The 72,089-nt window shown below is 39.1% G+C and overlaps 4 protein-coding genes and 2 long non-coding RNA genes across 15 annotated transcripts; 1 reads left to right on the forward strand and 5 right to left on the reverse strand.

Moving 5' to 3' along the window:
• Positions 1 to 813: 813 nt before the first annotated feature.
• LOC145157590 (uncharacterized) lies at positions 814 to 1,242 on the reverse strand. Its single transcript, XM_079076616.1, has one exon. The coding sequence runs from the start codon at positions 1,240 to 1,242 to the stop codon at positions 814 to 816; it is 429 nt and encodes a 142-aa protein (XP_078932742.1).
• Positions 1,243 to 18,709: 17,467 nt separating this feature from the next.
• On the reverse strand, positions 18,710 to 23,658 carry LOC145159256 (uncharacterized). Of its 4 annotated transcripts, none has more exons than XM_079078195.1 (6): positions 23,014 to 23,658; positions 22,176 to 22,232; positions 21,811 to 21,863; positions 21,417 to 21,504; positions 20,677 to 20,779; positions 18,710 to 19,627 (listed from the first exon to the last, which is right to left on the reverse strand). In XM_079078195.1, the coding sequence occupies exons 1-4, from the start codon at positions 23,189 to 23,191 to the stop codon at positions 21,418 to 21,420; spliced, it is 375 nt and encodes a 124-aa protein (XP_078934321.1). In that variant the 5' UTR covers positions 23,192 to 23,658; the 3' UTR covers positions 18,710 to 19,627; positions 20,677 to 20,779; position 21,417. The 4 variants fall into 4 exon arrangements, 2 of the variants coding, with proteins under 2 accessions (XP_078934321.1, XP_078934320.1); XR_013737576.1 differs by lacking the exon at positions 18,710 to 19,627 and adding an exon at positions 19,905 to 20,095 and having other exon boundaries at positions 23,043 to 23,640; XR_013737577.1 differs by lacking the exon at positions 18,710 to 19,627 and adding an exon at positions 19,905 to 20,095 and having other exon boundaries at positions 23,142 to 23,637.
• An 821-nt stretch (positions 23,659 to 24,479) lies between these two features.
• LOC145159257 (uncharacterized) lies at positions 24,480 to 27,467 on the reverse strand. Of its 6 annotated transcripts, XR_013737579.1 has the most exons (11): positions 27,211 to 27,467; positions 26,938 to 27,025; positions 26,763 to 26,821; positions 26,533 to 26,653; positions 26,296 to 26,438; positions 26,139 to 26,224; positions 25,968 to 26,040; positions 25,718 to 25,854; positions 25,287 to 25,344; positions 24,930 to 25,066; positions 24,480 to 24,760 (listed from the first exon to the last, which is right to left on the reverse strand). It is a non-coding gene; the product is annotated as an uncharacterized LOC145159257 (long non-coding RNA). The 6 variants fall into 6 exon arrangements; XR_013737584.1 differs by having other exon boundaries at positions 24,480 to 24,597; positions 25,003 to 25,066; positions 26,763 to 27,025; XR_013737583.1 differs by having other exon boundaries at positions 25,003 to 25,066; positions 26,763 to 27,025.
• A 342-nt stretch (positions 27,468 to 27,809) lies between these two features.
• Positions 27,810 to 30,051, reverse strand: LOC145156431 (uncharacterized). 2 transcript variants are annotated; one of them, XR_013736699.1, is made up of 5 exons: positions 29,963 to 30,051; positions 28,576 to 28,694; positions 28,358 to 28,474; positions 28,140 to 28,250; positions 27,810 to 27,966 (listed from the first exon to the last, which is right to left on the reverse strand). It is a non-coding gene; the product is annotated as an uncharacterized LOC145156431 (long non-coding RNA). The 2 variants fall into 2 exon arrangements; XR_013736698.1 differs by having other exon boundaries at positions 28,576 to 28,867.
• A 10,143-nt stretch (positions 30,052 to 40,194) lies between these two features.
• On the forward strand, positions 40,195 to 41,230 carry LOC145156432 (uncharacterized). The gene is made up of 2 exons (XM_079075811.1): positions 40,195 to 40,553; positions 40,807 to 41,230. The coding sequence occupies exons 1-2, from the start codon at positions 40,289 to 40,291 to the stop codon at positions 41,073 to 41,075; spliced, it is 534 nt and encodes a 177-aa protein (XP_078931937.1). The 5' UTR covers positions 40,195 to 40,288; the 3' UTR covers positions 41,076 to 41,230.
• Positions 41,231 to 41,893: 663 nt separating this feature from the next.
• On the reverse strand, positions 41,894 to 46,293 carry LOC145159258 (germacrene A synthase long form). The gene is made up of 7 exons (XM_079078197.1): positions 46,040 to 46,293; positions 44,813 to 45,083; positions 43,768 to 44,143; positions 43,470 to 43,688; positions 43,031 to 43,169; positions 42,685 to 42,933; positions 41,894 to 42,332 (listed from the first exon to the last, which is right to left on the reverse strand). Exons 1-7 carry the CDS (start codon positions 46,232 to 46,234, stop codon positions 42,027 to 42,029), a joined length of 1,755 nt encoding a protein of 584 aa, XP_078934323.1. The 5' UTR covers positions 46,235 to 46,293; the 3' UTR covers positions 41,894 to 42,026.
• Positions 46,294 to 72,089: the final 25,796 nt, after the last annotated feature.

Genomic DNA, 72,089 nt, shown 5'->3' on the forward strand with positions numbered 1-72,089 from the left:
TCACACTCTTTTGGGTCAGGGTGGTAAGTGGTTTGGTGATCCTAGAGAAGTTCTGTATGAACCTGCGGTAGTACCCCGCAAGTCCTAAGAATTGTCGGATCTTGGTAGGTGTTCGGGGTGCGGACCAGGTCTCGATTGCCTTGATCTTTGAGGGGTCCACGTGTATTCCTTCCTTGCTGACCAGATGGCCAAGGAAGCCCACTTCTCGGATCCAAAATTTGCATTTGGAAAATTTTGCGTACAACTTTTCCGCCCTTAGAGTTTCTAATACTTGTCGCAGGTGCTGGCGGTGTTCATCCTCGCTTCGTGAATAGACCAGGATGTCGTCAATGAAGACAATCACGAATTTGTCTAAGTATGGTCGACACACCCGATTCATCAGGTCCATGAATATTGCAGGTGCATTTGTCAACCAGAAAGGCATCACTACAAACTCGTAGTGACCGTAGCGAGTCCGGAATGCAGTCTTCGGAACATTCTCCTCTTGGACCCACAGTTGACGATAGCTAGACCTCAGATCAATCTTGGAAAAATAGCTCGCCCCTTGGAGTTGGTCGAATAGGTCGTCGATTCGGGGTAAGGGGTATCGGTTTTTAATGGTAAGCTTATTTAGTTCGCGATAATCGATTCACATGCGGAACGATCCGTCCTTTTTCTTTACGAATAAGACCGGAGCTCCCCAGGGTGAGAAGCTCGGTCGGATGAATCCCTTGCTCAGCAGTTCGTTCAGTTGGCTGGATAATTCTTGCATTTCGGTGGTGTAAGGCGGTCTGGCGCCTTGGCTACGGGGGTACCACCAGGAATTAAATCGATTCAGAATTCGACTTGTCGACCAGGTGGTACTCCGGAAAGGTCCTCCGGAAATACGTCGGGGAAATTGCGGACCTCCGGTATGTCCTTGATGTCTTTTACTTCTTCTTTGTTATCCACGATGTGGGCTAAAAAGGCACAATATTCCTTGCGGAGATACTTTTGGGCCATGACACACGAGATAAGTTGGAGTGCCGAACTAGGTTTGTCGCCATAAACGACGAGAGTTTTTCCAATTGGCAGATTAAGGCGAACGGCCCTTTCGTAACACAAGATGTCATCACGATTTGAGCTCAGCCAATCCATACCAATAATGACGTCAAAACTTTTTATTGAGATCGGCATTAGATTGATTTCAAATGAGTGGTTATCTAGAGTGAGGGTACACCCTTCGTATATGTTGTTGGTGTTTTCTATCTTTCCGTTGGCCATTTCTACGGTATATGTATTAGTTAGTGGTTGCGGATTCCTCCTAAGTAGGTGTTTGAATTTGTGACTCACGAAGCTCCTCTCCACTCCACTATTGAATAATATGCAAGCATAAGAGTTATCGAGAAGAAACGTACCGGCAACCACCGTGGGGTCTTCTATTGCTTCCCCGTGTCCTATGGCTAGGACCCTTCCTACGCTACCAGTGTTGGCGTTTCTAAACTTCGGGCAATCTCTTCTAAAGTGTCCCGTCTCACCACAGCCATAACAGGGTCGGCCTATCCCAGTGTTGGCGCTTGGTTGGTTGTTTGTGTGGGTGCTTTGCAGAAGCGAGCCGTATGCCCTTTCTTGTTGCAGTTGTTGCAGTGTATATCCCGACATTGGCCGTGGTGGTGAAAGTTGCACTTGTTGCATCTGGGGAAGGTTTCGGTGTACTGCCTTAGAGGTACCGGAGCGGCATGATTAGTTGCGGCATGGACTGCCACGACCTGTTGCTTCTTGGAGTTATCTTGGGTAGGTATGTTCTTGTTGTTGCCCCAAAACCTTCGCTTGTTGTTTCCTCCTCTTGCTGGTTCGGCTGAGGCTGCAGCAGCACTCTGGCTGGCTCTATGATCTATGAGGCTTTGCGCCAACTCCTTGGCACTTTCGAAGGTAGGGGGTATTACGGACACCACATTCCCTTGAATCTGGGGCGGCAGCCCCCAGATGTACCTTTCCACCTTCTTGTCCTCCGGAGTGACCATTCTGGGACATAGAAGTGCTAGGTCGCAGAAGCGGGTAATGTAGGTTGTGAGGTCGGAGCCAACCATCCGAAGGTTCCAGAGCTCTTGCTCCAGTTTTTGAATCTCGCCCCTCGGACAGTACTCCTTCAGCATCATGGTCTTCAGATCTTCCCAACTCATGGAGTTAGCAACCGGAAGCGTCAACTTCTTGACATGGCCATTCCACCATGTGATAGCACGTTCGGAAAAAGTGCAAGCCGCGAACTTGACCTTGCTTGATTCCGGGCATGAGCCGATTTCGAAGACGGACTCGGTCTTCTCGAACCACTGCATCAAGGTAATGACTCCCCCGCTTCCATTAAAGGATTTGGGTTTGGCATTTGAAAAGTCTTTGTAGGAACATTCTCGTGAACGTTCCTGTCCACTTCCTGGATTGGGATTAGTGGTACCACTCCCCGCCCCACTAGTGCCTTGGGAGTTAATTTGTGCCATTGCGGCTACTACAGCTGTGGCTATCTCAGCCCGCAGTACCGCATGATCAATTTGCGGTGGCAGCGGAGGTGGTGGTGTTGGGTTGGTTGGCCTAGGATTCTTTCGTGGTGGCATCCTTCTGCCAAAATTTAAAGACGAGATAAGTATAGGCCTCTTAGCAACGGTTATAAGGCAGGTGTTATTTGAACTACTCTACTTTAGTTCCTAATGTATTATGTTTCCGACTTCAACATGTATGCGAACAATTCGTAATGTAAGTTCATGAGTCCGAACTTGTGAATCCCACCGTAGTGCTTCAGTGAAACGTTTGTAACTTGATTCCTACTTGGTCCTATCCGCAATTGTTCATCGTATACTTTACGCATATATAATTAAGATTTAATAAACCTTCGAATCTAATGGGTCTGCCCTAGGCCCACAACCAAACAAGGAACAGGATCCAAGGCGGACCCACCATTTCTGAATCAGATTAAAGTTTACTAGTCCTTTGAACTTAATGGATCTGCCCCAAGTCCACAACCAAACAAGGAACAGGGCTTAGTGCGGACCCACCATCTCAAAACACCAGATACTTAATTATGTATGCCTTCATCATATACCCCAAACAATTATAGATTCCACCAAGTATTACTGTTATGAATGTAGTGGTAGTACTTCCAATGAAATAAAATGCATGCCCATTTCATTGATACGTAGTGTTCTGGAAAATCTGGCCTCGGAGCAGGTCTACATGCAAATATGTTTCGATAGCAAATAAAGCCCTCGACTAGTGCATCCACTTTGTCACAGGGTTGAAGTTACACATAGATAAGAGTAGCACCAATGCATACTCATAAACCTAATCTATAACAAGACGGGAGTAGTGAAAACACTACTCGTGGCGGTTGCGGCTTTGGTCTTTGGTCTTTGAATTCCGCCACTTGGCGCTCCGCTTCGGTCAGGCGCCTTTCTAAGGTGGCCTTATTTTCTCAAAGTGTCCGATCCTCAACCAGAGTTGCGGCCAGCTCCCTCTGGAGGGCTTCGGTGTTGTGCCAGGCCTGATCGCGGTCTTGGTTCAGTTGCCGCAGTCGGGCGGTGTTGACTTGAGCGACTGTGTTTGTTGCCAGAAGCTGGTTATACGATATCCGGACTTGGTCAGCTTGGTGTGATATGCAGCCCACTATGACAGGGAGAGATCGGTTAGCTGGGCTCCCCTCGTCGAGACGGTGGAAATCTCTATGTGCTCCGAAAGGAGGGCGATGTCCCTGCTCTTGGCTCCAAAGATTCAGGGTTTCGGCCCAACGGGGCGCTGGACCCTGAAGTTGTTGTTGGGGTACGGAGTCTGGGTTCGGGTCATAGACTTCGGGCTCCTCCTCGGAGTCCTCATCCATTTCTTCCTCGTCCTCATCTTCTCCAAGATCTTCTTCCGGGTCTTCTCCGGGCTCTTCTTTGAACAGTTCCGCCGGTTCTTCTTCTATCCATCCTTTGTTTCCTTGATTTGGGAAGTAAGGGTCTCCTGGTAGGTGAAATCCTGCCATGACGTCTGTACGAGAAAGGGGGGTAAGAATCATGAAATGTATATTGCGCTAGAGCAACATGAAAGAAGTTTCCTATAGCACTTTAATCTTTAGGTTCGGTTCTTAAAGTGTTTTCTTGTTGGGATGTTATTAGGTTGTGAGGCTTGTTGCCCACTACGGCCATCCCTTGACATACGTTAGTCACATCTCGGATGAATATAGTTGATCAGACTATATCTGTCACACCCCCAAACCTGGGATGGCGGTAATGTCCAGGGGTGTGACAGATTGGTATCAGAGCAATGTTTATAGTGAACTAGGTATATCGAACCACATAAGATATACAAACTATAAACACATTTGGGACTAAAAGTCTCTGATTAAACATTTTCAAATGACTGTACTTTTAGAAAATAAACGGTCTCTTGTTAAAAGTATAAGTACATGCATACATGCTTGCATAGTGTCATAACTAGGAAGAACATAAAGTAAAAGGGGAGGAGTTCTACGTTACGAGTATGCCTTTGGATATGTGGTCAAGTCTGGGATGGATATAGCCTGATCAACTATATCTGTCCGAGAAGTGACTTGCATATATTGGGGGATAGTCGTGGTGGACAACAAATCTAACAACCTAACATCACCCTATAATGAATACGCTAAAAACCAAACATAACATTTAAAAATACTATAGGAGTATTTTGTAACTTTATAACTCTACATTTTAGATTCATTTCATATCTCTTACACCCCTATTCTCGTACAGACGACATGGCGGGATTCCATCTACCTGGAGACCCTTACTTCCCTAATGAGAGAAATGCTGGATGGCTCGAGGCAGAACCCGAGGAAATGATCGAGGAGGATCCTGAGGAAGACCCCGAAGAGGTTGAGGAAGAAGAAGAACCCGAGGAGGAAGAAGAAATGGAGGACGAAGAAGAAGAACCCTAAGAGGAAGAAGAAGAAGAGGAACCAGAGGAGGAAGTCATCAACCGTCCTTACATCGCCAGGGTGCCTGCAAACCGTTTTGGCTACAACGGGCCCGAGCCCCGTTGGGCAACAGTGATCGAGCGATGGGGCCGTCAACAACGACAACGATCACCATTTGGCGATCAACGGGGTTACTACGACCTCAGTCATGGGGGACCGGCTGATAGAGCCCTCCCAGTCGTGATCCAGCAGATCACGAACCTTGGAGACCAGAATAGGGAAGTGGCAAATCAAGTTCGGGATCTCAACGCTACTGTAGAAGCCTCGGATGCTCGTATCAGGGACTTAGAAAGAGACTTCTACCCCATGGACCAACTCATCGAGGACCTTACCACCGCTCGGGCGGAGGTAAGGGAGTACCAGATCAGGCACGCAGCTCTCGAGGAGAGAGTGATCGCGGCCAAACACCGGATTGCGGAGCTTCAGGGAGCCTCGACCTCATCTCAAGGCCACCATGGACCAGATGCCACCCCCCTCGAGTAGTGCTTGCACTGCTCACATTTTGTTATAAAACTAGGATTCCGAGTATGCGTTGGTGCTACTTTTTCTTGCAAGTAGGTTCGACCCTACGTCTAAGTGATTACACTATTCGAGGAGTCGATATGCTGTTAAAATTTTCTTTTTCTGAATTGATGTAATGTAGACCTCCTATGAGGACTAATTTTCCTAAGCATTATGTACCAAATTTACATCAATGAAATTGGTTTTCATTTTATTGGATGTTCGGCATTGGATCTCATAACTTGATAACACAAACGATTTGCAAATGATAACTCTAAAATTTTTAAGGTGTACCTCGAAGTTATGTGTAATTAAGCGATGATCGACTTAGAAATGGTGAGTCCACCTTGGGTCCTGTTCCTTGTTTGGTTGTGGACTTAGGATAGACTCGTTAGGTTCAACGGTTTATCTAAACTTAATTACATGCAACTGGCGTACGTTGAGTAAATTTTAGGAATGAATCAGGCACAGGGCAGAACATGAGTGTTCGGTTGAGACACTATTATTAAATTCCTAAGTTTATTAGTATAGACTTTATTTATGAAATGCTTGCAAATACAATAAAGTTGGGATATAATACTGATAATGTAACTCAAATAGCACCCGACTTGTCCTTACTATTGAAGACTCACCGACTTTTCGCCTTTAAAACTTTTGACAGAACTATGCCGCCAAGGAAAAGACCCAGACCTTCCGGCAGCGTAGCACCACCACCTCCTCCGCCACCACCTCCACAGTTTGATTCTGTGATGTTCCAGGCTGCAGTAACAGCAGTCGTGGCGGCCGCAATGTCGCAGATAGGTACAAACGGTGTTGGTGGTTCTGGATCTGGTGCTACGCACTCTAACCACGGGGACAGTACGGGGCGTACAAAAGAGTGTTCTTACAAAGACTTCACAAATGGCAAACCCGATTTTTTCAGTGGAAGCGGGGGAGTTGTTACACTAATACAATGGTTCGAGAGGACTGAAGCAGTTTTCGAAATCTGTGCTTGTCCCGAAACGAGCAAAGTCACGTATGTGGCATTCACTTTCACCGGTAAAGCTCTCACTTGGTGGAATGGCCGCGTTAAGTCACTCACTCCTGCAGTGGCTAACTCTATAAGTTGGGAGGACTTGAAAGCTTTGATGCTAAAGGAGTATTGCCCGAGGGGCGAAGTACAAAAACTCGAAGAAGAACTCTGGAACCTCAAGATGTCGGGCACAGACCTTGAAACTTATACTGCCCGATTCAATGACCTAGCACTCCTCTACCCAGTAATGGTCACTCCAGAAGAGAAGAAGGTGGAACGATACCTCTGGGGGCTATCATCCCATATTCAAGATAGTGTACTGGTCTCGAAACCCACAACTTTTGGCAGTGCCAAGGAATTGGCACAACAACTTGTCGACCATAGGGCCAGCCACGGTACTGCTACTACCACCCATGATCAAGCTAAGGGGGGAGCAATAAAAGAAAATTCTGGAACAACAAAAAGAAGCAGTCGGTACCAAACTCCGCCAAAAAGCAACAGACAGTTGTTGTTCGTGCTGCCATTACTCCTGTCACTCCAACACCACCGAAGCAATATGCAGGAACCCTTCCCAAGTGCAACAAGTGCAACTTCCACCACACCGGTGCTTGTCGGGAAAGGCGCTGCAACAACTGCAACAAGAAGGGGCACACTGCTCAATTCTGTAAAGCGCCAGCCCAACCCATCACTCAAGTCACTAACACCGGAGCAAGTCGAGCCTGCTATGGCTGTGGGGAAACGGGGCACTTCAAACGAGACTGCCCAAAGGCACGAAACGCCAATGTTGGGGGTGTAGGAAGAGTCCTAACTATAGGGCACGGAGAAGCAGTCAAGGACCCCACGGTGGTTACCGGTACGTTCCTCCCTAATAACTCTTATGCATGCATACTTTTCGATATTGGAGCGGAGAGGAGTTTCGATAGCCACAAATTCAAACAATTGTTAAAACAAAATCCCCAAATACTAAAAGATTCATACGTCGTAGAAATGGCAAACGAGAAGGCAGAGCGCACTAATGATATTTACGAAGGGTGTACCCTCACTCTAGACAATCATTCATTCAAAATCGACCTAATGTCGGTCACAATAAAAAGTTTCGATATCATCATTGGCATGGATTGGTTAAGTTCTAATCGTGCCGACATTTTATGTTACGAAAGGGTCGTCCGCCTTAATCTGCCAAATGGCGAAACCCTTTTTATCTACGGCGATAAACCCAGTACAAATCTACAAATCATTTCTTGCGTCAAGGCTCAAAAGTATCTCCGAAAGGAATATCACGCCTTCTTAGCCCACGTGATAGATAAGAAACAAGAAGCGAAGGACATCAAAGATATTCCGGAGGTGTGTAATTATCCCGATGTGTTCCCAGAAGACCTTCCAGGTGTACCACTTGCACGACAAGTCGAATTCCGAATCGATTTGGTCCCAGGAGCTACCCCCGTAGCCAAAGCTCCATACCGTCTCGCACCGGCAGAAATGCAAGAACTGTCCAGTCAACTGAATGAGCTGCTGAGCAAAGGGTTTATCAGACCGAGCTTTTCACCTTGGGGAGCACCAGTCCTGTTTGTGAAGAAGAAGGACGGATCTTTTCACATGTGCATCGATTACCGCGAGTTAAATAAGCTTACCATCAAAAACCGATACCCTCTACCCCGAATCGACGACCTCTTCGATCAACTTCAAGGAGCAAGCTACTTTTCAAAAATCGATCTGAGGTCGGGTTACCATCAACTTCGAGTCCAAGAGGATGACATCCCCAAAACAGCCTTCAGAACGCGCTATGGTCACTAAGAGTTTGTGGTGATGCCCTTCGGATTAACGAACGCACCTGCGGTGTTCATGGACCTAATGAACCGAGTGTGCCGACCCTTCTAGAAAAATTCGTAATCGTATTCATTGACGATATCTTGGTCTATTCACGAAGAGAGGAAGAGCACAACCAGCATCTGCGACTAGTATTGGAGACTTTAAGAACTGAGAAGCTTTATGCTAAATTCTCTAAGTGCGAATTCTGGCTTAGAGAAGTAGGATTTCTTGGCCATGTGTTCAGCGAGAAAGGGATACATGTGGATCCCTTCAAAATCAAGGCAATCGAAAACTGGTCAGCACCTACAACGCCGACGGAAATCCGACAATTTTTAGGGCTCGCTGGCTACTATCGAAGATTCATACAAAACTTCTCCAAGATCGCTAAACCGCTCACCACCTTGACTCAAAAAGGTGTGATGTTTAAGTGGGAAGATAAACAAGAAGTTGCCTTCCAAACGTTAAAACAAGCCCTGTGCAGCGCACCGATCTTGTCTCTGCCGGAAGGAACCGAAGACTTTGTAGTCTACTGTGACGCATCAAACCAGGGGCTTGGGTGTGTGTTAATGCAGCGAGGAAAGGTCATTGCCTACGCATCGAGTCAATTGAAAACGCACGAGGTTAACTACGCCACGCACGACCTCGAATTAGGAGCAGTAGTATTCGCCCTAAAGATCTGGAGGCACTACCTTTACGGAACGAAGTGTATTGTCTTTACCGATCACAAGAGCCTTCAGCACATTCTCAATAAAAAAGAGCTCAACATGCGGCAGAGAAGATGGGTTGAACTGCTGAACGACTACGAGTGCGAGATTCGCCATCATCCGGGCAAGGCCAATGTGGTGGCCGATGCCCTGAGCAGAAAGGAATATTCGGGTCGCCGAGTAAAGTCATTAACGATGACAATCCATTCACACCTTTCCACACAAATCAAGTAGGCTCAGCTGGAGGCCTTGAAACCGGAAAATGTGACGGGTGAGGCATTAAGAGGAATGGATAAAAACCTAGAAGTCAAAGACGACGGAGTTCGTTACCTCATGAACCGAATCTGGACACCGAAGTTCGTTGGTTTTCGAGACGTCATCATGAACGAAGCACACAAGACTAGATACTCCATCCACCCAGGTTCAGATAAAATGTATCTGGATCTCAAGAAGTTATACTGGTGGCCGAACATGAAAGCCAAAATTGCTACCTATATGGGCAAGTGTTTGACTTGCGCCAAGGTTAAGGTAGAATATCAGAAACCCTCAGGACTACTACAACAACCTGATATACCTGAGTGGAAGTGGGAACGGATAACCATGGACTTCATAACTAAGTTACCCAAGACAACGGGCGGACTGGATACCATTTGGGTAATCGTCGACAGACTGACCAAGTCAGCACACTTTCTACCAATGAAAGAGAACGACAAGATGGAGAAGCTGACCAAGATGTACATCAAGGAAATCGTGAGATTGCATGGGGTGCCAAAGTCCATTATCTCGGACAGGGATAGTCGATTTACCTCACGATTCTGGGAGTCACTTCAGAAGTCCTTGGGAACTAGGCTGGACATGAGTACAGCCTATCACCCACAAACCGACGGGCAAAGTGAGAGGACCATTCAGACGCTAGAAGACATGCTTAGGGCGTGTGTGATAGACTTTGGTAAAGCTTGGGATACCCATTTACCACTTCTCGAATTCTCGTACAATAACAGTTATCACACTAGCATCAAGGTTGCACCATTTGAAGCCCTCTATGGCCGCAAGTGCAGGTCACCACTGTGCTGGGCTGAAGTGGGCGACACGCAACTAGCTAAGGGACAAGTCCCTAATAGCACCCTCACTGGTTTGGAGATAATAAGAGAAACTACAGAGAAGATTGTTCAAATCCGAGAACGATTAAAGGCTTCTAAAGACAGACAGAAAAGTTACGCAGATAACAGACGAAAGCCTTTGGAATTCCAAGTTGGAGATCGTGTGCTATTAAAGGTCTCACCCTGGAAGGGTTTAATACGTTTTGGTAAACGAGCAAAGCTGAACCCTAGATATATCGGGCCATTCGAGATCCTCGCTAGGATTGGCCTGGTAGCTTACAAGCTTCGCCTACCACAGGAACTTAATAACGTACATCCTACCTTCCACGTATCGAACCTAAAGAAGTGTCTGTCCGACGAGACTCTTGTAATACCACTCGACGAAATTGAAATCAACGAGAGTCTCCACTTCGTGGAAGAACCGGTAGAAATCATGGATCGAGAGATCAAAAGAACAAAGCAAAGTTGCATTCCCATTATGAAGGTCCGTTGGAACGCTAAACGAGGACCCGAATTCACCTGGGAACACGAGGATCAGATGAAACAAAAGTATCCGCATCTCTTCCCAAATTCTTGAAGTCCCAGTCAAAACGCTAAATTTCGGGACGAAATCCCTTCTAACGGGGGGATGATGTGACAACCGTCAATTTTCAGGCTAGTCAAAGTCAAATAAAGTCAACAAGTAAAACCGGTCAACTCATCTAACTCTAGTATATTAGGGTTTACAATATGTTAACTACTGTACAACTCGCTATTTTAATAAGAAGTTATCACTTGGAAAGTTCGCATGATTCAAATTCTTAAACCCTAAACGGGACAAGTGAGGTAACAAAACGATAAAACACTATTGCATACCCTTCGGGGGTGTGTAAGACCCTTAAACATGGCTTAACGGGGTTTACGAACCTTGCGTGGCGAAGCTAAATATCCAAAAAGCTCACAAACGAAATTTCTCCAAGTATGTGAAATCTCTCCCAAATCTCTCCAAGTATGTGAAATCTCTCCAAGTATGTGAAATCTCTCCCAAATCTCTCCAAGTATGTGAAATCTCTCCCAAATCTCTCCAAGTATGTGAAATCTCTCCCAAATCTCTCCAAGTATGTGTAATATCTCCCAAATCTCTCCAAGTATGTGAAATCTCTCCCAAATCTCTCCAAGTATGTGAAATCTCTCCCAAATCTCTCTATGTACCTTCCTCAGTCGAAAACAGCCCAAAACCGAAGGAGAAAACCCAAAAGGACCCTCTTAGTCCGGAACCCTCTTGGTCCGGAACCCTCTTAATCCGGAACCCTCTTAGTCCGGAACCGGACAATTTCGCATCTCAGCTTCGGAATGCCTTAGCTTCGGACTCCCAACTTCGGAAACCATGAAAGAACTTCGGAATTTTCACTTTTGGCTCCGGAAGTGTGATTTTGACTCCGGAACCCTCGCAGGTTCGCTTCTTTCTCCCGGTTTTCGACCACTTTTGCGTTTTAAGCTCGTTTTTCATGATTTTCGCGTGGGATTTTCACCCAAACTTATATTTTGACATATAAGACCATATATATTCATATTTTAATCACATTTTAGGGGAAGGCTCAACTTAAGAACAATATCTAGTTTGTGAGATATTGAGATAGAGTGTTGATCTTTCCATGAAGTATGACTCAAGTTAACCCCCATACCTACATAGGACAAACCTCAGTCACTATTCATCCATACCTAGTCAACTATTTGTCCTCTCACACCTCTCCTCCAGCTGGAATCTTGATCAAAAATTGGAAACCCCCATCTCTCCTTCCACTTTACTCACTCTCTCACCAAGAAACAAACTCTTCTCTCTCATTTCCCTATCTAAGAACTCGAGATTAGAAGGTTATTCTTGAGCATTCCCTCCAGTTTTGGTAAGTATCTTCATCCTACATTTGAATACTCTTTACTTCTTCACTCAAACCATGAATCTCTTACACAAATATCGTCATATTTGTGCCTAGAATCTTCGAATCTTCAAGCATCTCCTAAGTGTTCTTGACTTGGAAACTTCTTCTCTTCATCATTCATCTCAGAAAATAACTCAAGTTGAGTTCATACCCCTATCTTTTCATGTTTTTCTTAAGTTTTAAGGGGGGGAATACAAGTTAAAACACCAAGAACACAACTAAACTCATCCATCAGCTTTCATCAGAAAAGTTTAACTCCATTCACGGACTATTTTAAACATCTTAAACTTTTTAGTTTTCAAAACTGTATTAGGTGTAAATAGTTCAGGTTTATACCATTAAAATGACTACTTGCACATGTCCATACGATTTTTCTACTATTTATGGTGATTTTTACAAAACTGCCTACCACTGTAGCTACGAATTCGGACCAGTCAGTGAACATGAACGTTTTCACACCAGTTAGAGACTTTTAAAAATCATAATAAAATTTATGGACAAACTAGACACATTTTCTAAACTCTCAGAGTTTACGGATTTAGTTTTCGACTTCGTATGATTTTTCTGTGATTTTCCTAAGGCAGTGCAGAAATGTTAAAAACAAATCAACAGCTTATAACTTTCATTACACTTTGTAACATGTTGAGTAAAGTGTTAATCGTTGAGGATTTCATATTTCACATATGTTTCTTGTTGTGGTATAATTATATAACAAAAAATACTCACTAATTTGTAAGAATCCTCCATCATTATCAATAGTACAAGACAATGCATGATAAACATAGTTATGTTTTTGCTATTCATTCGACTTACATAGAAAAAGGTTCTTTTACATTACAAACACTTATGATAAACTATGGTAAGTATAGTTTATGTTTCATTAACCAGTCAAACACATTACCAAGGGGTTTTCAGTTCAGCTCACGTAAATCTGTTAATGAATAAATTTGTGAGACATTCGCTTCATGTTACCTTCAAAGTAACAAAGACAAAAGTCCTGTAAATTGTAACCAGAGTCTCTTGTAGGGAGAGCGTGATAGTTGTGTATAGATCTATATTGGGTCTGACAAACCCACACCTGAGCTGCATGCAACAGCTAGACCGGCAGGTCTGGTGTGACAAGTGTCATTTAACTTGCGACGCCTGAAGAACGTCGTATCATGAGGCCGTCTGAGTCTTAGTATGGTTATAATAACTCACATGGGGTATTAACAAAACATAAGATTTACAGGTTTTACTTCAACAATTAAACGAGTTTATGTCGATTTAAACTTGCATAAATTACTTTAAGTATGGAAAAATACTTGTACATTTCGGTCTTGACTTTTAAGACTACAATGCATTTTATAAGAGAAATATTGGATTTTTCTTGAACAAACATTACTTTTACAAAGAAAAGGATTTTAACATCACCTTCAAAAGCTTATGAACTCACCAACTTAATTGTTGACACTTTTTCAAAACTACTTGTATTCTCAAGAAATCAGTAAACAGGTAATCGGCCGCTTTTGAGGATGGAACGCTAAGGCGTCAAACATTGTATTTTTGTCAACATAATGTAATTGATTCAGAAACATGTAAACATATACTATGATGTAACTTTTTCAATTATATTTATGTTGGTTGTCTATACTTTGAGCACTATTATATTCGTTGTTATGATACTATACATGAAGTCCTCCACCCCCGGACGTTTCCGCCATCCCAGGTTTGGGGGTGTGACAATATCCCTCCCAGACCTGATTACATACTCTGGGGCATCCCCGTAGTGCGCGACTCACCTTCTCTTGCTTTTATGTTCTCCTTAGGCACAAAACTACTCAAACAAGTATGCATGTACTTATACTCTTAGTGTGGTTTACTTTTACTTTAAAAAGGTGTACTTGTATGAAAAAGTTTACATCAGAGGGTTTGTCCCAAATGTGTTTATAGTTTGTATATCTTATGTGGTTCGATATACTTAGTTCACTATAAACGAAGCTCTGATACCAATCTGTCACACCCCCGGACCACGGATGGCGGAAACGTCCGAGGGCGGCTGACTTCATGTGTAGTATCATAACAACGAATACAATAATGATCAAAGTACATACAACCAATCATATATATAATCGAAAAAGTTACATAATATTCAGTCATTACATGTTTGAAAATCGATTACAATATGAAATAAAAATGGTTCGTTTAACACCGAAGCATTCCATCTCTAAAAGCCTGCGGTTACCTTATCTCAGTAATTACCTGAGAATACAAGTAGTTTTGAAAGAGTGTCAACAATAAAGTTGGTGAGTGCATAAGATTTTGGATGTAGTGATTGAAAACCTTTGTTTGTAAATGTATTGCTTGTTCAAGAAAAACCCAATATTTTCCTTATAAAAATGATCCGCGGTCTCAAATTCCAAGACTGCGGTGGGTAAGTAAATTTCTATACTTATAGATGTATAAGTGGTTTTAAATCGACATAAAACCCATGTTAAAACTGAACTCCCGTAAACTTTATGTTTCCTTAACTCCCTATGTGAGTCGTTATAACCATGCTTAAGACTAGAGACTTGTGGCGACGTTCTTCGGACGTCGAAAATGTTATGACATTTGTCACCCTAGCCTGCCGGCCGAGCTATTGCAAGTAGCTTGGGTGCGGGGCGTCACCCCCGATATAGATCTATAGACAGCTATCACGCTCTCCCTACAAGAGACTCTGGTTATAACTGTCAGGATTTTACCAGCACTCGTAAGAGTGCAATGAAGAGATGTCTCACAATTTACGTTAACGAGTTTACGTGTAGTGTTAAAGCAGAAACCGAGTTTCCGTAGTGTAGTTTGTATTGATGTTTGCATTGTATCCGCAGCGTAGAAAATCCATAAACCATATTGTAATATAGTTTATCATGTATGTTGTAGTGGTTGGAAAATAAGTCCTTTCCATGCATGTCAAAAGTTTCTTGATGCTTAACGATTTAGTAAATACATTTAACACATAATAAACCGTATAGTTATACACCTTGCTCAACGTTTTACAAGGTGTAAATAAGTTGAAATAGTTCAGTAAATCTTAGTGGTCATTTGAAGGTTGTAACTTGTATTCTCCCCCAATAAAACTTGATAAAACGTGAAAATGTAGGGGTATGAACTCACCTTATGTGGTTCTTCGGGATTTTGACGTGAAAGAAGAGTGGTTTCTGAGTTGGTACTGCTTGGAGGAGGAAGAATTCAACGATTTAAAGTCCCTAGTACAACAATGACGGTATTGTATCAGGTTCTGTAACTTGAGCGATGGAGTATTCAAGAGTGGAAAAAGAAGAAAGAGAGATGACTTACCAAGAACGAAGAAAATCTTGATAGCTTCCTGGAGATCTTCAAGTTTTTAGAGAGAAATGAGAGAGGGTACAGGTGCGCTTTGAAGGATATTTATGGGGTTTTATAGGTAAAGATTTAGAATCCTAATGAGTGGATTGGGCAGGTAAATCTGATGGAGTGTTGGAGAAAAGATTTTAATTACACTAGGTACCATGGGAATAGTGCCGTATAGTAATTATAGAGTGGTTATGGGGATTAGGTTGTGTCATAACTTTATGGGGAAAGTCAACCGTCCCTTGGGAAATATTTTATACAAAAGATAATGTTTTAATTAAGGTTTTCAAGGACGTAACTACAATGATGGGTTTCTAAACATCGATGTCGTGTTCTGGAGTTAGGAATATGTTGCTCAAAGTCGGGGACGTTTATCTAGGGTCGTTCAGGAAATCCGGAGCTATTTATGAGTCCGGGATTGCTCCTGAATCCGGGGTCACCGACAGATCCGGAGGGGTCTTGGTCTTCCGGAGCTGTGACGCTCATGACTGCGGATCCTTCATAGGGTGTGTTGGCTCCGGATGGGGCTTTTGAGTGTTAAGGGCGTTCCGGACTTAGAGGTCCCCTTTCGAGTCGTGAGGCTGAGGCGTATTTGTGGTAGGAATATTAGTTCATAAGACTCCAGACCGGAAGCGAATTGGATTATGATTAGAAATGATCTGAAGGTGGTGTGGCATTGAGAGTAGTCCGGATCGACCGCAGTGAGTTGGGTCGAATACGACCTCGGACCAATAGTGAGTTCCGGGCCCAAAATAACTCTTGAGCCGCAACAGTCTGGACCGAAAGGAGTTTCGGTCCACCAATGACTCCAGTGTTTGATAGGGGTTAAAAGACTTTGTTTATGATCGTTTATAGGGATTAGTCTTGTATCGCGGGGTTTGCAGTCCCCGTTATGTTTCGTTACGGTTGCTACACACGCTCGATGGATGTGTAAATAGTGTTTTCATCGTGTTGTTTCAGTTACTTACCCCGAAAGGGTTGGGTATTCATGAATGTGAAGTTTTGAGTGATTACTTGTATTAATATACTGTGATTGTACTTTAGTGATTATGGAAAATTCCATCAGATAGTTACATATCAGGTTTTCAGTCTTTCGACTCATTGATTCTGCTTGACTAGACCTTAACTTTTGACCCGCAGTTGACGGTTGTCACAGGTATCGAACACAAGGAACACAATTTAATTAATAAAATAACTACTTTTAGTTAAACAAACTTAAAGTAGGGGTTTGGACTGATTTTGCATGATCACAAGAACTTAAATCAAATTACTACCAAATTAGGAACTAAGCAAGCAAGTAAAACAAATTTAGTTCAAGATTTAAAGAATACTTTTGTTCATTTCTAATTTCACCATCTTCTACGATTGATTTCTAGTGGATGGATTATATTGATTACCAATTCATTAAATATCTATTATTATCAAATATCTAGATGTACCAATTTATGAATTACCATGAAATGATCAAGAAGAGGTTAAACACCAAATCGATATTAAACACAAGTTGGACTATGACTGATAAATTTAGTAGTTACTTTACTATGATCAAGATAAGCAACCAAACACAAATTAAGAATAATTATGCTCTCTAACACAGTCAAAATTACCAGCTTTAATTACCTAATCTAAGATGTCATTAATCTTAGCTCTAATTATTTAATTAATAATCATACACAATTAGGTAACAAATTCATGCAGCTAGAATGATCATCTATCACACAGAACTTGATTAAGAAGCAATATAAACTGTAACTTCAACATGCTAGGGTCTTAATTATCAAACACAAGTAAAATCAACATAAATCATCCATACATCGAAATCAACACATAAGGATCATGTTCATCTTTACCAAACAGAAGTATAAGGTTTTTAGCCTCTCATAATAGCAGAAAACACACGAAATCAATTCAATTAAGACTAGACAAGAGTAATGCTTAGCAAACCGAATAGATCTATGTAGATTTCTTCTAGATCTATTCAACTCTTGAGCTCCAATCTATTTCTGATCTTCCATGGTTTTTTCAGAAGGTTTTAGTCACAATCCTCCTTAGAAAATCGGCAAGAAATCTTACCATTCGACCTAATGTTCGGATATAAATAGTTTCCATAAATCTGATCACCACGGAGTGGTGAATAGACACCACGTCGTGGTCTTCTATGAAAGCTCATATTCTCCAAGTCAGCTTAATGATCGTGAATCTTCCATTTGCCACGTCATGGTTGGTGATCACCACGTCGTGGTCTTCTATCCTCAAACCTTTTTTGTCTTCTTTTTGACTTAGCCACATTTTCTAGCTTCCAGCTCCTCGTTTGCTTCCTTTTCATCCCGAGCATGTTTGTGCTACTACAAAACAGATTTCAACCATAATAAGTACCTTTTGTCCCAAAATAAGCATAATTGTAGCTAAAAGTATTAGAAATATGCTCCAAATACATGATTAAATATGCACATCTCAATTTACTTATGATTTCTTTTTTTAACAAAAAATTTCAAACATGTTTTTAACTACAAGAGAAATAATTTTTAGTCTTTTTTTTAAGTATTTTTACTACGGTTAGCAGAAACCTGTAATTTTAACCAACCTTTGTGTTCTCAAACTACATGTATTATCAGGAGATCATTGAACCAGCTTTTAGCAGAAGAAATGTACATGGATTTCAGGCAACCTAATTTTCTCTAGTTTTTGTTATATGGGCCTATCTATTAAGGGAAATTCATGTACTTACTATTATTATTTTTATGAACCAAGTATTCAAATTTTAAAGCGGAATATAACTACTGTGTTGTTATTGTTGTACTTGTGATGTATATTCAATTCGCTTGTGATCCATGAACCAAGTCGTACAGCCCGACATGTTCTGCCGTCTCGGCCAGGGGTGTGTCATTGTCCGGTAATGCGAGTTCATCACAAACTCCCTGATGTCCTTCTTGAGCATGCTCAAGTATCGGGTCATCCGCGCGTTCTCAGTAGATGCATATTCTTGTGACATTCTGGAATTTATGGCATAAATTTCAAATGACTAGACTAAATTACAGTAAATTTGTTTGAAATTTAACTTGTTCAGTTTTAGTGCATATAATGAAATATAAATAAGTTCAATTCAATTATTATATGAAATCAAATTATGTTTTACATCCAAACGTGTAAACTAGTAACCAAATCAAACTGCTCAACTGCATCGCTGATTAATGCGTCTGAAAAATTAAAATTTTGTATTAATCAGTTTTGAGCAAAACAAATATTAAAATATGATAGTACATGTTCCCCTGTTTCCTAAAATATAAAGGACTTACAAAACGGAGTTTGTATAAAAAAGACACGACAATTTTAAGAAAACAGACAGTAAACCACTGTTTTTCTTCAATCGCGTAAAAACGAATCGATCCGTTGAAGCACTTACGTTTTGTTGACGGGATTTCCGAGAGCTTTTTGGACTCAGGATATAGTATATTATTTAATTTCACACTCAAAATAATTTTTTCGAAAATATTTACAAAAGTCGTGAAAACGGACACTGCGAGCCTTTAAGACGCGAAACTTCAAAGGCAATTTCCCAGAGATCCGTAACTCCCAAAATTAATCTGTTTGATGTTCCGGAATCCTCGAATTAAACTCTATATATCGGTATTCTTGAAAAAAATTCTCGATGCACGGATCCCAATACACCCGATTTTGTGTGTTTTGGACAAGTAATGGATGAATAACCCATGTGGGACCCACATGAAAATTAGGAAGCCAAAAAAAATTGATCATCTACCACTCCCACGTGCTCTTCTCTCTCTCACTCTTCTCCTTGGTGTGCAAGACTAGCTAAAAGTACATGAGTATGGAGAGTTTGTGTGTTTAGCATTCAAAGAGAGTATGGGTTTTCATGTTTGTGTGTATACCCTCTAAGTATAAATAAGAGGCCTTGGTAGCCTCTTATCCACACCAAAACATAGCCAACTCTCTCTAAGTCTCTCCCCCTCTCCCTCCATATTTCTCTATCCTAACCACCACCAAACCACCACCTCCACCACCCTAAACTCATCCAAAACACCCCCTTGTAACCCTATTGACTTCCCACATCATCCCCAACTTCACAACATTTATTCTCGCCGGAAATACAAGAAGAAACCGGCAGCAGGAGGCTGCCGGCCATCACCCACCACCACTGTGACGCTGCTACTGCCACCTCAAGCCACCACTGTGACGCTGCTACTGCCACCTCAAGCCACCTCAAGCCACCATCTCCACCACCCATTAAGCTATCTTCACCACCTGGGTTTAGTTTCTAACCTTTCATGCATCTGAGTATCACCAAAAAAAAAAAAATGAATCGCTGCAAACTTTCTTTTTCTTTCTTAGTTTATGTATTGCGCCGAGGAAGAAGAACATGAGGACGTATGCCTCCTGTTATAAAAGAATGGTTACTGTTTAAACATCATTTCAAAATGAATAGATATAGTCCCTAAACTTTGCAATTATCCAGCTTTAGTCCCTCACTAACTAAAATTATTTCAAAACTAGGGAAGGTCCCGCGTTGCGGGAGTTAGTCAGAAATTGTTCCTAGAAATACATAGTGTACAATTCAAAGAATATTTTTTTTTGTTTGGTGCATTACTAATAATGTAATTGTGAGGGATGAAAAAGTTTTATGAAACAGTTAAATAAGGGTATATGACAAATCATTACAAAGACATGAAAATTGGCCATTTCAAGAAACATAAAGAAAGTAGCAATGTAAGATATCCAAGTGGTAGTACATAATCTTGTGCCTGCAATTTAAAAAATACCTCGTTAAAGAGAAAAATAGGTATATACTTCCATTCAGCCAAATCATGGACTTTAAACAAAAAAAATTGCATTTAGCCCAAACATGTGCTTTATAAAAGCAAAATGCCCATTTTGGACATTTTTGCCTTTTTGTCCCATTTTTTTAACTTATTCCAAATACCATGCATTTTTGTGTTTACTCAATGTTATCTAACCCAATAATGTAAAAATGGTGTTTAAGGGTAAAATAATCTAAGCGTGTAAAAAGTTAGGGCACAAAGTAAGAAATAGCAACGAACTTTGATTGATATGTTTATTTAAGCATCATACTTTCACTTCATCTCATTACAACAATTGTAGTTTTGAAAGTCTATCCGACTACAATAATATCATCTTATGACAAAGCAATTTTTACTATCATTGAGTAGATTTTCCAAATTACAATGCCTTATTAAAAAGAAATTTGAATATAAATTGTTGTCAATCAATACATTTGAAACACTGTATCTAAAACATAAGATATCTGCGAAACACAACCATAACATTTCAACAGGATTAAAAAAAAAGCTTTCAAAAAGGTTACCTTATATGTGACACATTATATCTTGCATTCCATTCTGTATGATGTTCGAAGTCCCTCCATTGCATGCATCATTGCTAAGTTTTCATCTTGATAGGCATATATTCTTTTGTTTATGCAATGACAAAGGTTAATATCGTCATTAATGATTAAAAGATAAAAAGTAGAAGAAGTAAATAAAAACATACATAAGCCAAAGCCAAAAGTAGCGTACATTTTCCAATGTCATCATTATACCAGAAGATTGATATCACAAAGATTAATATTTTCATTAAATAGATTATTTTCTTAAAACCCGAAATTGAGAAATCAAATTAATCAATATAACTTTTTTTTTTCAATTCCAAAATGACCATTTGATAAAAAAAAAAAAAAAAAAAACAGGAGCTTATGTACTTATATTTAATAGTATTTTATAATAATTTAATTAACAAAAAAACATTTTATATTTGAAAAAACGTTTTCACACTTATGCCTAATTTTATGTCTAATAACTAAAACATATTGAAATAGAACAAATTCAACAAAAATTGTATATAAAAATAACCAAACCCACTAATTGTTTAAACAAAGATAGTGGAGGGTTATATAAATAGGCATATATGACCGTTTTACAAATTCCTCTCAATCCTTTTCGAGTTTGCAATCTTGAGAAAACACTAACAACATAAATTGCTGGAAATTATAACTTTTTATGGAAAGATTAAATTGGTAGCATACATTTAATAAATTCAAAGAGTTACCTTAACAGCAATGAATGTTGATCATCACCATAGAGCTTAACATCATAAGCAGGCCCATCATGTCCATGAAGTAATCAATATGGTTCACCTAAAAATAAAGTAAAACAGAAGTTGTAACCAAATACACATCCAAACAAATGGTACATTGGTATTTTGACCATTACTGATGCAAAAAGGGCAACCAAACAATCAAATGACACTTACTTTTGAGCCTCAGAATTACCAAATCCCATTAACCAAATGAAAGTGAAATCATAATTAGATAGACCAAGAAAAATCATGTAAATCATGAGCATGTATTCAAGCTGACCACTATACTTACTTTCTCAATTTGAAAATTAAAATAAGGCGATAAACAAAATATTCTTTCATTTTTTTTCAGTGAAATACATACCTTCTGGCCAGAAGTGTCTTTATCGGTGTAACCGTAGACCTTGATGGCGTGCTCTGTGACCGGTGGGTTTGCATACAAACAAATGGGAAAATGGTTAAGATTCTGGAAAACATCCAAAGTGCCCAGTTATGATTGAAAACGTAATTGATTTTGGCCTTTTTTTTGTATAGGTTGCTATTGTCATAGATTTAACAAATTTGTAAGGTATCAAAATAACAACATATTATTAAAGAGAATTTAAATTTTCAAGAAACATGTGATTTTGATAAAAAAAATCACAGTAGGTTGTTATTCTGAAAAAGTTTTGAAATTTGGAAGTACCACCAATACCCTCTCCTCTCAGGTGAAAATATAATAGAACTTACTCGTGCAGGATATCCAAGAAAAGAAACGTTCCATACACTCAACAAACCTAGAAGAACCTGAAATACAAAATAAAATGTGGTTAAGAAGATGAAATACAACAAAATTGTATATTGTTTATGTGTCGTTAATATTTGTTTTTGGTTTTTAGTAACTTTCATAATATAAGAAACTAACTTTCAGAAATTGGCACTCGTTAGTCGTTACCCCTAAGATCAAGCCAAAATCATACCTACATAGTATATAACTTTACCCCCATCATTTCCCCTCTCAAACATCATGCCTTTCTCTTTATAGAAAATTAAACAATTGTCAATTGTTGCAAATAAACAAACAGAAACATGCTTAACATCCCCCAATCATCAAACATTCATTTAAAGTAAGATGATCAATCTTTATCAAAAAAAAAATTGATTATCACATATTCTAATAAAATTACTCATAATCTCCCTCTGTTTTTAATCTATAAACACACTATTACCTTTTTTATAATCAGATAATTAACATGGTATCATCAAATTCATGTTTCCGCACAATCAACCCTTGGTTTCTCAAAATACATCAGGGAGCCATCTAGATGTGTTCTCTCTTTTTTATCATTCCAATTATGTGACAAATATAAAAAAATATATCAAAATAGTAATAATCAATTTATCCGATATTAGATTCATTATCAAAGGTTTACTCAAATGAGTACGCTATTTGCAGAAACTGGAAGATATAGAGAGAAAGCAAGAGAGTTAGCTTAATTTTAGGTGGTATCAGTTTAAACAGAAAAGCTCAACAAATTCTCAAAACCCTCGAAGAAAAAATAATAATATGAACATTTGAAAGACCCACTCTGGAACTCCTTTGTAGTTTCAACGTACCCTCCCCAAAACCAAAAACCTTCAATCGAACATTGTAGAAATACCCAGAAAAAAAAGCGGTGGAGATAGTTGGGATGGTCGGTGGTTCCTGTAGCTAACCTCTGTATTGTCGATTGACTGGAGAAACGGTTAAGACGTCCTCCTTCCATCCACAATCAATGAGTCTAGGGCTTTTTTGGTAGCGGTGGTTTTGATTTTGTTTCCTTCTACTCGATTATCCGGAGGCAAAATCGAGTCCAAAGCGAACGACTTTAGCCGCGATTAGCAGCTGCTTCTAAATCGATTTTAGGGCATGTAATCTTCTATTTGAGGGCTTAAAGTTGTTCTTCGACTCCTCGAATCCATTTACCATCGCCCCATGGCAGTGGTGAAAGTCTGTAGAAGAGACTGTGGAAGGAGTAGGGTAGCGTTGAAGGTATGTAGAGTCGACATCTCCGACTGGACGCCACCGCTGCCCTTTTTGGTGGTCAGCACCACGTAAGGCGGCAAAGGGGAGTAGTGTGGGAGACGAAGAGGGCTCTGGAATAATGAGGAGAAATTAAATGGGATGTGGATTAGGCGGTGGGAAACACGTGGAGTAAAGGAGAGAAAAACGGGTGGAGGGATAAATCGGTAGAACACGAAAACGCGTGTCAACAGACCAAAATTGAGTATGGTTCAATAGAAAGAGAGAGTATGTGTAATTCACTGTAGAAGATAAAAAGTAAAAACACATAAATAACAAAAGCAAAGCAGAAAAGAAAATGAAAAAAAATAGCCAATCACAGCAAAGAACTATTCACCCAGGAGTTTGAAATTAGTATATATACCAGGGAAGAACCCCGCTTTGCGGGATTGAATTCAGGGGCGGATCCAAGGGGATCCCGACGTAGCCCGTGATACCCCTCAAAAAATTTTCGGTAGTGTAATTTTTGTTTATGTATCCCTCAAAAAAAAATTTGGTATATTGTATATATAAGTATCCCTTCACTTATAAAAAGAAACAAGTTAATGGTTTGTTGGTTAAGGTGCTGGCTTATTGAAACAAAGGTCTCCGGTTCGATTCATGCTCCTTACATATCTTTGTTTACTTTTTGTTTTTTTCCCAGCTATTCTATCCCACATCGCTAAACACATGTAAAATCAATCATTTTTGTATATTATATAAACATGGTATCCTCATTCTTCATTTGATATCTACTTTGAGTCCCACGTCGATTCAAGTATCAAAATATACTTCAACTTCACGTTTATTTAACAAGACTTGAGGTTAGTTAAGAATTCAATTAAGGTTTGGGTTTAAAACCGAAACCAAACTGTGGAAACCCAAATACCCTAGAAAAAAATTTGGGTTACCTTAAAAAAAAAATTGGAGATACCCCTTTACTTTGATCCTGGCTCCTGATTGAATTGGATTTCATTCTATTTCTTTTTAAACAAAAATGTGATAGATTACAATTCTTTCAAACTCTTTAACAATAAAATCTATTATCACAATTTTAATCACAACCAAGGCAGTTTTCCTCACCTCAGTCGGTGGTCCTAATGATGAATCAATCATAGTATATTGTTCAACCTATAAAGAGTACAAAACACAAAAAATACTATCATTTGAAGGTGCCACCTGGAAATAAGCTGTAAATGCTACAGCCAACAATAGAAATCTGATCATTTTTCCTTCAAGGGCAATTACAATGGCAGTGCTATCACATGGTCAAATAATTCATTTTAGTTGCAACCTACAAAAAAATGAATGTTCATATGAAAAAGTTTAGAACGCATCACACTTGGTCATTTTGTTTAATACCATTGCCATTAGAATTTTATGTTAAGTCGAATGTCAAAGAGATTGGATAAATATTAAAGCATTATGAATAAATTAAAGATGAAGTAATGTAGTTACATTACTTTTTATCAGCAAGCACTGTCACCATTTGCCAAAATCAAATCCATTAACCTCATCTACGAAATTAAGCCAAACCTTTATCTACTCTTTGAAAAAGTAATTGTCCTTCAGTTCCCTCATTTGAAATGGTTAGTTCAGTCTAGAAAAAGAAACAGAAAAATATCTTATGTAAAAAAAAATAAACACTTTATCCGGTCAGAGATCTATATGCATGAGAAGCTTACAGTTATGTGAGCACAAACTCTATTATATAAATATTTACCATTATAACAGGTAATTGGATATTTTAATGCTAACTGTTTATATCAAAGAATACTTGTTGGTTGTGTCGTATCCTCCACCAAAAAACAAATCCATACCTGAAAAATAGCAAGCAAAAACACCAATGGCTTGTTCCAAATGCTAAAGGATAAGTCCCTGTAAATGGAAGGTTATTTCAGTAAATTCAACCAAATGAAAAGGCATTTGACTCGAAAGATTAAGGTTTAAAGTTTTTTATTAAAGAGATTACGCAAATGTGAGTTGGGTCAAGTTAGCCAACACTTGTGGAATTGGTCCTCTTAGATTGTTGTTATTTAGCCTCTTGGTATAGTTCAAACTCCAAAAGTTCAATAAACTAAAATCATCATAGGTGATTATTAAAAAAAAAGTAAAAAGCTAATTTTTCTACTTAAAAATATTGTAAGGTGTTAATATTAGTTAAATAAGGATGACGATTTTATCCTTGTAGGAGTTGATAAAAGTAAAAAAGAACAACAACTAAACTTGTTTCAAAGGAGACATATATTACCAGTTACAACAGCTGATGAAGAACCTCCAGAAGCAATATGGACAGCCAGCTTTCTCAGCAGCTAGAGACTCAATAAATGAGGGAACACTCTGATGTTGTCTAGATCCATGCCCCCCAACAGAGCACCCGACCAACATCTTTCAAATAAAAAAAACAATAAATCATATCAGTGGAAATATTGTTAAAACTGTTTGTTGGAATATAAGGGTAAAACGGTCATTAAAGTTAACAAAGGGGAAAAAAGTGTTACCAAAGGTGATTTTAGGGGCAAAATGGTCATGTTACATGAACTTCACACCACAGCGAAAAAAAAAATTACCACACTGCAACAAATAGCAATGTTCTTTTTACTTTTTACTTTCATTTATTCATGTATTGTAGCATCTTTGATTAAAAATTAAAAAAATTTTAAAAAAAATACCTGAAATCGCTTTTAATGCAATGGCAAGCACATTTGGCGCCTCCAACAATGGCAATTTCTTTTTGGCTTTCTCATAGGATTTACACCTGTAAGTTAAAAAGTTAATAAATAAATAAATAAATAAATAAATAAAAAGTTTTAAGGTAAGATTAGATACTTTTTTTCACCATCTAGTACTTCAGTGCATGTAAATTTATCCAGAGCTTCTTCAAGAGTTGCTATATCACCTTCAATTTCAACAGTGAGATCCATCATCCGCTCATGTCGCTCTGATTTTCCACCACATTTCATGCACTTTATCTACAATTCAAAAGCCACAGTAGCTTTAGAAATTAGAAGCTTCTTGTGTTTTAGATAAAGATGATTTGAAGTAGTTGATAAAAGACATTGTTACCTTAGATCTTAGATAACCACCAAATGTAAGTCCGGTTAGAGTTGTTTCTTCTTCTAAGGAGTTGGAAGATTTTGTTCCAGCTTCCTTAAGACAGGCGGATTGCAAAGTATCAATAGCATACCTGTAATAACATCACTTGATAACTGAGTCAACCGAGTCAACTCACTAAGAGACTATTACAACAATTTAAATGGCATAAATCATAAATGCAAAAGTATAAGTCACTTTACCTTAAAAATTCATGTGCATCTTCTTCTTTCCCATGGCCAAGATTGCTTCACCGGAAGACCTTCAATCGATCATCGTTTTTCAGAATTTCTGATAATCGATCTTTGCAAGTCGACGCTGATAGAAGCATGAAAGGGAAAGAGAAGTACAGGCACCGATTCAAAGTAAATCACATACCTCAACGCTTGTGGCTGCCTTTGACCCCATCATTCCTTCTTGCTCATCTAAGATTGCTAGGATTTACTTCAATCTCAATGTGAAATCTCTGTATATCCAACCCGAGAAAGCAGCAGACAATTTAGATTTTATTTGGGCTTATCAAGTAAGCGAAGAAACCAACCGCATCTTAATTATAATACGAAATCGGTGATGATGTTGAACAGGTAAGCAACAGACAAACCCTAGAAATTTAGAAAAAGGAAATCGAGTCGACATATGCGAAGAATATACCCGAGATTAGGTAAACCGATCGGGAAATCGGAGCAGATCTAATTGCTTCGTTCTCTCGTTTGTGTCCTTCAGACGACAAATTAGAAGGGTGGAGAGGGTGGTCTGGAGTTGCTTCAGACGGAAGCCGGTGGAGGATCAAACCAAGGTGGGGAGGGTGAGTAGTAGACGTAGAGAGATACAGAAGAAGGTATATGGACGGATGCTTATTGAGTCGGTGGACATTGAGTAGGTGGACACTAATCTCCTTTTCCACTGGCTTCTGTAACACGTGTATTTGTAGACACTTCCATATATCAACAAAAAATAAAAAAATAAAAAACAGTTAACAATGATCCAAAGGAAAACAAAAAACAAAAAAAAAAAATTCCCCACCAATGAGAAGCAAGTCCTGTTCATCAGGCACTTGTAAATTAGTATATATATATATATATATATATATATATATATATATATATATATATATATATATAATACATATAAACTAGAAATGAGGCCCGTGCATTGCACGGGTCGGATCTTTTTTATTAGTGTTTGGCCGGTCACGAAAGTATGATGCTATAATGTCATTCAAATACAATACAGCTGGATAGATCGAAGAGTATAATGTCCTAATGTAAGAAATGAAAGTATTCGGTGTGGTATCAGAATTTTTAACTTATTAGAAACTCCTTATAAATAGGGAAACCTAAATTAGTGCAACTCTCTTCTTCCTACAGCCTCTTCATAAACTACATCAAGTTTGTTTCTGACATGTTCCTAAGAAGAAGATGAACAAAAAAAACTTTAGTTTAGCAAACCTTCAATAGTGCAGTTGTTAAGGTACTGCAAAGTGAAAGTCATCCTCGAAATAATTAAAAAGAAAATTCATATACTGATTAAAAGTCTGAAGAATTTAAACATAAATTCATATATTGAAAGAGCAAGGTTACCTTTAAGAAACCCTAAAAATATGTGGTAGTGGCTGGAATTAAGGTTAAGACAAATAGTCTTCAATTACTGTACACAATGGCAACTCATGTCATCAGAAGCTATAACAAATCCTACATTCCAAATCGAAATGGATGAGAAATTGGTCAACTATGGTGTGGATCAACAACATATTCGACGTACAAACATGTAGACAGAGAGAGGAAGAGTGAGTCGATACCATGGGGAGAGTAAGCAAAGTAAGCTCTGTAAGTGCAGGTGTGATCGTCGCACCCTTTTAAACTCTGTCGGGAAGAAGCCCTATATTTCTCCTTCCTGCCATTCATCCTCTTGCAATCTGTAAGCAAAATCCAACACAAATTAAAACGATGCACTCAACCACGTTGAGATGTGGCCAGATTTCAATAAAAATTACACAAATGAATAAACCATTTGCACCGTTTTCAATGTTGGACAGTTGGACAGATATGATTGGTGGGTAAGATACAGATCTACAACCAATTAGGGTTTAAAAGCCATTAAGCTATCTGAGAAGATGGAGGGGGGACGATGAACACCTGGAAGGGAAACAGAGAAGATGAACGAGAATCAGAACGAAAACATTTGAAGAGCTGAACAGAACATAAAATTCAGATTGGGAAGTAGAAGCAATCGGCAAACATCCATGAAAGAAGAGATATAGAGAACTCGTCGGAGTCTTCTGTGGTAGAAGCGGACTCGCCGGCATCGGCTACAATACAATTATAAGACCAAAACCGTGAATGTTGCATAAATTGGTAAACAAAAAAGCACAACATTGTTGCATAAATGGTAAAAATGCAAACCATTGTTGCATAAATTGGGAAAAAATGAAACACTATTACATAAATAAACATTCGACCGGTCAAATTTTTTTAACTATAAAAATAGTATGCAGGGACAGTTTGGTCAAAAAATCTTAAAATCATTTTTTTAATTATAAAAACAATATGCAGGAGTTGCATCAGTTTAAAAAAAACTTGAGAAAATTAAAAGATTCCATTTAATGAATTTATATTAAAAAAAAAAGTGTAGATCAATTTTATTTAGACTACAAAATGGCAGCTTGACTTTGTGTATAACCAAATCAAACATCAATTGAGAGTCATTTTCCCTCCTTTTAACAAAATTAACATATATGGTCCCTGTATATTGAACAAAATGGGCAAATTGATAAAAATGGTGAAATGAATTCTTTGACCAAAAATTAAAAAAAATAAATTGTTTTCTGTTTAAATGGGTCAAATAACGGAAAAACAAAAAAAACTCCGATAAAATTACCAAATTGGAGAAAAAGGTCAAAATGGTCATTTTGACTAACAAATTAAAAAAATCAAACTTTATGTTTTAAACGTTTCATTTCAGTATTTTTTTTTTTCAACTTAAGTATGACAAATTATGAAACATTTTTTTTTTCTTAAGAATGACAAAGTTGATAAAAAAAAAGGTAAACTCATTCACTTAGTTGCTAATAGTAAACTTAAAAAAATGATATGTTTGCAATTTCATACATCCATATGATGAACATCAAATGCTTGATAGGAATGATGATTGAAAATTTGACTTGAGCCAAAGAAAAAAATAGATTTCAATCTGAGCTGCAGCAGTTGTCAATTGACCGAATTCTTTTGAACATATTTATAAATTCATGTAATGTTACTATAGAACAATGTCACAACAACTTTTTACCCCAATAGTTTCATACCAGAATTAAAAAAGAAACAAATAGACATAATTGATAATACCATTTGTATGTTAACAAAGCATAAATAATGTATTAAGAAAATTTTTAAAGAGCTGAAATTACCTTTACTTATGGGCACATCAGGGAGACCATACCAGAACTCTCTCTTTTCTCACTACGTTTCCCACATTGACCAGTAACTATAACCTAATTCAACATTAAAAAAACACCATTAAAAAAATTCTTTCATATTTTTCCAAAATTCTCACTGTACCTTCACCAAAGTTATCTCCTTGTTCCGCAGAACCTTCACCCCTCTCTTTAGTATGGTCACAGGCCTCTCCACATAATCCAGGCGCTCACCGACCTGAATGTCATCTAACGGTACTACCGCCTCCTGATCCATGACGCACTTTTGCAAGTGCGGATCGTGAAAGATGATGTGAAACCCAATTGAACCTTTTCATAAGGTCTATCCATCTTGCCACTTTGCCAACTAAACGAAATCCTGATGATCTAAAGTATCAGAAACCCAACTTCCCTTTTCCTGGAGTGAACCCTTTTTGTTGACATGATAATGCATCCTTCAACTCTCATAATATAATATATAATCAATCCACTAATGAATACGAACACTCATGCCTGGCCCAATCAGCCTCGGGCTGGAATACCAGGCGAGCCTACGACGGCTCCAATCACCCCTAGGATGGAATACCCTCGTATCCCTCACATGTTTGGCCCAATCAACCATCGGGTTGGAATACCAAACATACCTAATCAATTCCATTACCGTGCTGAACTTCTCAGGGTTTGTTGGCCTACCGCCTCAACCCTACCGCTCTCCTTGAGTCTTCGTGCCTACGAATTTCAGTCGGCCCGCACTGGGTATCTTGGCCTACCGCATAGAGCAGGATCGCCTCAACCCCATCCAAATGCCATAAATGATCAAGAAAAGATCTAACCCGGTTTCCAGAACCTAAATGACGGAATATTCTAATCTCAAACCTTCCCAAAACTGACGAATACCCATTCGAACCCACTCTCAGTCCCCAACTAGAGTATTACCCGATCCAAGAAGATGAAACCTCAGAGACACTCCGAACTGATGAGATCACCAAGATCCTTTGAACTCCGTCGGACCACTAATAACAACTTCCGATCTACCAAAATACACCGGAGTCCTCAGCCTACTCCATCAGCATGTTCGATACTTGGAACAGACCTATTGATTGCTATAGCATAGCATCTTACTCAATACGCGAACATAGATCTACAAACATATACAGAGTCTTCAGCATGACTGGACCGCCCTACCAGGCCTTCAATCTACCTGGACCACTCTCAGAACCTTCAGCATGTCTGGACCGTTCTCCGAGCCTTCGGTCTGACTGGTACGCCCCACTGGCCTTCAGTCTATCCGGACCGTTCTAAACTGATGAGCATCTCCCTGGACCACCCCTCTTGATGCTCTCTCCCATGCATCCTGTTCTCACCCACTTGGGGCTTCGAACTCCTGATCTACTCTGTGGACTATATCCCCAGCCTAACCCTAGGCCTCATGTCGATTGTCCACCCTCTCGGAAATCTGTGGTCTGTTCCCTGACCAGCGTGTCTACTACACACGCTAAATAACCCGCACCCCTGCTGAGTGTATTGTCGACCCCTGACAGCTAACAAAACCCTCAATCTATCAATCCAAAAACCCTCAGAGTCGAGCACACCCTCGAACGAATACTCGAACTGAACTCAAACCATGATCAAAACTCCAACCTGGTTCCCCGAATTCTGTTATGAACCACCGAGAAGACGTGATACACATGCTGGGGAGTTTTACCAAACTCCCAACTCACATAATCCTCCAACCAAACAACCACTTGGTTTGTCTTCCTTCCTGCCAACGATGCGAGACTTATCCCATTTTCAACACCGCTCCTGCTTCTGTATCCTGGGACGATTCTCCCCCACTTAGATTCGACTAAGTCTTCACAACACATGGACATTGAGGAAGTTCCCAACCCTTCTCACTTTCCCACAATCGATCCGATGACAACCAACTCTTTCCCAATTGATCACACACTTCTAATAACCAGATGAACACTTTTTGTATCCCAGTGCAACCGACAGTCACTAATGCTTGAATGGCCCCACCCTCATGTCCTGGAGCCCAAAAGATAAATGCTGCAAATAATACCTCAGCAACGAACCACTTCCCTTGGCGCTTTCATTCGTAAATCACTAACGGTTGCTGAAACCACTGAATCCTGACGATGATGGATAACCCTTATGTGGAACCCTATCCGCCGACTTCACACCTAATACCCCTTCCTAAAGGTGTTCCAAACAAGCTTCCCGCTCTCGGGCTCTAGAAATCATTCTCTTCAGGGTTCGCACCCTGACTCACTTACCAGCTCAACCGCCCACAGCTGAACTGCAGAAGCTGAAACAACCTCTGCCCTAAACCGGGCTACAAACTACTCCCATGACATAGTCTACAATCCTTGATACTAAATTCCTCAAACTCTCCTATGCTATATGGAAAATTCACAACATAAATATAATCAATAAGATACAGATAGAAACATACCCGCAGCTGCATCTAGCGCTGTCCTGTCCTCCTCTGCCGTAAGCTGGAAGGCACGTCCCTGAGCCCTCGGGGGATCTGCTCTACCCTGTCCCCCGCTAGTAATCCTCAATGTAGCCGGCGCTGGAGGCTGCACTGGTCTAGCAACAAGCTGCAGACAGGTGGTCTTCACATGACCAACCTGATGGCAGTGATAGCAAATCCTCACGTCCTGAACCGGGGCCACCTGGCGACAATCCCTCGCATAGTGCCCCTCCTTTCCGCACTTGCGGCACGCACCCCCGGTCCTACAAACTCCGGAATGACCCTTCCCACACTTCTCACAAGTGCGGCCGCTCTGTCCTCCAACCCTGGAATCAGCGGTCTTGGACCGCTTTGGCGCCGGCTGCGACTGCACCGGGGCCTGCCTCTGCTCTCGCAACTGCAACTCAATCTCTAACTCACGCCGCCTGGCGGCCTCCTGTAGCTCCAACAACGTATCACACCGATGGGTAGCAACGAACTGTCTAATGTCAGTCTTGAGCATGCTCAGATATCGCGTCATCTGGGCCTGCTCGGAAGCGAACTCCAGGCAAAACATCGCCCTCTCAGTGAACATGCGGGTGATCTTCGTCACCGACTCCGTATCCTGTCTCAACTCCAAAAACTCCTGAGCTAGCCGCTCACGCTCGACTCGTGGAATGTAGCGGGAGCGGAACATATCCCTGAACTGTTCCCATGTAACAGCAGCTCTCTACTCATCCGAATACAACCCAGTCATCAACCTCCACCAGTCCTTTGCCCCATACCTCAGTAGGTTCAGGGCACATCTGACCTTCTGGTCAGTAGGGAAGGAACATGTGACGAAGCACCCCTCCACGTCAGATAACCACCTCATAGTCTTGATGGGATCCTGAATCCCATCGAAAGTAGGGGGCTTCGTGTTGTCGAAGTCCCGATACTGAAAAGCCCGACTGGCTCCGACCCCTGCCGCTGCTATAGCTGCAGTAGCTGCCGCGGCAGCCGCCTCCGTGAGGGCTGCATAGCGCTCGTCAAAGTACTCGACCATGGCAGTCTTGATAGACCCAAACATCTCCGGCAACTAAGCCCGGAACATAGCAGCAACCTCATCATGTAGGATCTCCCGGATCCTGTCATCCATTTCGTCTGGCCTCATCTGGCCGATAGTCTCGGGCGCTGCCGGCGCCTCCTGTCCACCCTCTCCTGATCCTGACCCGGATCCAGCCACGAATCGTCGTGTGACCACCATACTGAAAACATACCCAAAGGATATTAGATACTCCTCCTAACAATCCGGGAACCAACTCCCAACCAAAACCCTAGGGGTTGTGACTTCCTTGTTACGCGTATGGGTCCTGTGCTTTCAGTAGTACGGGCCCATACTACCTTCCACATCTACCCATATTTGTCCCAAGTATCATCACAACGCCCTAACAAAACACAAAAATATAGCGAGCGCTCAATCCTCACTCCTAGAGGAAATACTAAATAGCTCATAACTGGCCTCCCGGCCCCTCACTACCCACCCATCCATGAAACTTCCACCAACCCTGCAGCACTAGTGTATGCTAGCCATACATAATGCTGGACCCTATAGACTTTCGAATATCTGATCCTACCCTAAGCCCCCAATCATACAAGAACATAACATAAGGCTAAACCAAACATTCTCAGGCTATAAGATCTTAATTATGTACCGCCGTAATGCATACATTAAGTAACTACAGTAATGATGTCAATTTCATATAGAGGAAACCCTAGGCTAGCAGGCATCATGTAATCAGGCAATTCTATCATGCAATTCCTGAAGATCCCTAGCCTAGTACTAGCATGCTGTTCTAACATATTACAATATCAAATAACCGTATGGTATTCTGGGGTCTACTTACTGGCTCCGACTGATCGTACACTTTACATCCTCCTTTACATATTTTGAAAACCATTTTAAAAATTGTTTTAAAATCCTTTCATTGAGACTGGATTCACACGAATATTCCTCCAATTCACTCAAACCAAGGCTCTGATACCAACTTGTAACATCCATAAAATTCATGCCAAATTTAAACTTTCAAAAACATTTAGAATACCAATAGTTATTACAAAAAGGTTTCCAAAACAGTTTCATATCAGAGTTCCCAGAAATCATAATCATAAATCGAAGAAAGTGTACGGTCACGCCTTCGCCTTCCTGCGGTCAGCCGCTGTACCTGAAACAATAATTGATAAATGTAAGCTCGAAGGCTTAGTGAGTTACCCCCAAAATACCAACCTCATATAACCATAATCATATCATATCAACAAATACAGAACATCCATGCATCTCGAGTCTACAGAGTGACTGGTCCGCCCGCACCGGGCCTTCAGTCCGCCTGGTCCACTCCCTGAGTCTACAGTCTGACTGGACCGCCCGCACCGGGCCTTCAGTCTATCTGGTCCACTCTCCGAGCCTCGGCACGTCTGGTCTGCCCTCTCGGGGCCTTCAGCCTATCCGGACCGCTTGCCGGGCCTTCGGCCTGACTATGTGCCCTCCCGGGTCTGCAGTCTATCCGATCCGCCCTAGGTATGTTGGCCTATAGCACGAAGCAGGACCCGCCTCAACCCAACCCCCAATCAAAACAACCATGAGCACATATAACAGATAATCACATAACAGTCTATAAACAACCAACTGATCTAACAGATCATATAGCATAGCAACATCCTATAACCAGGATACCGACCTAACCGGTCACTAACATAATACCGTCCTAACTACCAGGACGCAAATCTAACAAATCAATAAGCATATCATGCAAATACCCGGATACGAATCCGATAAAGGGCCGGCCTTGGTGTCGTAGACCCTGTTGATATAGTGAGGATAACTCACCTTGCAATGCCGGACTGAACCACGAAAACACGCTCCCGAAACACTGCCCTAAACTCCAACACCTATAACCATCAATGATCCAATCATAAACACCCATAAGTTCCCAACCTTTCAAGGTACCCATAAGCCAACTAATCACACCCTGGTCAAAGTCAAAGTCATCAGTCAAGGTCAACAGTCCATGTTGACCCTAACTCGCCGAGTACCCTCGGCTACTCGCCGAGTTCCTTGAAGTACTTGCCCACTCGCCGAGTCACCGGAGTGACTCGTCGAGTTCCTTCGGTTTACGATCGAAACCCTAAGGCCACTCGTCGAGTTTCCTTCTTGCAACTCGACGGTTACACACGCATTCATAAATTAGGGAAACCTCAACCGACTCGCCGAGTTGTTCATACAACTCGTCGAGTCCACGACAATCTTCATCAGACTCGTCGAGTTGTTCATCCAACTCGTCGGGTCCAGGCTCATCTTCATGAGACTCGCCGAGTTCCTTCAGTCCTTAAGCCATACAGACTCTTTTAAGCCATGCAGTGGCTCCAAATTACAGATCCAAGCTTCTAAGGCATGCTTTTCACGTAAAGTTGCAAACTTTACGTGCATGCATAGCTACAAAGGCTCTTAATGTCAAATCCAAGCTCACAATGGGGGTTTCATACTCAAAGAGGCTTCATACATGACCAAATTCGGAGCTTTATGACTCTAGATCTCAATCAAACCATAAAAACCCTAAATCTCAACCAAAAGAGGTCTAGAAGGAAAATGAAGTAAAGGTGACGACTTGATACCTCCAAATGATGCTATCTGAGGTAGATTTCTGATTTCCCACACTTCCTTGGCCCTAGCCTTTTGTCCTCCAAGCTCTTCGTCTCAAAAGATCTCCTCTCCAAAGCTTTAGACACACAAGAATGAAGCACCACACGAATTAGGGTTTTCTGAGCTCTCAAGGACTGCAAAGAGGCCAAAGGAGGCTTATGCTTCTTTAAATAGGGTGCAAAACCCCGGGATTTAGGGTTTCATCTGCCAGCTCCTACTCGTCGAGTCCCTTTATGGACTCGCCGAGTAGGTCACTTAAACTCGCGGACCAGCCCGCTGCTACTCGGCGAGTCAGGCCACCAACTCGTGAGTAGACCTTGAAACCATGAGAATTTATAACTATAAATGGATACTCGGGAATCGGGGAGTTACATTCCTAAAATATCCAAAAATCATATCATAATAAACAACTATGGGTTGTCAGCAACCCTGGGGTTATCAGCAATCCCAGTGGGCTAAGCATACCTTGTGGATTAACAACAAATTTCAGGGGTTATCAGCAACCCAAGGGTCTATCAACAATCCCAAAGTATCAACAATTCAATTAAGATAAAACAACAATCAGCAATAAAGACCCAGTTGGTCACAGACATAAATACCACATAACGTAAAGTAGTGAGAAGACTCACCTTACGAATAATAGCTAGAAATACGACAGCTCTCACACACATGGTAGACAAGAGCAACGAGACACCTTAGAACTCTGGTTTTACCCAAAAAGTCAACCATGGTCAAAAGTCAACAGTCAAGGTCAATTTAATAGGCCCCCACGCCGTGCCCACTTATGGCTACATCGTGGCCACTCCAAGACAAAAACAGTCAGCAATTGGTCAACTCCCACATCGTGGAAATTGTCCAGCAAGATGGTTGCAGAAACACTAGTCGCCATTTCATAGCAATAAGTGGCCATGTCGTGACATTGGTCATTAATGGCTTAATGGATTGAGTTGTTATGCCACAACCCCATCAGCTCAAACTTCCAAAATTGGACCCCCTCATGGTCTTGATGGATAAAGTTTCTAATTTTATCCAGTAAGACCTCTTATTAAGAAAAGATCTCAACCTGTAAGATGCTAATGACAGCACCAAGCCATGGGTTCACTCAAAAGGCCATGCAAGCCAACTTTCCAACCAACCCCAAGGTCTAGAAGTTAACCATTGCAATAAAAGGTTCCGGAGTTCACTCCAACTCCATGAATAAGATTATTTATGATAAAAACTCATGGAATTGACCTAGAACTAGATCTAGAGAATCAATGGTAAAGGTAAAAACTTTATACCTTCAATGATATAGAGATGAGGTGTAGATGATGGATCTAAGTTGGAACTACTCTTTCAAGCAACACCCAAAAGCTCCTTCTTCCTTCAACCTTCACAAAGATGGGTTTTAAGCACTCAAACACACAAAGAGGATATGGTTTTGGATGGGATTCTGTCTCAAGGGGGTGGAGGTTTCCAATGAGGCAACCTTAGGAGTTAGTGCCCCTTAAATAGGGCATAGGCCCAAAACAGCTGCCACGTCGTGGCTAATCATGGATGCACTTTTTCATTAAACTAAGTGTCATGTCGTGGCACTCCAATGAGGCGTTGTGGCCAAGCCAATAAAATACAACAATAATTAATTTAAGACCTGTAATTAATACATGGAACAAGGATGTTACAAGAGCGAATGCTTTCAAAATGGATTGTATAGATTTGAGTTTAATAAAGGGGTCTTTAATGTTTTTATAATTCTTGTTTAAAAACATATTATATCATGGTTATTTCATGCATCCAATAAATTAGGTTTATTTAAAATCACATTTTAACAATGTTCATTTATAGAAATCCAAATTTTATATTATCAACGTGACCAAATTTTAATTTAATAACTAGTATTAAGTTTGGACGTTGAGCGCTAAAGAACATTTATAAACCTTTTAATAAAACTTCTTTTTAGAAAATAAGGATTGGAGTTTGATAAGTTTCTAAAATCTCAATTTTAAACTTACATAATTATGATCAATGAAATTTGTCGTTAGCTAGCGTTAGCTAGTTTTAAACAATAAAGTTTGTTTAATTTTTAAAAACTTTTTATCATCTTATATTAAATTCTTATATTAAATGATAAATTTCATTAAAACCAACTCCTTTTGATGTTATTTATGTTCAAAATATTTTATACATGTGAAATATAATTTATCGATAATAACACAACATCAACATAAATTTAAACAACATAATGATGCAAAATATATGTGCATAAACCAATCATTTAGTGATATTTTATGACTTTGATATCCTCCACTACACTAAAATGACTTTGATATCCTCCATGTATTTATTTTCTCTTTTTCTTTTATTTTTTAAAATCTAATAGTTATTTATATACTTAAACAATTTAAAAATCTAATAGTTATTTATATACTTAAACAACATCAACATAAATTTAAACAACATAATGATGAAAAACATATATGTATAAACCAACCATTTAGTGATATTTTATGACTTTGATAGCCTCTACTACACTAAAATGACTTTGATATCCTCCATGTATTTATTTTCTCTTTTTCTTTTATTTTTTAAAATCTAATAGTTATTTATATACTTAAACAATTTAAAAATAAGATCCCCCCCCCCCTCTCTGCTTTGATGATCGTTCTCACCCAACCAAGCATAACAAAAACACACATACACACACTAAAATCTGCAATTGAGCTGCTCATTCTTCATCTAACCCCCTTCATTTTTCCATTATTATCCCTTCATAAAGATTGAACAAACACACAAACACTTCCCATTAACATGTTCGTCCTCCTAACTTGCGTATATTCCTATAATCACACCCGTACTCTTCACAACTTGAAATAAACTGAACTCTTTTCCTTAGCCCTTAGGTCTATATATTTTGGGGTTTTAGATGGGTTGGTATCTTTAGAAAACAACAAAAAAAACTCTGATTTCTAACCGACCTCTGTTTCTTAAACAATTTGGGAGTATCAATACAGGAGGAAAAATAAAAGACACATCCATGGCAAGCTCAAGCTACAACTTCAGCTCATCAGTCTCTAATCAGGAAACCTTCGAAATATAATAAATCAAAGAAATTAATAAAGAAAAGACAGAATTATCCTTTTCTGAACTCTGGAAACTGGACAAGTCCGTTGACACATACATACACACACATGGATTCTAGTGTGACTATGGAACTTCATCTCTGTTCAAAAACTAATGAAGATGAAACCTTCATCCATGTTCAAAACCATTACAAAACCACAACTAAATCAATACCAAGACCCCTTAATTCTATGAAATCAAACCCAATGAACTTAAATCACCAAATTGAACCCTTGACCTTCAACATCGAATCAATAAATCAAAGCTCTCCATCCCGAAATTGAACCATTGGACGTCTATGGTTGCATCATGATTAAGGGGTGAGGCGGTAAGCTTCTCAGATTCAGTAGTATACATGGATTTGCTCCAACAACTCATTGGAAAGTACATCAATTAGAGACTAGACAGTGAGCTTCTCAGGCGAGTGAAGGAGAAAAGGGGTGAGTAAAGAGTAGGTGATGGCGAGGGTGAAAAAGAAGAAGAAGGAACGAAAGACTTGGGTAGATCGTGAAGGAAGAAGATGGAGGAATGTGGCCCGTGGCTGACACACGACGAGAGAAAAGGCACGAGAGGGTTAGGAAAAGACGAGAGAGATATATATATATATATATATATATATATATATATATATATATATATATAGAGAGAGAGAGAGAGAGAGAGAGACCTCTTATTTTTTTATTATTAAAAATAAATAATTAATTATTAGATTTTAAAAAATAAGAGAAAAAGAAAAAATAAATACCTGAAGGACATTAAAGTCATTTCAGTTACTAAATGACAAAATCCGCAACGAAACTAAGTTAAAAGGAACATAAAACAAAAAAATATCTAGATTTAGACTTCACCTCAAAAAAATATATATACACGACACGAACTATTTTTGCAGTTTTGTCTAATTGAAAATACCTCAATCACGAATTTTGCAACATTGTATGAGTGTATAAAGGCATGTACTTTTGGGCCACTGATTTTTATATCGGTCTTTGAACGTCCCGCCATCGGCAACACAACTCTATCCACTTTCTATCGCCTTCACTGAACAAATTGCCGTCCTTTTTCAATCAACACTTCTAACAGCTTTTCCATGATGCGTAATTTTCATACGTTTCCATCTCATAATCCTGATAATTCGCTCTTAAAGCTTCACCCATTTTGCGTATCTGGATTCGGATTCAATAGCTTTTGCGAATGGAAGAAAAGGGGCAGTAATTTGCTTCCAAATCGAGCTGTGGAGAGCGATTCAGAGTTCGAATTCGACCCAGATAAGGCCCGAGAAGCCCTCCGAAACCTTGACCTACAGCTTGATCTTATCTCTCAGAAACAAACAAACCCTGTTCCTAAAATCAAAGGTAATTAATCAATTGTTTATCTTCCCTTTATCTCATTCTCTTGCTTGTAGATAATCATCGCCATGGGCGAATGGTGCTTTTCATATTAATTGGAAAATTATAGTTTTCTATGGAAGAATTATTATGTATCAGGCAAATATGGAAGAATTATATGAAATTATGCGAACCCACAAGGCTACTAATTATAGAATGTCAACATTGAAGGTTAAATTGCATTCTGATTGAGTTCTTAATCTATTCAAAATTATTACAGCTTCGAATCCGAGTCCATATGGTACAACAGTTGAAGCAACAAAAGATCTTCAAGACACAGGATCGTTTCTACCATATGCAGCTTTTGGGCTTCTTATCTTCTCCATATTTTATAACATACTGTTTATAAATGTAATAAAACCATCAGTAGATGGACCACAAGGTGAAGTATCTCCTGCTGGATTATCCATTATGAAACAAATCTTGAAAGCCGAGTTATTGCCTTCAATTCAGCTTTCACCTTCGCCAGAGGTATCTGTTCAACAATGAACTTATGCTTTTCTTAAGGTTAAAAAGTTATAGGTTTTCATGAATGTAATATAGGTACACTATAGAAATATTCTGGCATTCATGATTTATGATTATGTATTGAATTTATAGATTATAATGAAATCAAATATGGAAATTGAAAGATGACCCATAAAGTGTGTTTCTATATGTTTTACTCATAATAGAAACTTATTTACATTCTTACTATTAATAACAACATATAACTTGAAACTTGTATGATGTTTATAAGTTTCATGTTACATATTGCTATTATTGTTAAAGAGATATAAGTATCTTGCTATTATGAGTAAGGAATTTTTAAGCATGTTATTATTTTGTGTAAAGATATGCAAGTAAGTTGATGTTAGGTAAAATAAATAAAGTACAATTTACAAGTTTCAGGTTATATGTTGTTTTTATGTGGCTATTATTAGTAAAAGAATGTAAGTACATTGATATTATGTGTACAAATTAAAGTATATTTCTTATATTTGTAAAATAAGGAAAGCATGTTGCTATTTCCTTCAATTTCCTCACTTGTTTACAGTTGAATGTAGAAAGAATTACCTAATAAAGAAAGTCAGGAAAAGAGGTTTTCCATGTTAAGTTCTAATTTAGTAATTTTAACAATTTTTCCCTCGTGTCTTTAAAACTTCCAATTCATGAAATGTGCCTTCGTTTTGTCAAAAAAAATTACAATTTTGGCCTCATGTCAATAGTTTATCCTGACAATCCTTAATAGGGGAAAAGAAAAAAAGAAACAGAGCATTACAATCCTAATTACATCAATCAAATACACCATAAAACATCCCAAAAGAGACCATAACAAGAAATTTTTATTTGACAAGAATATTACAATAGAATGTTAAAAAGAATCTCACAAATCGAGCGCAAACATACGCGACAAATTATAAGAAAATTTCCGAGAAAATATTATGATTGTATTACAACCTAGCAGTTTTCGATACTAGGAGGAGGAGTAACGAACAAAAGGGTAATATAGTCTTTTAGGGTTTTCCCGGGAAAGGTGAACCCATCATCGAATTTGTATACCACATCTATCATTCTTGCAAGATTCAAAATAGGAGTTAGTAGAGCCACCGAGACCTCTGTAGGCTTTAGACATCCTTCGTTTATATCTTTCCATGCGTTTTCAATCATCTTCATGAGCTCTAGAATTGCCACTTCTTCGGATACATTGTATTCCTTTATATAAGCATCAACACCCGTAGCCGATTGTCCTCGTTTCCTCTCAAACTACATTTACAATTTGCAACGTTAGAAGACATGAAGTTATGATCGTGAAACTGTTTCTTTTTTACATAATGGACTTAATAGGGACATGACTTAATCTAGTAAGTTATATATGTGTCTTTCGCTTTTACTCGATTTAGGTAAGAACGACTTAATACAGAAAGACATGACAATGGTGAAATTGTATATACGAGTGTTTGTTGTTGCTTGATTTCAAAAGAAAGATTTAATAGAGATACTTGAGACTTTCTCCATCAAGTCCTATTTTTTTTCACAAATTTCCCCAAATTTAATTTTTAGAACATAATATATTTAGATATGAGGAATAAAAAGATATTGAGCTCTTGGTTTGTACCTGAAAAGTCATCACATCGTCTTGGAGCCTTGAAATCAACTCGGAAGCTTTCAAAATTTTCGGATGTGTTTCATACCAAGCAAGAGCCTCTTCATCTGCAATTGCACCCATTCCCACCAATGCGGATTTTGAAATAACATTGTAAGCCGAAGTAATCAAACCATTCTTCATATACTCGGGAAATGTCGCCACATAGCCATTGTGTAGCCACTCCGCCTCTTCAAGATACCCTCTTGCAATTTCTTGAAACTGGTTTCATAACAAAAAATTAACGAATATTAGTATCGTTTATAAATGTTACATTTATGTTCAATTACTAAAGATGAAAGAAATCATGGAATCATACTGCTTGTTTTGAAGCGTGGACACTGAATGCTCTTCCGTCCTTAGAGTATTCTTTCTCGAGATCATCGTACTCATTGAGGAGAATTCTGTAGAACAGTTTGATATATTCGGGAAGCTGATCAATAGCACTAATTTCCCACCTACATGACAAAATTATGTTAAAATGAATTCATATGTAATTAAAAAGGATTCAACACCCACTCAACTAGCATACACAAGACTGTCCTATAAACATCATGCAAGATGTAAATCAGGTATACAACAGTCTATTATATAACTGACATAAGAGTCATGTGCTCAAAAAGAAGCCCAATCCACATCGGGATTGAAATTCACATTGTGGCTTCTAAAAGCAACCAATTGTGCTATGGCATTGGGGCAAAATGATTTTGCTTGATGGATTGAAGATAAAACTTGAGGTTTTATTGCATATAAAATACCTATTAATCGCATCCGTGATCGATCGGATCTCGTCAATTGTAGCATATGCATCATATGTGTCATCTAAAACCACCAAGAACAATGTGATTTTTGTGGCTATGATACGCGCCCGAGAGTAGTAAGGCTCAAAATATAACCCCAAAATCCACAAGTATATCTCCGGTACTCTATCTCTTATGTAAGGGACAGATGTCTGAAACTCCATATCTTTCCACCACCTAAAACACAAAACAAACATATTCATCAACTTTGAAACAAAGTAATTTGCCAAACTTATAGTTCTAAATGAGAACTTACTGTGAAACCATACGGAGTTCTTCTTTTTGTTGTAGTTGCAAATAGTTAAAGTGGACTTTAGCTAGCTTTACAACCGACTCATGGCTTGAAAAATCTTCTTCATGTGTGTTAAAATATAGTCGTGCCTCTACCATTGGCATCCCGGTGTGAAAGGGTCTCTTTAAGACTTGATTAACTTGTCGTGCAAGATCTCCCTCAAGTGTGCTTACGATTGTTTTAAGTTGAGCTTCAGTGAATGCCAAAGCTTCATCTAAGAGATTTTCGCCATGTAGCCTCAAGTGTGCTGATTCGTATAAACTCAACATACCCTTCACGTCTTTCGTGACATCATCCGTGAATGTACCCGTGTTGTTGTCTTTGAACTTTTTGAATACGTCTGCATAAGTCATGTAACTAGTTGTTAGACTAGGCTAGACTAAAGTAAAGTAGAGTGGTTGAGATTTGTCAAATTTTTTAGGAGTTATTTTCAATGAAGGTAAAGAAGGTTTTTATGTCTTTTCATAAACAAACTAGATCGAGTCACGATCGCATGTTTTTCACATTTTTGGGTGTCCAGACAAGATATTATAGCTTTTTGTCTCATATGATGATGTGATTTTAGACTCATAGCAATTTTATCAAATAGATTATACGACTATATAAAAAAAAGTTTGGTCAACTTTAACACTACTAAGACTACATGTTACCCAACTCTAATAAAAAAACTGAATTTCATAAATAAAAATCAATGTATTATGGGTTTTGGGTTCCTTATGATGAGGATTAAATAAATAATAAACTTAAACTACAATTCCAATAAAGGAAAACCGAAAGTAATTATTAATAATTTTGCATACAAATTTAAAAATTTAGAATTTTAAACATTCAATGATTAAAAAATTAAAAATAAATATTGTCTCGATAAAGTTATAGCAAATTGAACTTCTAAGAACTTTCTAAAAGTTAAGATAATAAACATTTTGCAACTTTTTCCATCATAAAAAGTTAAGTTAAACAGAGTCTAACATGTCTTTCAAGTTTCTTTGAAGGCAAAAAATTGACTTACCAGAAGATAGTTTATAACCATGGTGTCTGAATACTTGAAATTGTACTGAAATAGTGTACAAATCAACTTGTTCATAATACTGTAAGTCAATTTTCTTGAAGATTTCATTAAGTTCTGCATCGATCTCTTCTGGATAAAGATACGATAAACCAAGACGATGCACAGAGTAGATTAACTTTAGTTTTGCGGTTGCATCCATTGTGGTGTCTATTATTAAACTCCTCACTGCTTCTTTGGGGCCCTCGAGTGCGTTTGCATAAGCTTCCAATTCCTGTGGCCACAATAATACATTTCAGATGAATCAAAACAATGTTGATTTTTTTTGGGGTGAGCATGATAGGGTTTTGTTTGGTTATTGTGTAAAACAGAACTGAAAAGATTAAGTTTCTAGACGAAAAAAAAGTAACATTTTTTTTTGTTTTTTGTTTTTTCTGGGATTGAGTTTTCAGTTTTTGGGTCCAACCATATCGGTTTTTGACTTTTTATAGAGCAATAAAAATAGCTATACTATATATGAACTTGTTGAAGTCAAAATCTATGAAAACATGCATTAGATACTTATTGTATTTCACATATATAATACTTAAAACCACATTACCATAAATAATTTGTAAGTAAGAAATTTATATGTTATAAAAATGGAGCTAATTAGAGTGTAAAGTAAACCACATTACCCTAAATAATTTGTAAGTAAGAAATTTATATATGTCATAGAAAAGGTAGTATTATGCTATAATTCAGGTTGGTTTAGACCAAAAAAACCATGCCAACCCATAAATTTGATTTTTATAAAAAAAGAATCAAAACAATAATTTTTTCACGTTGGTCCAGTTTTTTTATTTTTTTTATTTATATTCGGTTTGGATTCAATTTCGGTTTTCGTGCACAATTGTACCACCCATTATTGTTTGGTTGAGTCTTCCTAATCCATTTTTGAAATAACAAAACTACTCATTTACAGTATGAAATAATCAAGTGTCAAACTTTTGATCTTGTACACATTGCTAGCTTAAATGAATACATCTTTTATAAGTTATGTGAAGTACTAAGAAGTGAATGATACATGAAAACTTATACAATAGTTCTTAGTTTTCTAAACGTAAAAAATGATATTCTTATACCTATAATGAATAAATATGTGAATCAATTAATAAAATGATGGAAATGTATTGTATCTTTTATATGATACAATTAGTAGTAAAGAGTGTATTAGAATTGAAATCTTACGTTGTTATCAAGTGAGAATGAAATGAAACGATCAGCCCAGATGGAAGGTGGGAAGTTGGCCAGAGGGCGAACAGGTTCTTGAGTCGGTTGGACTGTCAATGGTCTGGGGCTGGTTAAGCCCCGAGGACTAGTAAGACTCCTAGGGCTAAGAATTGGCTCCCGACCATTGCTACTGTTGTTTCTAACGAGAGCCATTTTCAGATTGGATTCTTAATGGAAATGATGATTGAAATTAGGATGTTGAAGATGGAATTGCTTTGATTGTTATTATATAGAGTGATTGAGCAGCTCAGTTTGATTAATTTATTGGTTGAATATTTGTTGGGTAGCGTTGAATTCCAACTTAGTAGACTGTCTACTTAGTACTGCTCGAATATTATATTACTAAATATGCCAGCCGCCTTTACCATGTATTGGAAACATGGGTCTTGAGTCTTTGTATGTCTTGTGGAAATGAATTTGGTGACAAAAAAATAATGGGGCCACGGGCCCACCAGAGAAATGATGGCTGCAATGCACCCCTTGTATTTTTTTAGTTTATGATTTCCATCGTTTGGCTTTTATATGCATTTTTATATTTTATATACTAACTTCTTATATTGAAAAAAGATAGATAACTTATATTATCAATAAAATCCTATAAATAATTTTAAAATAACATCGATGTTGAATATTGTTGGATATTATTTTATATTTAGTTTTACCAATAAAAAATGGGTGGTGTTAAAAAAAACCCAAATGGGGTTTTTACTATCTTCTTTTCAGCACCATGTACTTTTTTTACTTTTCCTCTTCTTTTATATATATATATATATATATATATATATATATATATATATATATATATATATATATATATTAAAATGTTAAAATTTATTTCCAAAATTATTAAATACAAAAAGAAAAAATAGCTTTTATTTAAAAGGTTTGAAGAAAATCCAACCAATGTAAGAAATTATGTCTATATTTTTAATAATTATCAAATTATCTCTATTATTTTAACCTTTTCTATTATATCATTAACTTTTTATTTTGTTCCAAACAAAAAGATAGCAGTAAAAAATCTTTAAAAGATTAAAAGAAAAAGAGAACAAAAAAAAATAGAAACACAAATAATTTAATGAGAAAATAATCTAAATAAAAAAACTAATAATAAAATATGTTTAATATAAAAATATATAAATAATTAAGGTAATTAAAATAAAAGAAATATAATAATTATAAAAAAAGTTCATAAAAAGAAATTGAATTTTTTTTTATTAAAATGTAATTAAGAGTGTAATATGAGTGATTTGACAATTTGAGGTTTTTTTTAAGTGAGGTGGAGGTTTTTATAAGAAACCCCTAAAAGTTAATATATTAGAAAATGATTTACTTGGATGAAAAGCTAGTGTGTTGACTAATAAACTGGATTGTGGTCGATAAGTTGATTTACAATATAAAATAAGATATATATATATATATATATATATATATATATATATATATATATATATATATATATATATATATATATATATATATATATATATATATATATATATATATATATATATATATATATATATATATATATATATATATGATGGGTTTTAGGTAAAACAAATAAATTAGAAAACAATTCCTAAGTTCACATGCAACCTACTTTGGATCTCTGTTTTAATTATTGAACATATAACTTTGAATTGCAAAACAAGAACCCTAGAGGAGAGTGGCTAATTTCGAAATTAACAAACTAGGGTTTAGGAGTTACATACCTTTCAATTGTTATAGCAAACAATTGATAATCCTCTTGATCTTGATCTTGATCTTCTTGGAAGCTTAGCACCACAAATGTAATGCCTCTAATGGAATCACACCCAAGAACTAGCAAGAAGGAAACTTGGAGGAGAGAGGATGGAGAGAGTATGCAATTTCGGCCTTAGGGTTTCTTCCAAAGAAATCAGTGACCTCAAATGTGAGCCAGAAGGCTCCTTAAATAGCTGAGGGATCTAGGGTTTAGGGAAAACCCTAGTTATCCTTTGCTTAGGGCCTAAGCAAGATCCAAAGGCCTTATTTGGACCCCTTGGACGAAATCTCTAGGGTTTCCCCTAAGAATTTCGTCCTCCTCCTTCCAAGGGGGTTCTGGAACCTTCCACTCAACTATTAGTTAATTGCAAACTAGTCCCTGCACTTTATAATTAATTCTTTTAACCCCAAAATTAATTCTGATTAATTTCTGGCTAACTATTAATTAAACATAATGATTTCTAATTAATATATTAATCTTTTAACATATTAATAAATCATTTATATTAATTTATTAATCTTATAAATTAATATCTCTCCTTTCATAATTTCCTTGTCCAGTTGCTAGGTTGAGGGCAACCCAAAAGGACTGTGCTGCTATCAATTCAAGTACATACCAATTATAGTTATGGGCTTAGACACCTAATCCAACAGTCTCCCACTTGGATAAGTCTGTAACTATAATTGCTAGTATGTCTTCTAAATTTGACCAGCAAATTGTAGCTTCCAAAAAGCTGCTGCCGAACTCTGACCCAGTCAGTTACGTGTCCTAAGATAAGTGATCATATAATCCTTCGTTCTGCTAGATATCCCTAGACAAAAGACATGGAATGTAATCAATCTCTTTGTCCAGAATCTATGTTTCCCGATTTCTGATTTGTGATGATGTAGGACTTCTAATTGAACACATCAATTTAGTCCTGGCTGGGCCCAGCACATAAGTCAACACCAAATCATCGAGGGGCCCACAAATATCGCTTTTCCTATTAGGGCAAAAGGAACGAATAAACGTTGACTCATATGCTTGTATCTTTTACTCATCAAATTATACATGACAATACGTTTTATAACACCAAGTTACTGATGCGTTTTCGTATCACCAATGCATGACCGACTTGTAAATTGCAACTCATATATCTTCGTTTCAAGATTATAAGATATTATCGTCTCAGTATTACTCGTGATGAATTCCATGAAGTGATACTCTGAGCGAGGGTTTATCCAGTACTCAAATCTTAATTTCTGAGTACTCATGAACGTTACAGCAATTCTATTGCCATGTCTATCCTTAGACAATCTACAATCCAGTTCATGACAGTCTTAATTCACTACTTACTTCCAAAAGTATGAGTGACTGTGGAGTTTGAATAATCTTATTATTCGGGAAGTAAAACATGCAAAAATGAAACACAATAATAAACAATTGACAAAAGGCAGAAACCAAACTTATAAATAACACTTTATTATTTAATCACCAAAAGTCAATTACATTTACTTTGTTACAAGTTTCAGAATAAAACTAATCTAACTACTAAAACTAATATCATCTTTCAGTCCTATGCTCCGAGCATGCTGAATATGCTTAGCCATACTCAGACCCTTTGTGAGGGGATCTGCTGGGTTATATTCAGATGACACCCTCTTTACTATAAGATGGCCTTCTTCTACTCTATGTCTGATGAAATGGTACTTTCTGTCGATATGTTTGGTTTTACCATGATCTCTCGGTTCCTTTGTCAAGGCAACCGCTCCTTCATTATCGCAGAACAGTTCCATAGGCTCCTGGATGGTTGGAACAACTCCGAGATCTCCGATGAAGTTCCTCAACCAAGCTGCTTCTTTCGACGCTTCACTCGCTGCTATGTACTCTGATTCACAAGTAGAATCAGCCACTGTATCTTGCTTGGAACTTTTCCAAGTAACTGCTCCTCCATTCAGTAAAAATACCCAGCCCGATTGAGAACGGAAGTTATCTCTATCCGCCTGAAAGCTGGCATCACTGTAACCATCTACTCTCAAAGTATCATTGCCACCAAGTACAAGGACCCAATCCTTTGTCCTTCGCAAATACTTGAGTATATTCTTAACTGCTATCCAATGAGCTCTACTTGGGTTTCCCTGATAGCGACTGACCATGCTCAAAGCAAATGTCACATCAGGGCGAGTACATGTCATAGCGTACATGATCGATCCGACAGCGGAAGCATAAGGTACACGACTCATGTCATCTATTTCAACATCTGTACTCGGGCATTGAGTCTTACTCAATTTGGTATTGCTCTGGATAGGTAGCTCTCCCTTCTTGGAATTTTCCATACTAAACCTCTTTAGTACCTTATCCAAGTATGTGCTCTGACTAAGTCCAATTAGTCTCTTCTTTCTATCTCTCAATATTCTAATCCCAAGAATATAGGCAGCTTCTCCAAGGTCTTTCATGGCAAAACACTTTCCAAGCCAAGACTTAACTTCTTTCAAGGTTGGAACGTCGTTACCAATGAGTAATATGTCATCGACATACAACACCAGAAAAGTTACTATACTCCCACTAGCCTTGATATACACACAGAACTCATCTTCACTTCTAGAGAAACCAAACTCTTTGACTTTCTCATGGAAGCAAAGATTCCAACTGCGAGATGCTTGTTTCAATCCATAAATGGATTTCTCAAGCTTGCACACTCTATTGGGGAACTTTGCATCAACAAAACCCTCTGGCTGACTCATGTAAACATCTTCAGCCAACTTCCCATTAAGGAAAGCAGTTTTGACATCCATCTGCCAGATTTCATAATCATGAAAGGCAGCTATGGCGAGCAATATCCTAATAGATTTAATCTTAGCCACTATAGTCAACCCCTGGGGTTTGAGTGAAACCTTTTGCAACCAGTCGAGCCTTGAATGTGTGCACATTTCCATCCATGTCTGTCTTCTTCTTGAAGATCCATTTGCACCCAACTATCTTACGACCTGGTGCACTATCAACCAAATTCCAAACTTGGTTGTCATACATGGACTTAATCTCGCTGTCCATTGCCTCTTTCCACTTGGAAGCCTCTGGGCCTGCCATTGCTTCCTTATAAGTGACTGGTTCATCTAAGTTTACCAGTGTTCTGTCACTTATGAATGTGTCACCATCTGAAGTAATATGAAAACCATACAACTCAGGTGGCACACTCACCCTAGTGGATCTTCTAAGAGGTAATGAGTTATCGATTGGTTCAACAGGAACTGTTTCCTCTGGTTGAGTGCTAGTGTCATCTAAGGTTCCTTCATTGGCTGACTCTTGAATTTCTTCAAGGTCAATAGTGCTCCCACTGTCCTCTTTGAATATGAGCTCTCTTTCAAGAAAGACTCCTCTTCGTGCTACAAAGACCACGTTCTCACTAGGCCTGTAGAACAAATATCCAAAAGACTGCTTTGGGTAACCAATGAAAACACATTTCTCACTTCTAGCTGCTAGCTTGTCGTGAGTCTCTCGTCTTACGAAAGCTTCACAACCCCAGACTTTAATATGTGCTAACGAGGGAACTTTCCCAGTCCACATTTCGTGAGGTGTTTTGGCAACCTTCTTTGTAGGGACAAGATTGAGGATGTGGGCGGCTGTCTCTAAGGCATACCCCCAGAAGTGAATAGGAAGCGAAACACGACTCATCATAGAACGAACCATGTCTAACAAGGTTCGATTGCGCCTCTCAGCTACACCATTTAACTGTGGTGTCCTAGGAGGAGTCAATTGTGAGACTATCCCACATTCTTTCAGATAGTCGTTAAACTCGATACTAAGATACTCCCCGCCTCTATCGGATCTAAGTATCTTTATCTTTCTGCCCAATTGATTTTCGACTTCATGCTTAAACTCTTTGAACTTTTCAAAAGTTTCTGACTTATGCTTGATCAAGTAGATATATCCATATCTGCTATAATCGTCAGTGAAAGTCACATAGAATCGATTAGCATCTCTTGTAGTTGATCTGAAGGGCCCACATCTGTGTGTATGAGATCCAACATACCTTCACCTCTTTCACAAGACCCTGTGAATGGTGATTTTGTCATCTTTCCCAAAAGACAAGATTCACACATATCATCTGATTTTAGGTCAAATGATTCCAACACTCCATCCTTTTGGAGTTGGGCTATGTGTTTCTTGTTAATGTGTCCAAGACGACAATGCCACAAGCATGCCTTGTCTACACTATTAGACAAGTCAATATTAAGTACACTATTTCCTAAGCTATCAACACAAGTCACTGTTTCATACACACCATCACAAGGTAAAGCTTCAAACATAAAAACACCATTCTTATAAATAGAAATTGAACCATTCAAATCATTAAAAGAATATTTGAAACCTTGTTTGAACAATGCATGAAATGAAATAATGTTTCTCGTCATCTCAGACGAATAGCAACAATTTATTAAATCTAATCTAACATCATTGCTAAGCAGAAGCTGATAAACTCCGATCTTGGTCACTGGTGAAGACTTTCTGTTTCCCATGATCAAGTTTATCCTTCCTCGCTCTATCTCCTCACTTTCCTTTAGTCCCTGCAAATCAGAACAGATATGAAAACCACATCCTATATCAAGGACCCATGAACGAGAAGATAATGAGTTATTAGCAGAAATAGTGTAAATACCTGCCGAAGATGGCTTCACTTTGCCCTCCTTGATATCTTGCAGATATTGTGGGCAAGATCTCTTCCAGTGCCCCTTTTGATTGCAGTAAAAGCAAACAGCCTCTTTTGGATCAGAAACATGGGGAGTGGAACCATTGGGCTTAGCCTTTGGGCCATTACTAGACGACCCAGCTTGAGCCTTGCTCTTCCAGTTTTGCTTGGGAGGACCTTTCCTCTTTTTCCCCTTTCCCTGTCCAATAGCCAACACAGGGGCACTTGTAGGCGTGGAGGGTATACTTTTACCCTTCATTCCTGCCTCAGCTGTCTGCAACAAGTTGTGCAATTGGGCCAAGGTCTGCTCAGTATTGTTCAAATGGTAAGTTAGAATAAACTGACCATAACAATCAGGTAGTGAGTTCAAGACCATATCAATGGCCAATTCCTCATCAAAGTGAATGTTGAGCTTGACCAAACGCTCTATGTAGCGTTGCATTCTTTGCACATGTGACACAACCGATTCCCCTTCTTTCATCTTGCAAGCCATGAGTGACTTGACTACTTCAAACTTTTCTTGACGAGCTCGCTTATGGTACTTTTCCATAAGGTCCTTGTTCATCTCAAAAGGCCAGTAGTCCTCATAGTACCTCTGCAGTTCTGGGGACATGGTTGCCACCATGATGCACACCACTTTGGTAGCATCATCGTAATGTTTCTTGTAGGCAGCAAGATCTTCAGGAGTAGCTTCAGACTCATCAAGATCTTTGAGCTCCTTTTCAAGAACATATTCTTTGTTCTCAAAACGAAGAGCCATCTTGATGTTGCGCATCCAATCGTTATAGTTTGAGCCATCCATAACGACTTTGGAGCAGATATTGAGCAAAGAGAAGTTCTGGTTGGAGGAGGATGAAGCAGAAGTGTTTCCAGGAGTAGACATCTGAAAAGAAAGAAAGTTTTAGTTAGATTTCAAGATACCTCAATATAATAACCCAAAGATAAAATATCAAGGTTAGGATCCAACTATGAAGATTCACAACTTAGAAATGGGATGCCGAGATCCAAGTGTAAATTTCATAAAGGTAGGTGAATGACGATTCACCAATTCCACCATTAGACGAAACAAACGAAGTGAAATTCCTAATTCTTTTGAGATACATTGAAACTATTCAATGACATGTTTTAATCTCAGATTATGCTCTTCTATTTGTGACTGGGATGCCGAGGATCACAAACAAGATGTGAATAACCATGCAAATGTGCTTGGTAACCTCATTGTCTTTATCATTAACTATTGATGTGCTGGTAAACCACACACGCTCCATCAAAATGACAATATTGAGATACCCATTACTACTCTTTATTAGTGCCCTTTAGTGTGCTGGTTAACCACACACGCTCCACTAACGACCAATAAAGCATAATGTGCAATTTCATGGATTAGCATACTTTTCACATTTTTCCTAAAGTAACTAGAGTTGGGATTTTAAAAATAATGTTCTAGTACTTTCTTTAATGTCATTATACTTTTAATGAGAAGTAGTTGTCCTATCAAATCCGTTCTGCTAACGACCCTCCACTAATCAAGGAAGCGGTGGGTGAGAGTGGACACCCATTCAACTACCATTTTATAGGCAGTTTCCTTATACCCCCCTTATAGATTAGCTTCGTGAATGAGGCATACTAGCGATTTGACTGACCATATTCTTATACATATATAATATTAAACTTTTAATCATAATACATATATAGGGTGTGTTTTAAAACATTTTAAAACTTCAAGGGTTTATATAAATTTCGAAATTCAAACTATTAAATTTAAATTTAAATAAACCAATTAACTAGATTTAATATTTATCTTTTAATTAACTATTAATCAAATTATTAAATCTTGTAAGGATTATCTAATTAAATTAATCAATTACTTTAATCCTAATCCTGATCCCTCTAAATTTCGAAAAATTGGGTAAGGATAATTATCCAATTAATCTAATTAAGTAACAATTATCAAAAACAAGAAACCCTAAAACTTCTAGCAATTTCGAAATTTACAAGGGAGGAGGCTAGGGTTTTCAAAACCCTAACCCTAATTTCGATTAGGGTTCTTTGGAGGCTAGGGTTTTCGAAAAAACCCTTTTATCCAAAACCCTAGAAATCGAAAATTTGGCCTTTAGGGTTTAATAGCTATAAACCCTAATTTGCAATTCAACAATTATAGCAATTCAATTTAAAACAAACAATGTCTGTGATACCACTGATGGGTTTTAGGTAAAACAAATAAACTAGAAAACAATTCCTAAGTTCACATGCAACCTACTTTAGATCTATGTTTTAACTATTGAACATATAACTTTGAATTGCAAAACAAGAACCCTAGAGGAGAGAGGCTAATTTCGAAATTAACAAACTAGGGTTTAGGAGTTACATACCTTTCAATTGTTATAGCAAACAATTGATAATCCTCTTGATCTTGATCTTCTTGGAAGCTTAGCACCACAAATGTAATGCCTCTAATGGAATCACACCCAAGAACTAGCAAGAAGGAAACTTAGAGGAGAGAGGATGGAGAGAGTATGCAATTTCAGCCTTAGGGTTTCTTCCAAAGAAATCAGTGACCTCAAATGTGAGCCAGGAGGCTCCTTAAATAGCTGAGGGATCTAGGGTTTAGGGAAAACCCTAGTTATCCTTTGCTTAGGGCCTAAGCAAGATTCAAAGGCCTTATTTGGACCCCTTGGACGAAATCTCTAGGGTTTCCCCTAAGAATTTCGTCCACCTCCTTCCAAGGGGGTTCTGCAACCTTCCACTCAACTATTAGTTAATTGCAAACTAGTCCCTGCACTTTATAATTAATTCTTTTAACCCCAAAATTAATTCTGATTAATTTCTGGCTAACTATTAATTAAACATAATGATTTCTAATTAATATATTAATCTTTTAACATATTAATAAATCATTTATATTAATTTATTAATCTTATAAATTAATATGTCTCATTTCATAATTTCCTTGTCCAGTTGCTAGGTTGAGGGCAACCCAAAAGGACTGTGCTGCTATCAATTCAAGTACATACCAATTATAGTTATGGGCTTAGACACCTAATCCAACAATATATATATATATATATATATATATATATATATATATATATATATATATATATATATATATTAATTAGATGTTTGTCCGTGCAAAGCGGCGACTATAAATAACTTTTTTGATGAATAGTTTTCTCACTGAAAACTAATTATTAGATTTAATTATTAGTTATTATACAATAAAAAATTATCACTTTTAAATAAAATATTTTAGTTTAGACCTTATATTTATATTATCTTTTTATATATTTGATGTAAATTAATAATATCGGTGTCTGGTTTAAGAAATATAAATTAATTTATATACATGAATTTAATATTTTAAAATTGTCATTTTGCTCAAAATTAAATTTTGAATAACATTTATTAATTCAAGTCTTCAATCTTTTGGCAAATATTAATGATTTATTTATGCATAATTGATTTGTACAAAAAGCTTTATAACTCTACAGTGGTACCTGTCGAGGATATTCAGGTGGATGATAGCCAGAACTACATCGAGCGACCAATAGCAATTTTAGATAGGAAGACGAAGGCACTGAGGAACAAGGAAGTAGAGCTGGTGAATGTGCAGTGGCAGCACCGCAAAGGCTCAGAATGGACTTGGGAGCCGGAGGATGAGATGAGAGAGCACTACCCCGAGTTATTTTCAGCAACGACAACGGACTTCGAGGACGAAGTCTAATTCAAGTGGGGGAGATTTGTAGCATCCGGGATTTTCCAGGTATTATTATTATTCATCCTAATTGAAGTGTGGAGTGGTTTGGTTTGGGCTTTGACCTTTGGGCCTTGCTAATGGGCTGAGGAAGCTGCGTATGAGGGGCGTACATTGCCATGTACGCCCAGCGTACTCGTGGAAAGGAAGCGCGGAGGCCAAGAACGTACGCTCAGCGTACGCGTGCAGCTCTTTAAACCCTAAAATTTAGCGTTTACTCCCTATATAAAGAGCATTACCCCTGTTTGTTCACCCTCCCTCCACCATCATACAACCTCCACGAAAACCCTAGCCTACTTTTGTGTGTTCTTGTGATTTGGGAGCTATTTGAGAGTATTTCGTGTAGTTTTGGTGCTTTGGAAGAGAAAGGAACTTGAAGAAGGTGCAAGGATCCACCAAGAGCTTGTAGATCCAGAAGATTAGCACCATTTCTGACTTATTTGAGGTATTTAAGTTCCAACCTTGGCCATTATATTCTTAGATTTGTTTTGGGGGTGTTTAAAGTTACCTTTGGACTCCTTTGTTGAGGTTCTTGCATCTTAATGATTTCAGACCATAATAGTTGTCCTTTTGGGCTCTTAGAGGCACTAAGAGTCATAAAAATCGGACCTTGATGGTTAAGCCACAACCATGCAAGTGTTTGTGGGTCTTAAAGTTTGTTAAAAGGACCAAAATCATGTTTTGACCCTAACCTTGCATGCAAGCACATAAAGTTTGTGACTTTATGGTTTAGGAGGTCTTAAAGGACCTGGATCTGCATTTTGGACGTAAAGACTTAACGGATTAAGTCATGAATGAAGTCCCCAAGAAGTTGGCCAGTACGTTGGGCGTACTCCCTGGTACGCCGTGCGTACTGGGTCAACCCCCCCGTCTTGGTCAAGGCCAGCGTACGCTGGGCGTACGTGCCAAGTACGTCGTGCGTACATATGCATAATGAATGTTTTGGGCTTTTGGGCCTTAAGAAAATGGGCCTGGACTTTTGGGCCCCATGGCCCACTGTGAAGTATAATTCTGGACTTGTGAATCTGGAACTTGAGTATTGGGCCTATTGGGCCTTGATTGGCCCCTTTGGAATTATTATATATTAGGACTCGGAACTTTTGGGCCCATTTGGGGGTTAAGGCCCAATTCAGATATTGTGCAATTAGTGGGCCCTTAGGGAGTCCTTGATGGGCCATAGGAGGGCTGGACTTAATAAGCTAGAATTGGGACTTATGAATGTTCCACTCGGACCAAGGGGTAAAATGGTCATTTTACCCTAAGGGGGCGTTAGAGATGCTGACTAAGTATTATTATGATTATGATAGTCGGGAGTTATCGGAGCAGCTATTAGAGGTTACTTCCTGTGGGATTCGACACTCAGCTTGGCGAGGTGAGTTACCTTCCATTAGAAGTGGGTCTAAGGCCACAATGCCGGCCCACTAGTAGGAGTTCGTAATAGATAATTGACTGTGTGATAATTATTTTGTATGCCACTATCTGTTATGCTTTATGTGCTAGCATGATATGACATTATGTGATAGTAGTAGTAAGGGGGCTATCGGTCGATAGGCCCAAAGGGGTAGCCTAGTATCCAGCTATGCTAGACAATATGTTTATGTTATGTTATTATGTGGTAGCGGTTGGGGATGAAATAGTCCCCGTAACCGGTTGAGATACACCGGAGGGTAGGTCGGTCACCTAGATATGCCTGACAGGGTAGGTCGGGCACCTAGATATGCCTGACAGGGTAGGCCGGGCACCCAGATATGCTTGGCAGTATGTGATTTGTATAGTATGTGGTATGATGGGGGAACTCACTAAGCTTCATGCTTACAGTTTTCAGTATTGTTTCAGGTACCTCCTTAGCAAAGGGGAAAGAGCCGGCACGGTAGCTGCACATCACACGCACATCAGATTTCCGCACTATGTGATTCATGGGATTGTACCATGATTTTATTACTATTCGATGTTTTGATTTTTAGACATGTTCATGATGATTTATGGATTGATATGATATCGAAAATGTTTTCAGTAAACGATTTTATAAACTACTTAATTAAAAACGAAATTTTTGGACTCGAAATTTGGGATGTTACAAATGTCCTGCTACAATTAGGTGGGCCCGAGGCCCAACTTACTCAAGTCCAAAACCCAACACCAAACGAGTCCAAAAACCTTCAGGGCCCACTGACTAAGTACGCGTGGCGTACATGGCTTGTACACCTAACGTATGCTGGTGTTCACCAGGGGTCGAGGCTCTGACCTAGTATGCACAATGTACACTGGAGTATGCATGGCGTACTGGTCTACCTACCCATATTCTCTTCCATGTCTTAATCCATTAAGACCTAACGTTCAAAACATAGATCCATACCCCTAAAAACGTCCTAAGCCATAACGTTGCAAACTTAATGCTTTTTCATGCAAGGATGGGGCCTAAAACATGAATCAAGTCCATAAGAACACTTGGTTGGTGCCTAACACTTGCATGGTTGAGGCTTAACCATCAAGGTCCAATTTTTATGACTCAAAACACCTCCAAGAGCTCAAAAGGACAGCTCATATGGTCTGAAATTGCACAACTCCAAGAATCCAAACTATGGGACCAAAAGATACCATTTTCTACCCTAAACCTAGATCTAAGCATGCAATGATCAAGGTTTAAACTATATACCTTCAATGGGTCAGAAATGGTGCCAAACTTCTGGATCTACAAGCTCTTCCCACGTCCTTGCTTCTTCCTAAACTTCCTTTTTTTTCGAAGACTCTAAAGAACACCAAAAACTCTTAAGAAAGCTCACAAATGCACTGAAGATGGCTTAGGGCTTGAGATTAGCACAATAAAGGCGATGGAGGCTAAAAAGGTTAAGGGGTTGGCGGACTTAAGGTCCTTAAATAGGGTGCAAACCCTAAAAACTAGGGTTTTTCTCAGACTCACGTACGCCATGCGTACTCCACGTACGCCCCACGTATGTGGTTAAGTCCCGCGACTAGATCTATGGCTAATACACTAAGCGTACCCATTGAGTACGTCCCACGTACTAACCAAGGGACCAATTTTGAAAGAATTTTGCATTAGGGCTAAAAGAGGAACTTACCAAAACCTGAATGTTACAATTCTCCCCCACTTGAATCAGACTTCGTCCTTGAAGTCCGCAGCTCCAAATAACTCCAGGTAATGCTCCCCTATCTCATCCTCCGACTCCTACATCCACTCTGAACCCTTGTGGTGTTGCCACTAGACTTTCACTAATTCAACAACCTTGTTCCTCAAGGTTTTTGTCTTCTGGTCAAGGATCGTCACCCGTCTCTCAATATAGTTCAAGCGGTCACCCCCTGAATATCCTCCAATGTAACCACTACAGAATCACCAGTCAAACATTTTCGTAGCTGTGAGACATGGAAAGTACTGTGAATCTGACTAAGCTCCTCCAGAAGATCCAGTCGATATGCTACACTGCCCACCCGGGCTGTAACCCAGAAATGACCAATGTACCTAGGGCCTAGATTGCCCCGCTTCCTGAATCGAATGACACCTTTCCAAGGTGAAAACTTCAGCAGAACCATGTCCCTGACTTGAAACTCCAAGTCTGACCAGCGTTTGTCGGCATCTCTTTCTGCCGAATCTGAGCTATCTAAAGTCTACTACGAACCTACTGAATCAACTTGATTGTCTTAAGTACCACCTCGGTACTTGTCACACCCCCAAACCGGAACGGCGGAAACGTTCGGGGTGGAGGACGTCATGTTTAGTATCACAACACATGTATCATAGCAATCATAGTAACAAACAACCATTGTATTAATATTAAAGCGTTTACAAGTAGTGATTCACAAAAGATTGAATCCAAAAGTAAATAACAAAATAAGACATGAAGCTACTATACTTCATCTTCTGAATCCCAGTGCGCGTACCTGTCTACTAGTTTCCTGAAAATACAAGTTATTTTGAAAGAGTAGATCAATATTTAAGTTGGCGAGTTCATAAGATTTTAGTGATGTAAAGTAAGTTGAGAGTTCTTTTAGAAAAGTTCGCCTGTTCCTCCAGAAGATCCTATATCTTCTGATATGATGAAAGTTAAGTAAAAATGGTTCTACAATCCTTTCTATGAGTACCAAATGGATACAAGTTATATAAAACCCAGAGTAAACAAACAATCGGTTGTGTGAATCTGCCCTAAGCCCACAACCAAACAAGGAACAGGAAATGAGGCGGAAGTCACACATCCCATTGTTTGTTAGGTCTTCGTTTTATATAACCCTGGTGTATTCAGTTGGTACACACGGAGTTAACTGTAATAGTTCCTTTATATTTGATGAAAACATTCTTTAAGAAAAACCCTTATTTCCTTTAGTAAAAATAGTAACCACAATACTTCCTTCTATAATCACTTAGTTTATACTAGTTATATTTAATCTAATATCGAACGGATAGTTAATTGTGTGAATCTGCCCTAAGCCCACAACCAAACAAGGAACAGGAAATAAGGTGGAAATCACACATCCAACTACCTATCAGATATTAATTATATATAACCCTGATTTATAAGCTAAGGTATTATAGAATTAACCAATTAAGGTCCTTTAAGTTATACTGGTTTAATAAAATGGATTTAAACCCTGTTACTTGATAAGTTTCTAGTTTAGTCTACTACATGTTCTATCTGAAAGTATGTTTTTGTACTAGAAAATGGTGTATTGAATTAGTATACTATGACCTGACCTATACCAGGTACTCCTTATGATTACTTGGTGTATACGGAATATATAAATAACTAAGATCGAATAGATAGTACACTAGGTGCATCTGCTTTAAGCCCACAACCAAACAAGGAACAAGAAATGAAGCGGAAAACACACACTCTACTGTCTATCGGACCAAATTAATATATATCCCCGATGTATGCACTAAGGAATCATAAAGTTAGCATTATAGGCCCCTTTCTACTAAATGTTCATGTTACTAGGAAGTTATGTGGCGTTGTTCTATTGTTTGGACGACTACTAGAAGTAATGAAATATGTACTCTTAACGCCTTTGTCGATACTGTTGTGAGTTTTTGTATATATTTATGTGTTTTATTTATTATTGTCCGGTACTTTGTAGATGTACCCCATCTATATATATATATATATATATATATATATATATATATATATATATATATATATAATCATGGCATATTGTAGATGCACTATATATATATATACTTATATATATGTATATATATATATATATATATATATATATATATATATATATATATATATATATATCCTTATACTACTTTTATTATCATCTTTTGTTTAGAACAATGAGTTAATGATACGTTCCCTTCCTAGGTTACTGGGAATTATTAGTATAAGTGTTTTAATCATGATTTGTTCTTCTGTTATAGTATATTGTATGTTCCACCCTGATTCTCTTTATAGTATGTTCCTCCCTGTCCTAGTTATAGTTTGTACTGAACCCCTAAACTATACCTATTATAGTTTACTAGTAAGTTTACTTGAACTGATACTAACTTGAATAAAAGACTCATTTATCTACCGAGTTATGATTGTACTTTAAAAACGGTGTTTTATAAACAATAAAGCAACATAACTTAAAAAGAGTTTTTGAAATGGTTTTGATCACTTATAAAGCATAAGAAATCCTTTAAAGTGATGGTTATCACAAATAACATTTACACAATTATCATTGTGTTCAACTTATATTCCCTCCCCCCCCCCTTAAAAGCATTTAAAACATTTAAAAGATTGATTATAGGGGTATGAACTCACCTTATGTGGGTGATTCAAATGCAGATTCGCGTAAGGATGAGAAGTTCCACAAATGAATTCCCGAGACACAAACGAATCCTAAATGACATATAATGGCATATATAGGCATGAAATTAATGTTTTAAACAACTAACATGCAAGGAAACACCCTTCGGGACTAGGAAACACTTGGACTAAGTGTTACAATCACATGTGATTCATCAAAGGGGGTTTTAGGCCACAACATGGAGTGTACGGCCAAGGGGTGTACGGCCATGGAGTGTACGGCCGTACAGTCATGGAAACATGCAAGAAGAAGGGTGTTTGATCCATGGGGAAGGTAGTGTGACAAATGTACAACCAAAGGATGAACAAGGCTTTCATTTTGGAGGGTTTTGAGGTGTGTATGGCCGTACACTCTCCAAGATGGATGCATTTTTGGGTCTTGATTCAAAGGGGTTCAACGGTTCAAGAGTTCTAAGGGGTAACAAGTGACTAGCAAGTGTTTAAGGCCTTAGGTTATGGACTTAACAAGGGTGTACGGCCGTACACTCTTGATGTTCTTGAGTTTTGAAGATGTTTCATGGATGAAATCATGGGTCCTTGCTAGATATGGCAATGTATCAACTAACAATGGAAGGAATACTTACTTAAATGAAGATCAAGATGAAAAAGCTTGATGATAGTTGACAGAGAACTCGAGTTCTTGACTTGGAAGTTGAAGAAATGAATAAAAATGAAGGGATGGATTATATATAGGAGGTGGTGTACGGCCACATTGAGTGTACACTCCTCTTGAAGGAGTGTATGGATTGAATAAAACTCGAAGAACTGAAGATAACATAACCCTACACCCAATTCTTAAGTGTACTAGGCTTAGAACTCATAAAACGATCCTTAACGATGCTAAAAGATAGCAGAAATGAGTCTGACTCTCGATTGATTGGCTGGACTTATAAGACAAAATCTTTTTGGGTTGTCACAGTACTCCCTATAACTCGCTGACCGACCTCACCCCATCATATCGGGTTCCTGCATTTCCTCCCATAGAGCATCTCAAAATGAGGCCGATCGATGCTGGCGTGGTAGCTATTGTTATAAGCGAATTCTGCTAAGAGAAGATACGTATCCCAGCTACCACCAAAATCCAGAACACATGCCCGCAACATATCCTCCAATGTTTGGATGGTCCGCTCGCTCTGATCATCCTTCTACAGGTGAAAGGTCGTGCTGAAATGAAGGCGAGCACCCAACTCGTCGTGAAATCTCTTCCAAAATCTAGAAGTAAACCGGACGTCCCTGTCAGAAACCATAGAAACCGGCACCCCATGTCATGCTACGACCTCCCTGATGTATACCTCCGCCAACTTCTCTGCGGAGATACTCTCCTGGATCAGAATAAAATGCGCACTCTTGTTCAATCGATCCATGATGACACAAATCAAATCCACACCGTGCACAGTCCGAGGCAACTTCGTAATGAAGTCCACGTTAATCTCCTCCCATTTCTAAATGAGAATATCCAACGACTGCACCTTCTCATGAGATCGCTGATGCTTGGCCTTGACTTTCTTGCAAGTCAAAGCACCTCTCCACGTACCAAGCTACATCACGCTTCATGTAGGGCCACCAATAATTAGGACAACGATCCCTATGCATATTCGTCCCCCCGAGATGAATGGAGAATCCTGATTTGTGTGTCTCCTCCATCAGGACCTGATGCACACCACCGCAATAAGGAACCTACACTCTTCGATGGAGAGTCAATAAACCCTGACTATCATAATCGAAGGAAGCCACCTAACCCATAATATGTTCACTCTTCCGGTGCTCCTCCTTCATATCCTCAATTTTCCCATCTCGAATCCACTCCAAAAGATGAGTAATCATTGTCATCCTCAGATAGATATCCCTGATCGGAGCCGTGACTGCCTTGCGGATAAGAGAATCGGCCACCACATTGGCCTTTCCCGGATTGTAAAGGATCTCACAATCATAATCCTTCACCACAGCCAACCACTAATGCTGCCTCATGTTCAGATCCGACTGATCCATCAAGTACTTCAGGCTCTTGTGATCCAGGTAAATAGTACAGCGGACCCGGTAGATATAATGTCGCCAAATCTTGAGGGCAAAAACCACAACACCCAACTCCAAATCATGTGTCGGATAGTTCGCCTCATAAGGATTCAGCTGCCTCGAGGCGTAAGCAATAACATGACCCCTCTGCATCAAGACCACGCTCAATCCCATGATAGACGCATCATAGTAAACCACAAAATCCTCAACACCCTCTGCCAGGGTCAAAATCGGCGCCTCACATAATCTCTGTGTCAGGGTCTCAAACACAGCCTACTGCTCAGGTGCCCAGCAAAAAGTGGCAGTGTTCTTTGTCAGCCGGGTCAGGAGAACCGCTATCTTGGAGAAATGCTGGATAATTCTATAGTAATATCCCGCCAAACCAAGGAAACTTTGAATCTCGAATGGAGACCTCGAGACTTCCCACCTCACCACGGCCTCCACCTTGTCCGGATCGACTAGAATACCATTCTGGTTGACAAGGTGTCCCAGATACTGCACATCAAGCAACCAGAACTCTCACTTGGAGAACTTCACATACAATCTCTCTCTTCTTAGGGTCTCCAACACATCTCTCAAGTGCTCCTCATGCTGTTCCTGGGTCTTGGAATAGACCAGGATGTCATCAATTAATACAATCATGGACCGATCCAACATTGGTTGACACACGTGGTTTATGAGGTCCATGAACATAGTTGGAGCATTGGTGATCCCGAATGGCATCACCACAAACTCGTAATGACGATAACAAGTATGGAAGGCCATCTTATGCACATCATCCTCTCTGACTCTGATCTGATGATAACCTGAACGTAGGTTAATCTTGGAGAACCAATACGCACCCTGAGCCTGGTCAAACAGATCATCGATCCTTGGAGGTGAATAATGGATCTTCCTTGTCAGCTTATTCAACTCCTGGTAGTCAATATACATTTGATGCGACCCATCCTTCTTCTTCACAAACATGATCGATGCACCCCATGGTGAGCTACTTGGCCAGATGAATCCCTTGTCTAACAGCTCCTACAGTTGTGTAGACAACTCCTGCATCTCTGGTGGAGTTGATTTATATGATCCTTTGGCTATCAGAGCCACACCAGGAACCAAATCAATCCAGAACTCCACCTAACTCTCCGGAGGCACCCTGGGCAAATCCTCCGAAAACACATCCGGGTACTCTCGTATTGTTGTGTCACACCCCCAAACTGGAACGACGGAAACGTTTGGGGGGTGGAGGGCGTCATATGTAGTATCACAACAATTACATCGTAGTAATCAAAGTAAACACAACCATTACATTAAATATATATAAAAAGTATTTACATCTGTTTGCTTCATATTTTTATACATCAAAAGTAGGAAAAAGAAAGACAAGACTCTATACGCTTCGTCTTCTCAAAAGTCTGCCGAGGTACCTGTCTACTGATTTCCTGAGAATACAAGCGATTTTTGAAAGAGTATCAGCACAAAGCTGGTGAGTTCATAAGAATGTTTTTGTAGTGAAAACCAGTCATTGAATTCTGTAAAAATGTATGCATGTTTCCCAAGAAAATCCAATATTTTCTAACATGTATGTTCGTTACCGTATTCTGTTCGAAAACCTTGACTACCACTTGTATGTATAGTATGTTTTGTTTGGAAACCCTGGCTACCACCAGTATGTATAGTATGTCCTGTTTGAAAACCATGGCTATATGTTTTGTTTGAAAACCCTGGCTACCACCAGTATGTATAGTAGTTTTATTATTTAAAATAAAACCGAGTAATGTATCCCTGGAAATCCTCCAGTGTAATGTATAGTAGTTCTATTAATTAAAATAAAACTAATGAAGAATGAAATCCCGTAAATAAAGGTTAGTTTATACTATTGTGAGTCGTATAACCATGCTTGATATGACATAGTGACCTTTACGATGTTCTTCAAGTGTCGGATATATGACATTTGTCACCCCAGACATGCCTGCCTAACTGTAGCTACCAGTTCAGGTGTGGGATTGTCAGTCCCGAATAGATCTATTCACAAATCTCACGCTCTCCCTCCAGGAGACTCTGGTTATACTAAATGATAGGATTTACTACGTACCCCGAAGGGTACAATTGAAGAGATGTCGCACAATCCTGTATTAACTAGTTTACGTGTGGTTCTGAATTATTCTCTTGTATTTGCATCCGTTTGTATACGTGTAATGTAACAATAATTATACTTAAATAATTATCTAATGTTGTACCCTTGAAATCCGAAGTAGTAATGTATGTTATAAACTAAACCCGTCATAGTTTATATGTTTGTTAATGTATAAGCTCTGAATTTGTAAAATTGTGTATTGAAATCCCAAACTATACCTATTATAGTTTGCATGTATATTGTGTATTTGGTTCGTGTATTGATCTGTAAATTATACAATTATGGCTGTACGTTGAAAACTTCCCTGATGCTCGATTTGTTACATATGGGATAAAATATCTAAATATTTTATAAAACATGTAAATCTTTTAGTTGTATCAATTGCATAATTTTTAAACCTGTGGAAATTCTTTTGTATAGGTTCACAAAAATCATTTGTGTTTGGCTTGTATTCCCCCTGAAAACGTTAAATTTAGTAAAAGCATAGGGGTATGAACTCACAGCTGGTTGCGTGAAATGTCGGACAACGGAACTAGAAATGACCCTTGAGCTGTCGTACGCGGGATTAACAGGATCCTAATATCAATTAAATACATATATGTATTTTATTAGCCAAACCATTAATTATAGTGTTAGAAAAACACTTGTTTTTGGTTTAGGAATGTTACCGCGACTCGATTGAATCGGGGAAAGCGGGTTATCAGCCAAGTTCACCACCCAAGTAGGGTTTGCGGCCGTGAAGGGGGTTTACAGCCGTGAACTGTTTACAGCCGTGAACAGCCTCTAGAAGGGTTTACGGCCTTTGAAGGTTTGAAGTATGTATGACCGTAAACTCAAGAACAAGTATGCTGGATTCGATGAAAACGTGTTTTAGATGCTCCTAAACAACACCCCAAGGTGGTTCTTGATGATTTTTAGGAGAAAAGAGGGTGTTTTAGGGGTTTACGGTCGAGAGGTAGAGAGAGAGAATGAGAGAGTTTTCGGCCAAGAAAGTTCAAATGAAGGTGGGGGTCCTATATATATAGGCTGGGGGTATGGTCGGTGGTGGGGGCCACCTGGCACTGGCCGTAAACGGGTTTACGGCCGTAAATGGGTTTACGACTGTGAACTCCAGTCAGGCCATGAACTTTTGTTCTGTTCGAAGGAAAACTCGGAATTTCGCATGGTTTTGGTCCCAACTCATATATATATATAAAGTTCAATTATATAACTAAATGATTTTCCAAACTAAAGGAATTTGACGGAACTTAATAAAATTCAAATTTTATTAACGGAAATTGACTAACGGTAACGGAAAAAGGTTCGGGTTGTCACATCATCCCCCCGTTAGAGGGAATTTCGTCCCTAAATTCAAACATAGAATACAAATCATGGACTCGGGAAGAGATGGGGATACATCTTTTGCATTGAATCTTCGAGCTCCCAAGTGAATTCAGGTCCTCGCTTAGCATTCCAACGGACCTTCACTATCGGTATGCGAGTTTGTTTCGTTCTTTTGATTTCCCAATCCATGATTTCGACTGGTTCTTCCACGAAGTTAAGGTTCTCGTTGATTTCGATGTCATCAAGAGGAATCACAAGGGTTTCGTCGGATAAACACTTTTTAAGGTTCGAGACATGGAAGACGGGATGAATATTTTTAAGCTCTTGGGGTAAACGAAGTTTGTATGCTACGGGACCGATCCTAGAAAGGATCTCAAATGGTCCTATGTATCTCGGATTCAGCGTTCCATGCTTTCCAAAGCGTATCATGCCTTTTCAGGGTATGGCCTTCAATAGAACACGGTCGCCAACCTGGAACTCCAAGGGTTTTCGTCTCTTATCGGCGTAGCTCTTTTGTCTATCTCTCGAAGCTTTTAGTCGTTCCCGGATTTGTACGATCTTTTCTGTGGTTTCAAGGATATTTTCTGGGCCTGTGAGAGTGCTGTCGGGGACTTTCCCCTTGGCTAGCTGCGTGTCGCCCACCTTAGCCCAGCACAGAGGGGATCTGCACTTACAACCATAAAGGGCTTCAAACGGCGCAACCTTGATACTGGTATGATAACTGTTCTTGTAGGAGAATTCGACCAAGGGCAAATGGGTGTCCCACGACTTACCAAAATCTATAACACATGCTCTCAACATGTCTTCCAAGGTCTGAATGGTTCTCTCACTCTGCCCATCGGTTTGCGGATGGTAAGTTGTGCTCATATCCAACTTAGTTCCACGAGCCTTGTGCAGTGATTGCCAAAATCTGGAGGTGAATCTGCTATCCCGATTGGAGATAATGGACACAGGCACACCATGCAGACGAACTATCTCTTGGATGTAGATTTGTGTAAGTCTTTCCATCTTGAATGTTTCTTTGATTAACAGGAAGTGGGCGGATTTAGTCAATCGGTCGACAATTACCCATATGGTATTGTACCCACTCGGAGATTTGGGTAATTTAGTGATAAAATCCATCATAATCCTTTCCCACTTCCACTCAGGTATTTCTGGCTGCTGAAGTAGACCTGAGGGCTTTTGATATTCCACTTTCACCTTGGCGCAAGTTAGGCACTTGCCCACAAAAGTAGCGATTTCTGCTTTCATTTTTAGCCACCAATATAACTTTTTGAGATCCAGGTTCATTTTATCCGAACCTGGATGAACGGAATATCTAGTCTTGTGAGCTTCGTTCATGACACCCTCTCTGTAACAGCCGAACTTTGGGGTCCAGATCCGGTCCATGAAATAGTGAACTCCGTCTCCTCTGATCTCCAAGTTCTTTTCCATTCCCCTCAAGGCTTCATCTGACATGTTCTATGGTTTTAAGGCTTACAGCTGAGCCTCTCTGATTTGAGCGGACAAATGAGAATGGATAGTCATTGTTAGTGCCTTCGCTCTACGACCTAAATACTCTTTCTGGCTGAGGGCATCCGCTACCACATTGGTCTTGTCGGGATGGTAGCGTATTTCGCACTCATAATCACTGAGTAGCTCTACCCACCGCCGTTGCCTCATGTTCAATTCTTTCTGATCAAAGATATGCTGTAGGATCTTATGGTCGGTGAAGATAGTGCACTTGGTTCCATAGAGATAATGTCTCCATGTATTTAATGCGAAGACCACTGCTCCCAACTCCAAATCGTGAGTTGTATTGTTGACCTCGTGTGTTTTCACCTGTCTCGAGGCATAGGCAATAACCTTTCCTTGCTGCATGAGCACACAACCTAGGCCCTGACCGGATGCATCATAGTAGACCACGAAGTCGTCCGTCCCTTCAGGCAGAGACAAGATAGGTGTGCTGCACAGGGCCTGCTTTAATGTTTGAAATGCAGTGTCTTGCTTTTCTCCCCAACAAAAGGCTACACCTTTCTGAGTCAGGGTGGTTAAAGGCTTAGCAATCATGGAGAAATTCTGAATAAATCTGCGATAGTAGCCAGTGACACCCAAGAATTGAAGGATTTCTGTCGGCGTCTGCGGTGCTGACCAATTCTCAATCACTTTGATTTTGGAAGGGTCCATGTGTATGCCTTCCTCGCTAACCACGTGACCAAGGAAAGTTACCTTTCGGATCCATAATTCGCACTTAGAGAATTTCGCATACAGCTTCTCCGCCCTTAGAATTTCTAGCACTAGCCTCAAGTGCTGTCTATGATCTTCCTCGCTTCGGGAATAGACAAGTATATCATCAATGAATACTATTACGAATAGACCTAGCAATTTCAGACACGAAGACACGAATCTGTGAGAGACACGACACGACACGAATACACGACACGAATACATCTTAAAAATTGAGATAAAGCTTATTTCTCATCGTGTAATCATATCGTGTCAAATTCGTGGTTGACATGTTTTCATGACACGAATACACGAATTGCCAGGTCTAATTACGAACTTGTCTAGGAAAGGGCGGCACACCCGATTCATCAGATCTATGAATACCGCCGGTGCGTTGGTTAGACCAAAGGGCATTACTACAAACTCGTAGTAACCATATCGAGTCTGAAATGCCGTCTTTCGAACATCACCCTCATGGACTCGTAGCTGATGGTACCCTGATCTTAGATCTATTTTTGAGAAGTAGCCGGCTCCTTGAAGTTGACCGAAGAGGTCGTCGATTTTGGGAAGAGGATAACGGTTCCTGATGGTAAGCTTGTTCAGTTCACGATAATCTATGCACATCCGAAAGGATCCATATTTCTTCTTCACAAACAAGACCGGGGCTCCCCAAAGTGAGGAACTTGGTCTAATGAATCCCTTGCTGAGTAGTTCATTTAGCTGGCTGGATAACTCTTGCATTTCTGTCGGCGCTAGACGGTATGGGGATTTAGCTACGGGCGTAGCTCCGGGAATTAAGTCGATACGGAACTCGACTTGGCGCTCGGGAGGGATTCCGGGAAGATCTTCGGGGAAGACATCCGGAAAGTTGCAGACTTCAGGGATGCTCTCGAGGTCTTTAACTTCCTGCTTCTCATTAACGACATGGGCTAGGAATGCATATCACTCCTTTCACAGATATTTTTGGGCTATGATGCATGAAATGATACAAATGTTTAAGCTGAGTTTATCACCATAAATAATGAGGGCTTCGCCAGAGGGAAGATTGAGACGGATGGCTTTTTCATAGAAAAGGATATCAGCACGATTGGGGGTCAACCAATCCATGCCGATGATGACGTCAAAGCTTTTTATGGAAACTGGCATAAGATCGATTGGAAAGGAATGGTTGTTTAGGGTAAGGGTACAGCCTATGAATATGTCGTTAGTGCTCTATTTCTTTCTGTTCGCCATCGCAACGGTGAATGTTTCGGTTAAAGGTTGGGATTGATGCCCGCAACTCAAGGAAATGTCTTGGCTGCTAAGCCTTCCACTTTTGACAGCGCCAAGTGCCTGGCGCAGACACTGATAGATCAAAGAGTTGATCTCGATGAAGTGGCAGCCACTACCGAACCACCAAAGGCGAGTGGTGGCAAAAAGAAGTTTTGGAACAAGCGAAAGGGCCAGTCTTCGCTGGAGCCCTCCAAGAAACAGCAAGTAGTGGCAGTTCATGCTGCTACCACTCCTGCCGCTGTTCCTGCAGCTCAAGCACCTGCCAGTAGATATGCTGGTACTCTTCCAAGGTGCGACAAGTGCAATTTTCATCATCACGGACCCTGTCGTGATTTGCAATGCAACGGCTGTGGCAAGAAGGGGCACACAACTCAATTTTGCAAGACACCAGCCCAATTAAACGATCAGGCTCCTGGAGCGGGTGTTAGTCAAGCCTGTTATGGCTGTGGGGAGATCGGACACTTCAAGAGGAATTGTCCCAAGGCAACAACGGCTGGTAGCACAGGGAGAGTGCTAGCTATGGGTCAGGAGGAGGCAGTTGCTGATCCCACCGTTGTTACGGGTACGTTCCTCCTTGACAACTCTTATGCATGCATTCTTTTCGATTCAGGTACGGAGAGAAGTTTATTAGATATTTTATCCCTTTTGTAACATGTCGAGCATAAGGTACGTTTTCAACGTACAACCATAATTGCATAATTTACAGACCAATACACGAACCAAATACACAATATACATGCAAACTATAATAGGTATAGTTTGGGATTTCAATACACAATTTTACAAATTCAGAGCTTATACATTAACAAACATATAAACTATGACGGGTTTAGTTTATGACATACATTACTACTTCGGATTTCAAGTGTACAACATTAGATAATTATTTAAGTATAATTATTGTTACATTTCAAGTATACAAACGGATCCAAATACAAGAGAACAATTCAGAACTACACGTAAACTAGTTAATACAAGATTGTAAAACATCTCTTCAATTGTACCCTTCGGGGTATGTAGTAAATCCTATCATTTAGTATAACCAGAGTCTCCTGGAGGGAGAGCGTGAGATTTGTGAATAGATCTATTCGGG

Source organism: Lactuca virosa, chromosome 2 (genome assembly GCF_052849685.1).
Source record: "Lactuca virosa cultivar CGN04683 chromosome 2, Lactuca_virosa_CGN04683_v6, whole genome shotgun sequence".
In the NCBI taxonomy this organism is placed as follows: Eukaryota; Viridiplantae; Streptophyta; class Magnoliopsida; order Asterales; family Asteraceae; genus Lactuca; species Lactuca virosa.

Excerpts from the sequence above, each read along its gene's own strand:
- LOC145157590 (XM_079076616.1), bottom strand. The coding sequence starts at position 1,242 with ATGGCCAACGGAAAGATAGAAAACACCAACAACATATACGAAGGGTGT.
- LOC145156432 (XM_079075811.1), top strand. The coding sequence starts at position 40,289 with ATGATGCGTAATTTTCATACGTTTCCATCTCATAATCCTGATAATTCG. Across the intron at positions 40,554-40,806 it reads CCCTGTTCCTAAAATCAAAG|CTTCGAATCCGAGTCCATAT; the intron begins GTAATTAATCAA and ends AAATTATTACAG.
- LOC145159258 (XM_079078197.1), bottom strand. The coding sequence starts at position 46,234 with ATGGCTCTCGTTAGAAACAACAGTAGCAATGGTCGGGAGCCAATTCTT. Across the intron at positions 43,689-43,767 it reads GAACTCCGTATGGTTTCACA|GTGGTGGAAAGATATGGAGT; the intron begins GTAAGTTCTCAT and ends TTTGTGTTTTAG. Across the intron at positions 42,934-43,030 it reads TCCACGCTTCAAAACAAGCA|TTTCAAGAAATTGCAAGAGG; the intron begins GTATGATTCCAT and ends TTATGAAACCAG.
- LOC145159256 (XM_079078195.1), bottom strand. The coding sequence starts at position 23,191 with ATGGAAGGAGGACGTCTTAACCGTTTCTCCAGTCAATCGACAATACAG. Across the intron at positions 21,864-22,175 it reads TTCTTGGATATCCTGCACGA|AGCACGCCATCAAGGTCTAC; the intron begins GTAAGTTCTATT and ends CACCGGTCACAG. Across the intron at positions 21,505-21,810 it reads AAGACACTTCTGGCCAGAAG|GTGAACCATATTGATTACTT; the intron begins GTATGTATTTCA and ends CTTTATTTTTAG.